Raw genomic sequence first — 72,089 nt, 5'->3', positions numbered from 1 at the left:
GTTGGTCTGCCCGTCTAATCAGTCAATTCCATACTGTCCACAAGGAATAGAGGTTAGGGAAGATACACTCTCCTGTCTGTAGGATGAGCAATGACAGAACCAGACAACTTTCAGGAATCCACTGAAGCAACGCTTCCAAAATTGAGTTGCCATATGGCAGCGATGCTTAAATGTTGCCTCGAGACAGGTTAGAGCATTAACTCATATGTCATGTCTGTCAGCTACATTGAATTGCTATTAAGAATTTGATAAAATCTCCACGCATTGGGTTAATACAAGAAGAACGGGACAATTGAGAAGTCCAGCATCATCATTCTGCGATTTGAGAACAACTGTGTGTGATTTCCTCATTCTCTCCGTTTCAATTACTTTTGGGCTCTTTTCTCCATTATTCCATTACTCTGTAGTTCATGATATATTATAAAATATGTTAGTCATACTATGGATCACAGTTCAAAGTGTAAACCTTTTATTGGACAGTGAAGAATTGCATATAATAAGGTCATTAAAACATGCCGTAGTGGATTGTGAATCCGACAGTATGAAGGGGAAAAGGGAATCATGGTCAGAGTGAGTTATGGACCATCAAGGAGCAGTAAAAGCCAAAGATGAATTAGTATGCATTTGCAGTTTTTCTTCTCCCCTTTTCATCCTGATACAGGGATGCAAATGCTCTCTGTTTTCTTAAGGATGTGCAATTTTCTCTTCATCCTTTTTGAAACCTCCTGCCGAATCCTCAAGCCATCAAATCGAGGGTTTAAAAAGGCCTTTGGCGGCAGTTATGGCTCCCTTCAGAAGCTTCCTCATGATGCGAGTGGTGACTCTGTAAGGTCAGGGAGGAAAAACCAATTTGCAGAAAAAAGAGAGGAGGATATTCAAAAAATCCTGGCAAAAATTCAGTTTCATATGGTGCATCAATCAAGTCTCTTACTCTCTTTGCTGTAATTATTGGGAACTGTTATACATTTTGTACGGATTCTGAATCGAGCACTGAAAACACTGAGTGATAAACGCTTTTTTACCTTTTTTACCATAATGTTAAATTAAAGCAAATGCTTAGAGACTTCAATAAAAAAAAATCATGTCTTAGCTCTGCTGAATGAGTGAGGTGAAATAGAGCAGCAACATTATCCACACCCTCACAATGCACATGTGTGCACATGTGTAGATTACATTATGCTCTGGTCCCACCACAGAAAATGTGTGTAATTTATGGGGAAATAAATCTATCCCCTTCCTGACAATTAAACCCCAACTCTAAAGGGTGGCAGAAAAGAAAGCTCTCATTTCAAAAAAAGGAAGAAATAGAGTGAGCCTTAACTCTATCCTAAATAACTCACCATAACTCCATCGGCTTCTCTGACTTTTCTCCAGAGTTCGTGCTGTTAGTATTGAACACAGAAAAGGCGCAAGCCTGCATGGGACAACCATGTATCAGCATCAACATTAAAGCACGCATCTGTCACATCCCCAGTGAATGGGGGCGGGAGGTTATTTGTGAGCCAAGTTCAGATGCTGATGATGCTCAGCTGACAGGTGGCTGAAGTGGTGATGGAGTTCTGGGAGCCATATGCAAAACAGAACATTGTGACACTGTACACTGAACAGCTTTATAATGGCACATGGTTTAAGTTTATGATCATGTCAAAAAGTAGGGGTGCTAATTTGGACTTTTTTTCCCGGACTGATAGCTGACATTAACTGTTAACCATTAACAGACAATCAGGCAACTGAGTCCCAGTTCACCCTTCCGGGCTCTGACATACTTTCTGCATTCTGCAGACAGCTGTAGACTTGTGCTGGCCATGCAGCCATGATGTCCCGTGTATTATGATGGACACACCGTACAAGTCTGCAGCTGTCCCACGGAGTGTATGTCGAGTCTCCACAGCATCCACCTGTATGGTTGTCAGCTGTGTGTCTGTACATAATATACTGTGTAGTTTTGAATTTCTGAATGTATTTTCCTTTTATTTAGCACATTTTCATTAGGTTTGAGTGGTTATGCTGTTGAAAGTGCAGTGGCGTTTGTGTATGGTAGACATACTGTATGTTGGGAAAATCAATGGTGTAGAGCTCAAACAATTAGTCGATTAATTATTTTTTACAGACAGGCATCCACAGGCAGCTCCGTGTTGCTGGAGACAACTTTTTTAAGTTCAATATATGTTCCTTATTTTTTTTAAATTGAGACTCGTAACACTTTTTATCATTATTGTGTTTTAAGATGTGAATTGAGGGAGCAAAAGAAGTTTTGGCTCCAAATATCGACTCAAGACAATCAGCAGTCCGTATCGGTCATCGGCCCTAAAAAAATCCAGATCGGTCGATCCCTAATACACAGATAATGTTTTTTGACCACTAGTAGCAATATTTTTTACAAGTGGGCTGGTGTCGTCACTGTCGCTCCTTTTTATGAAACTATCACAACAAAAACAGAAAAGACAATTTCAATTTGTGGGAGCAGATCAGCCGGGAACTGAATATTGCTGGTGAGTGTTGTGCTGTGTTGAGCCAGCTGCCTAGCTTATGTTAATGTCGTTATCATTGAAGCAAAACCCAGGGAGAGCTCTTCAAAGTACTGGGATAAAGCATTCGACAGCGACCTAACGCGTCTTTCTGACAGAGAAAAACACTACATGGACACAGGCCCTAACACACCAACATGGCAGCCAAATAGACAGCTAGTAAGTAAAAAAGGATGAAAACAAAAATATATCAGGAGGTAAAACATTTTAAGAAATGAATTCGAACACCATGCAATTTGGTAAATATGATGTAATGTAATGTTGTGTACCTTTTGATAATTGATCATTTTTCTATCAAGCAGAAAATGCCAAAATGCTCTCAAGATTCCAAAAACCACAAACCAGCACGATGAACATGGTGTTCACTTCAATCTGAGCCTATACATCAATAATGTTGCTCTGAAAAAAAAAAGAATAATCATAAAACTTCATCGATCACATGCAAAATAAATTAAAAGTTTTAAATAAAAGCATAGTTTGAAAAAAAAAAAAAAACAAGTGGAGCATTGTACACTAAAAATAATGGACATGTCATTCCTTTATTGTGCCTGCTTCTCTTTCTAAATGTACAGTGTGTCCTGCCTCATTGCTTTCAAATTGCCTCCAGCTGTTAGGTTGTATAAGACCATCATTTGCTGGTACAATTGGCTTGGTGTTATAGCTGTGCATCCTCAAACAGACAGGAGGTTCTACTATAGGTTCGAATACAGAGGAAGCTATGTATCTCAATAATCTGGACTGTTTCATCCAGCTGTAAGCATTTGAAGTTTTATGCTCCTTACTGTTGTATAAAAGGGCCTTTAGTTGAGCGGCAGAAGGTGTGATTGCCTTCAGGCCGAATGGGAAAACCCAGCGGCTTGTTTAAACTAAGTTAGCGGGGTGCATCAGTGTGAATGATAGGGCTCATTTTCAATTCCCACACTGCAAGCTTTCTAAGAAGGGAAGGGTCAATTAAGTGTTTGCATTTTTAATAGACTGCATTTCCTGAAATTAAGTCGTTAAATGCAATAGAGCTGATGAGGTCACACCTGACAGGAAAGCCCGAGGCAACTGACTCAAAAAAACAAAAAACAAAACCCTAAAAGACCTGTGGCTGTGCTCACAGCAACCTTGGCTCATTTGTTGATTTCTTTTTTTTTGTTTTCAAATTCAGTTGTTTGATTTTTGTTTAATTTTTTTAAGTTCAAAGTGACATTGTTAGCCCTTTAGAGCAAAGTGTTGCATCATGCCCTGGGAATATGACCTCACGTCATATTTTTGGCTTTCGTCGACTTGCTTTAACTTCCTTAGATTCAATTAAAATGCACTTGAGACAACAATCAGTGTTTTCTCAGATGTGGTGTGCTGCCTACAGTGCATCTGTGCGGTTGAAAAACACATTGTTTTCTGAAATATGCAGTATCCTACATCCTAAATCAGGATGAAAAGCAAGTCCATTAACATGCTGTCACTTCAAAGAACGTGAAAAAGCCATTTGCTCAGGTGGTTGACACTAACGCATACAGTATATGCAAGGATTATGTTGGCTTGTTCTAATCGGCCTTTGCCAAAACAGTTCATTCATGCTTTAAACTAATCCCTGTGTGAATTCCGCACCACAGAATCCAAACAACCACAGAAGTGTTGCTCCTGGCCGGCTCATTTACTTAATGGTGAACGAATCTCTAATCCTGTGTAAACGTCAGGTCCGTGTAGCGAGAGCTCCTGCAGACAGAGAGATTTTTGCTGCCTGAGCTTTCAGCCAAAAAGTCTGAGCTGTTCCTCAAGCTGGAGACAAGGTCAAGGAAATAATGTTTGATCTGTTATGGCACTCTTATAATTATTTGGACCCTGAGGAGGACCTTTTCTTTGGCTTGGCTACTGCCATCTAATATTTCACTTTAAAGATGTGAAAGCCATATCACTACTTGTGGTGTAAGTACGCTGCTGGAAATTTCTTAATCTTCTTGCAAATGTATCCCCCCCACCACTGTAATTCTACTGATTACCATTCATTTTAAAAACTCTATAGAGAGCCATCTTCACTAGACGTGTATCTATAATTGTCTGCATCATTTAGTGGACTATGTTGATTTTTCTTTTTTAAACTTACTATTGTTTAGCTGTTGGAATTCTGCCTTTCTGAAATCTTTATAAGCTGAATGTAAATGAACGGGTGTCAAAATAAAATCATAAAATGTTCTGAATTTCCAAGCTGGAAGTAGATCTGCAAATGCCTGTACTAACTACAATATGAGGAATTGATTAAAAAAAGTAAAAAAATCAGTTGAATTGATGAATGCCACAAAAAACTCTGCAACTGTTATATGGTTGCATTTTAGGGTTGTAACTAATGATTTCTCTCAGTGTTGATTAATCTGACAACTTTTTTTCCAATCAGTCGACTAATTATTTGGTCTATTTGAGGTCAGAAAATAAATAAATAATAATAAATAAAAGAATCCCAATCCCAATTTTCCACAGTCAGAGTGACTTTTTTAAATGTCTTGTTTTTTTCGCGACCAAAAATCCCCAAAAACAAAATATTCAATTTACACGGAAAGTACTTCATAAGGCATAAAAAGCAAACACTGATATAAAACAGAGAAAAGCCGCAAATCCGCTGATTTAATCAGCGCTAACGTGTTATTTTTCCAGCTTGATTATATTTTTTTTAAATATAGAGTATAAGCCACCTCTCACATACAGCTGATTTCACCAAACATCTAAACTCTGAATCAAGAAAAAAAGGATTTTGGACTTCAGTGCTGTTACTTACAGAACACATAGCACCAGCAAAAATACTCTATTCATTTACACTTTACATACTCAGTGTTTCTCTGCCCATATCATTTCTGTACTTCAGCAGAAAATGTAGTGGTCTGTCCAGGACAAATAGTTTATGATAATGTTTGAAATCTTCTATCATGTTGAAGGGATGAAGGCCTAGCTGTGACCCTAACCGGAGTGTAGGAGGAATTTAAAAGCGCTGTTAAAACAATATATATATTCATAAAAGCAGGGGTAAAAGTGAAGCCAGTGTTATTTCATTCAATAAATCTCCCACAACAGGAGGAACTGGGGAAAAAAGTCTCTGGCTTATGATCCAGCGAACTGAGTATTTCTTTACAAGTGATGGCTTATACAAGAGTTCAGCTGCTCTGTAAGATGTCCCGTTTAGTTGGAAGAGCTAACGCACGCGTCTATTTGAATGGAAGGAAGCGGAGGAGGCATGGGAGTCGTCAGTGGGTATTGAACGCTGAGGTGGGCAAAACTCTCCTTTCGGCAATCATTGAGGTTTAATTGTTCTGAATGCAGCTGGCGGCGAGTTACTGCCTGTACAGACAGGAGAGTGACAGCATGGCAGGTTTACAGGCAGGAGGAGAAGATGGTAAAATGGAATCTGCTGGGACTTTCTGACATGTCTCTCACTTACATACACACTGTCTCCTCTCTCTGACTGTTAAATAACCCCATTACTGTCTTAAAGTTCACATACATGATTTAGTCATTGGCTGTGTTTCCATTCAAGTGGCAAGGGAATTTTACGCAAACTTTTGAAATGTTGCAAAAAAACAAACTCACGTTAAGTGTGTTTCCAGTGAATAAACTAGGCTGCGTAGCTTTGCCAGAAGGTGGCGCTGTAGTCCACGCATGGCTGTAATCCTCCAGTAAACAGAGCAGAAGAAGTCTAGGTCGCTAACCAGAAACAAAACAAGTCGTTTCGTTCATCTAACAGCATCTACGAGAGAAAACGCAGTTTTAATTGTTCCTTCGCGTCAGCTATTATCGGACATGTTTCATGCTGTCAGGTTACTACTTTCTAACATAGCAGAAATAGTCTCTTTAAATACTGTTGACAGCATGCCCTGTGTATCTCCACAGCCTGTCACTAATTGGTGAGTAATAAAATGAATTTTTGTATTGAGGATGAACCAACTCTTTTAATAGCATATATGTAAATGTTACAGTTAAAATGTTGAAGATCTCTGTTTCGTTCTCTTTAGTGACACCAATGTTGATAAGTGGTAATTGCAGGTGCCCAGAGATCCAAACAGTCGCCTGTGTGACGTCAGTCAGTTGCAGTTGCCTTCTTCTGAATGTCAAATGTGTTTTTCAATGCTGTCAACAGTTCAAGTAATGCAGGGTCTAACTCTGTACTTTTTGGTAGTTTAAAATATAACAATGCATCATATTTGCATGTCAAATCTTTAAAACAAATTGACAACAGCTGTAAAATGTATAATCTCTCTCTGCAAGATAGTGAAATAAAAGTATAAAGTTTCCCCAAATAAAAAGTACTTTAGTCACAAGGTAATCTACTTTGTTGCTTTCCATTGCTTAAATTCAACCACCTGCCTGTGTTTGGAGATACTGTTAGTGGTTTGAATGTGAAGCAGTTGTAAGGAAGTGATTATCTGCCAGTCATTTAAACTCAGAAACATTTAGTACAGAAGTTCACAAAAGGAGAAAGCGATCATCATGACTGTGCAATATGCTATCACTCATCACAAGTGGCGCACAATTTTCTCTTTTCTCTGCCTTTTGCGATGTTTCTCCTTTTCGCTTCCCCTCTCTCGCTCCCTCAAATGCCGTGCATTCCTCTTTGTTTGCTCATGCTGAGGCCCTCCCTGTGGATCCCGTGCCTGACTTTCCCAAAGCTGATATTAATATCACAGGCCATTGTAATGGAGTTATTTTCATGGAAGCCCCGGAGGAAGTCACGTGGCTATGATTAGTCCCCTGAGGGTCCGTAGTCTCCATTAAGCTCGTTGTTTTAACTCACATAACCATCAATGAAGTGGAAAGGTTGAGGAAGTAGCTATCACTCTGGGCCGGCTGGGGTGTTTTCTGAGCACCTATTTTGTTAATGGGGCCAGAATATTTTCCCTCTCTCTTTTTTGGAGGAGGAATTATTCTTAAACTGCGGCTCGCAGAAAGAGCCTACACATGTGTGCGTTTACATTGACCCACCACCATTAAGATTGATAGCGATGGGATCTGGTGGTTAACACACTGTTTAAGCCCGGAGAAAAAGAAATGAGGGGGGTGGTGGGACAACATAAGGAAAAGCACAAGGACTCACACACACTCACCAACTACACGCAAGGGTGAGCTCCAATGCATCTGCCATCAGGAAGACAACTTGAGTTAAGATGGGGGGAAAAAGCACCCTGGAATACATTTACTCTGTCGGGTTACTACTTAAACACACATGACTGAGAAAAGCAGACTCTGCCACATGCATGCTTCCTCTCATAATTCTGTTCACCTCTCTTCTTGACCTAAAAGCCACTGGGCCACTTTACCACTGGGCCACTTCCAAGGAAACAGGAAGAACTGGGCCTGGGAGGCAGTTGACAGCTTTCAGATGGACTGTATCTACCATGTTCAGAGGTTTAACTGTGAGGAAGTGAGGGCTGTTCCCACTCTGCAGAATGCAATTACCCAGCCGTGAGCCTTATAATTGTCAAACAAAATCTTCTTGCTGTCAGCTAATAGTGGCGCTGAAGGAGGGGGAATCAGGGCAGACCTAAAGTATGAACTGATCTTTAACAATAAAAAAGGAATTTGCCTGAATTATGAGTTTGGATTTTCTGGCAATTCATTGACAATATTATTCGCTCTTTTCATTTTTTTGTATCAATGGAAATATCAGACTTTGAAATAAATGGATCACATTTTCAGGCCGGGGTATTTCTGCCTGGTCTTCCACTTAAGAAGTTGATATTATGAGTAAAGAAAAAAACTCACTCTGCGCTGTGTTAGATACATCACGTTTGGACTGGATTACTGACGGTATACTAAGATGTAACCTATGAGTTTAGACAGTAAGGTTAAAGATAGGTCATGAAAAAGTAGCTCAAGCGTGCATTAACACTTGAGGAAACATGCATGACTGAAAAAAAATGGAATTGGTTGTCAAATAAGAGCCTGTAAAGTGGACACAGTTCCCTCGAATCACTGCAGGCCTTGGGCTTGCCCTGCTGTCTTCACCCACTATCCTGCATCGCACTACTCCTGCATTTCCAAAACACATTTCCATGTTACTTCTCATTTTGACTTGAAGGCAGGGCTTTTTATTGTAAAACTCTGGCGATTTTATTTTTATTTTTTTTCTATTTCAGAATATGTAAATACCATGTCGGTCACATCATTGTGCAAAATGAAAGATGGCTAAGACCTTCCATTCAGGCACATCTGCATGTCGTCCAAAATGATGTAAGCAAGTTCCCATCACTTTCCCTTATTAATGTCAGCTCCATGTTGGGCGCTGAGCTACATAAACACCCACACACATGTTAATAATGCACACGCAGCAAGACTCTATGTGGGCCCCATTTGACCTGCGTGTGTTAAACTGACACACATATAATACGCCATCTATCCCCCCTGTTCCCCATGCTGCTCGGTCCCAATTGGGCCAGTTGGGGGAAATGGAAGATCCACATGGAGCTTGTGACACTGCGGCTCTCTGCTTTTCCCCAGTCACCGAGACCAGAGGAGGCCGACCAGCCCGCTGCACATTAACTGGAACAGGTGCAGTGAGCAGGGGCTTGTTTTGCTTCATTGGCTCCTCAGGAAATCATAAAGCAAATATATTGCTGGAGGACGGTTTTCGGGGTGCCCTGTGAGCAAACTGAGAGGGGAAATGGATCAACGAGCGGCCACCGGGGACAGTAAATCAACAGGCTAAAAGGAGAGCTGAATGTACTGTGGAGGCCCCGGGAGCCCAGCCCAAGGCCAGGGCCTCTGTCAGTCAGAGCCTGGTGTTAATGTCAAAGCCAGCTGGATCTGGCAGCACACGCCTATAAGGAAATGATTGAGCTGTCTGTGTCAATTGCCAGTGTACCACTAGAGGCCATCATGTCACAGGCCAGCGTTTTGGGAAACTTCAGGGTTGAGTTTTTTCACCCAAATTTGACATCGTGGAGAGGATCAGATTTTGTTGGCTGCTAAAAGGCATCCCAGAAGCTGTTTTTTAGTCATATTTTTATGACACCAATATAAAAATGACCCTTCCTTCAGAATAAAAAAGTTGAGACGAACACATGCATGGTGAGATTTATGCATTTCCATGTCAAGAGCATTTTCCAGGAGAGCAATAGTGCAGTTGAATATGTAGGGAGCCTTTCCATACACTCTTTGGAGTAATGGGTCATCACTAATCGATTTGTCCTGCCTGTTTTAAGCTCCAGTGAGATCTCCATGTCCCTCTGTCAAATGCCTCAGTGCACACAAATTTCTCACTGGCTGGAAAACCCTTTCTCTCTGCTACTGCACCACTGCACTTGATTCAATCATCGTCAATCGGGAACATATGGTGTTTCTTGCCGGGCTACCCCTCCCCTGCCCACCACTGTATGCAGTGCCACACACACTCTCTGAGTCTTTTTCTCTCGCCTATAGTTTACAAATTAGAGCAGCTGAGGTTTACTGCTACTTCATACGGGCCAGCACTGCCATGGGAGGCCCAGACAGGCTGGTTAACTTGTGAATGGGGCATTATTATGAGCTGGAGACACAAGCAGGTCCAGCCAAATCTTTCTGATAGAGTGTTTCAACACATCATATAGGGAAACAGCTGTACTACAAATTAGTAACTTCTCTGTGACATTGACAAATGTGCTGCTTGGACTCTGTAGAAGCTCGACAGTTACCAAAGTTGTTCTTGCCTACCTTCCCAGCATGGACACCTTAACCAAACACTCCCCCCCCCCCACACACACACACGCACACGTTAAATGCATGCACTTGGCAGAAGAGGCTGGGTAATCGAGGTTCTGTGGTTGATCACCCCAGCTAATCATCTATCTGTCAATCTACTTACTGTTGCCAAAGTAAAAAAGCAGAACGTTGTGCAAAACAATATCTATTGTTGAGAGACAGCTGTCATGTGTCAAGTGACCAAGCATGAATCAAACTTTACTTCATATGCTGGCTCGTTTAAAAGACTGTTGAATACCAGACTAAGCAGTGTTTGTGAGAGCATAAAAAGTAATAAGCTATTTGGTTACTATTGAGCGGATAGGCACCCATTTTCATCACACATGGCATACTAGACCCATTGTGTATGGGAACTACTTAAAAGGACAGTTTTATCTTCTTTTTCCTGGTGGGGAAATGAAGGTTACCAGGCATTTAAACTGAAAACAGTGCAGCTGAGTTGCAGAGGCGTCTTGTTTCAGGTAATAATGAGACAATATTATGGAAAGCATAATATGGAACACAGTTCCAAATCTCAGATCAAAGAAAGCAAAGAGAGAAAGCCTTCCTTTATTAGTCCCGCATATACACAGGCCATACACACTTGCACAAACAGGACCTATTGGAGAGATGTCAGAGCGAGGGGGCTGCCCTAGGAAAAACACCTAGAGCAGTTGTGGGGGTTCTATGCCTTGCTCAAGTGCACCTTGTCAGTGCCCAAGAGGTGAACTGCTACCAGCTACCAGCTACCAGTCCACACTCCATACTGGGTCCGTATGGGTACTTCAACCAGCGACCCTTCGGTTACCAAGTCAAGTCCCTGTGGACTGAGCTACTGCCGCCCCCACAGATAAGCCTTTTTATAGATTGTAGGCAAAAAAAACCTTAACAATAACAACATAATCAAATCAGCAGAAATGGAAATGTGAGGCTCAAACACCAATCAGGAATGTGAATAGATTGCATAATAGGATCCATACATGAATGAACCGCCCTACTGAAGTAGAAGTGATGTGTCACAAGTTGAAAAATAATGAATATGTCAAATTTAATGCTCAAGACTACGTCTAAAGGCATGGTGTGAAGCAGTTATGAAGCTGTTAATTATGACATTGGAAAGACTGAAGCATACTGTGGGCCTCAGGGGCACTGAAGTAAAAATGAAACAGTACATTAGTTAGCAGCAACATCTACCAGGGATGAACAGCACCACTTCAAGAAAGTCAAACATCATCAGCAAAAAAAGTCAGCGAATCTGGACACAGTTCATGCTGGGAAGTGCAGCAGAAAAACACTAAAGTCGTTCCAGTGAGGGCTTAGCAAAAAGGGATTTCCATGCATTCCAAGGCAATACAGATGATTGTAGATTTAGTTCTAACAGGTAATTGTAATTTTGTGGTGGAACTCAGAATCAACAGTAGTTCAGTTTGAATACAGTAACACTGAAGTCCTTTGCAAGCGAGTAAGCCGGATCTGCTCATGTCAGTGATTTGAAATCCTGGAGTTAGAGTAACATGTGGTTTAGGAGAGAGTGATTGTATCAACGTGCTTACTAGGTATTTTGCAACTTAAACGAAAAAACTTGAGCCAGAGAGAAGTGAAACTCCTTTTGGGGTTGAGCTGCTGGAGCAGCTGGAAGGCAGCATGCTCCAAGGTTCATGTAACAGGAAAATAAAAAACGGTACTTCCCCATTTCTACACTATATGTAATTTCATACTTATATAAAAAAAAAAGTCTGCTGGAGATGGATGGTGGAGGTGTCTTTTGAAATATATAACATACTGAGAAGTTAGTAATTATATGTCTCAGTATCTTAAAGTTTTTGTTTAAACCCTCTGTGACGGGATCATTCTTACAGTAATTTAACTGGTGACTAGTAACTCGTAATTTCTGAAGAAAACTATATTGATACCACAGCATCTTAACTTCCTCATTCTGATAATGACACATTGTGACTGTTTCCTGTTTTATTATCATCAGCATTCCAGGCCAAAAACACACAAAGGAAGATCAAAGTAAATAATTCAGAAAAGTTAAGTACAATAGCACTTTGTTACTGATATTAATAATTATGAAAAGGTTATGTTGATTCTACAGATGTGTCTGAAAATAATTTTCTGGTTTAATGAGATGGATATGCATGATGTCACACTGGCAACTAAGATCAAAACTCAGGTCTTAAAAACCCAAATTAACCTATTGATAAAAAGAGGCTTTAGACCACACGCTAAATTTGAAGAGGAGAGTGTCTTTGATTTTCTCGTTTTACTCTCGACAGGTCTGTGATGTGCAGCCAGGCTGAAAACATCACCAGGCTTGAGGCACGATGTTATTCTTTCAGCCCTACAGAGTGGCAGAGACAAGCTAAATATCTACCCATAAATTTGACCTGGTGTAGGTCTGGCTGCTGGCTGAGCATCAATAGGGTGTACCTAGTGCGTGCCAGGAAGCCAAGCCCCTTTTACCACATAACTGCTCATATATCTGACTCCTTGCGTCATTCTGATCCGCTCTCTACATGATCACAGCACCTGAAATTCAAATTACCAAGTGTATTTTAAGATTGCAGTGAAATGCTGAAAACATAACATTTCAATGTTTAAACTTGTCTGTCAAATGTATGGTGATACATTAGTGCTATTTGAGTAAACAGATGTTGCTGGCGCTGGTGGGTGTCAAAATTAAGACTACATTACCCATAAACCCAAAGAATATTTCGCTACTTGACCCCGCTGATCACTACCTGGGGTGCTCTCATTATGCTAATGTGTCTCCTCGCTTCCCTCATTTGCTTCTCTTCCTCGTGTCCGGCTCCTCTCATAAGAGAGTGATGAGAGGAAGAGACACAAGGATGGAGGAGATAAAACTGCCACACAAGAAATCCTTGATTCCACAGCGTCACTCCTAAATCTGTAATCCATGAGAATTGAGAAAGTTGTTTCTAGCGGCTGCTTTGTCGGTAAGATGTAACGCCAGCTGAGCCCCGGGACCTCATGTCCCAGACACAAAAGAGTGAGCCTGACTCGGAATTCAGACTTGAACGTTCCCTTTCACTGCACTTTTACTCGTCAGAAGTTGGAAGTTTCCAATTTCCGAGTACAAGTGAACGCAGAATTTACGATAGTGAAGAGCTCTAGCTGGGCCGACATTTGCATCTAGGGAGAGAATGTCGCCACAGACACACATATTGGAATACTCGGAAAAGAGGCAAGTACAAGTGCTTTCATTAGCTGGTCATATGATTAATCACCATTGTTTTAACTCACTCTTTGATAGATAGTAATAGGTGAAAATCTTATGAAATATATCTTTAAGCGACATCAATTACTTATGACGTGCTCCTTCATGTCATGTGCCACATTTATCGACTTCTGTTTCTCCGCATAGATAAGTCACTTATGCAGGGAAGCATAAGTTAGTATAACGAAAAGCACCCCTGGTGTTAGTCTAAATGCACTTTTCTCACCTTATCTTTAGCTATAATAACAAACATAGTGACAATCATTCTTGTCCATCTGCATGAAATGCATGTGTACTTTACTGACAAACTGTTGGGACAAACTTTGAAACATTTAGTGGCAGAGAAATGCTGTATTTTATAATTGAAATTATGACATTTATTGTAAAATCTTAGTAGCAGAAATTGATGAAATGTAGATTCTTCGAATCTTTCCCACAATGGTCTGATTTGTTTATTTGTATAATTATGTTAATATTGTAGAATGACTGTCACAACAATTTATTGATGTTAAAATGCAGCATTATGCAAATGTTATCAGACTGAGTTGCCATTTAATTTCACTTCATCCTATAGCCTGACCTTATCCTTTGTTTTGTTCTAACCAAACTGCCCTTGTCATTTATAGTGGACACAGACGTGAAAGCAGTTGCTACTGGCAGTTAGTTAAAGTTTTTCTGACAATGAAGTACATATGTGTATTTGAGAGTTGTTATCTCTGCAAAATAAACTGTACAGCAATGTTGCAGTGTTTGCTTTAACTGCTTTACAGGCAACTGCAGATATTAGATCAATGTGGGGGACAGAATGATATTTTCATTGTAAGAAAGTTCTTACCCTAAAACAATAATGGTTGAAAACCATATTCAAAACAGGTCATCGTAATGGAGACGTTGCAGTAACTTTCCGCCCATCATCACTCAAGTTTTATTTATATTTTGGCTTTATATGAAATGTGCTGCACTAATCAGTCAGCACATTTCTCTGGCTTGGTAGCCTCCCTTAGATTTGCAGGGTTTTATGTTTACACAACCGCCATCACCATCATGACAAGGCACATGGTGGGCGGCTTGCGTATGTCCAATTTCTTCAGACCAAGTTGACAAACAGTCAGTCTACAGATGATATACTTTTTAAAGGAAGTGAGGGCTGGAAACTATTTCAGCCAATGCAAAACCACATATTTCATACACATTTCTGCCAAAAGGCTTACACAATCTCACATCTCACTGGCAAAATTAATGTTTATGAGAGTTTTTAATGGGCTACCTCAGACCTGAGCTTTTTAAAAAATTATGCTAGCACTACCAGAGCATCTGAAATTATTTTAGAGCTATAAAGGAAGCGCTATGTTTTACTACCTTCCCTATAATTGAGAGCAGCTCACTTCAACAAGTCATCAGAGTTATGGCAATGGTGGAGAGGCCGCAATTATAAATGTTGAGTAAATTAGTACTGAAGTTTCTACAGTTATTTCTTCTGGGGTAAAACCAGACCTGAATTCTACAACTCCATGATAGTGACTCCAGATTAACTCTGCACCAACTGCAATAGCTAAAGGGTCCTGTGTGGAGCTAAAAGTGTTCTGCAAAGGCCTGATACTGAGACGTAGACTAGGCCTGTACCCGTACCTTTAAGAACCGACTGAACCAGATACTTCAAACAATTCAGACCCAAACTTTAATTCATGCTTACTATTATATTATGCCTTTATTCTATCTTTTACTGACCATTAGCTCACCAGGTTAATGCAACATATCAGCTACTCTTTCGCCCTTACCTCGGGGTGTTGCCAATCTACTTGCAACATGTGACACGGATTAGCGCTCCATGTATGATCATCGTCACAATGATGGATTATCTATCATGTTTATAGCAATCATTTAGCCTATATGCCTATGTCAAAAACACAGCAATATGTATGTCATTTGGACAACACTTTACGTTCTGATCCTTGCACATCGGGTTCACTGTGCACTACAGTTCTAATGAAATATAGAGAAAATAGTCAATTTGTCAAGTATTTAATTCACAAAAGGATTACGCAAAATAGGTTTTACTATGTGGTTCTTTCATATAGACTTTTTATTAGCCCTACCCAAATCCAAAGCTGTAATTCTACTACAGGGCATGCAAATGTAAAAGTACACTTAAGAAACACACTGAGTTGCTTGGTAAGCGAGCACAGACCAAGAATGTGATGATTTGCGATATGTCTTATGACAAAAGTAACTAACAAAACATACAAATGCGGCAAATGTATAGTCTTGACAAATCTAAGCCAAAAAATAATAAAAATATGGGGATGTTTGGAACTGTCAATCTGTATACATCCAACACCGATCGAGAATGAGAGCTGCTGCTCACAATGAAAGTATTCACACTTGTTAGTGGATAGAGAGGAAGTAAAACGGGGCTACTAGTCAAAACAGGAATCATTCATTTTAATCACAAAGTGCAAGAGACAATAGAGTTTGTCTTGTTGTATTGGTGCTGAGACAGTTTGTTCAGACTTTCACAGCCCATACTGACACAACAGAAAGAGGCTCACTTCCTGCTCTTACTGGCCTCATGGAGAGCACCCTCAGTTTGTTTCCTATCAAACAAATACATTTGTTAATAATAATAATAATAATAATAATAATAATAATATCAATATCTAAATTGCTTTAACTTTCTGTTTTCACTGCTCCAAATACTGAGTTGGTAACCATCTATGAGCTTGGAAAATATAATCTCTCTCAATGTATTCTGCATGGCCTTAATTACTCAACAACACTATCAAGCCCTACAATAAGAAAATAAGCAGTAGTATAAAGTATTTTATTAAATTAAAAATGATGTGCCAAAAATGAATATGAAATAAATGTTCTCCTGGCAGGTTTAGAGACAAAGACAGATACTCAAGAGTGGCAACACATCAAGCGAAAACAAAACACACAAGCAACGTTTCACTCTCACAGGTAGGCCACTATGCCAAGATGCTTTTACTTCCAAAACTTCTCTCACAACATGGTGAGTACATGTAGCTAAGCCTAGGTTCTGTCTGTTACAGCGTGATGCTTTCAAATGCTACATTCAAATGTCTGAAATATTCAGATATCCTTTAAACTCATGGTACAAACACATTAGATAAGCACAAATAAATCAAACAACAACACAAGTAATAACTTTAACTACGTGTCTGAGTATGGGTTACTCACAGCAGAAGTTCCTGCAGTCCCTCAGGGCTGGAAACGGCTGGTTGCTGGGAAACGGCTCCTTAGCAACCGTGAAGAGACATGTTGCCAGAGGCGGTGCAACACGTCGATGTGGCCGCTGGCCTCCTGTTTTCCGCTTTATGCCCGGGAACCTGCTAGCTTACCTTCCACCAAAAAGTCGTCTGAAAAGCTTAACTAGCTACATTAATAGTAACTCCAAACAGTCCACAAAATACTGACGTTAGTCTCAGCATGACCGTTCTGTTTCACCCAGAACACAGGTATTTATGTTAAATAGGCAGACACACCTGTTTATAGGCTACCTCTGCTCTGCTCCCAGTCAATCAGAAGCCTAAGTAACTTTTACTTACCTGGGCTGTGGCTGCAAACTGTCCGCCTGATTGTTTTCTTGACAACATGAAATTATGCTCAATTGTAAATCTGTAAAATGTCGTTAATAACATGAATTTTTTTGCAAAAATATGAGTCATTTAAAATTTTAGAAACAAAATGCACAGCAGGACTTCACAAGTTAAGCTACAGTACATGCATGTTTTTTTTTGTTTTTTACACCCACTGTTTTATTTGTCCATCTTTTTGTCTTTTTATTGATTCAGCTGCATATTGTGATCTAGGCCTACTTTATCTCTGTTTGTACTTTGATTAAGCGCTGCCAGTTATAGAACTTATTTTTTTACCAGCTGCGACAGTCTAGTCTCTCTCTCTGTGTGTGTGTGTGTGTGTGTGTGTGTGTGTGTGTGTGTGTGTGTGTGTGTGTGTGTGTGTGTGTGTGTGTGTGTGTGTGTGTGTGTGTGTCATTGTGGCAAAATCCGGTCCTTAAGACACCAACTGTCACGTGAACTACTACTGAGTCGCTTTTGAGTATTTTGCCAGAAGTATGCCTGTCTGTCTGCTGACAGATATTGTCACTGCAGTAGCATCGCAACTGACCAAGATGCAGTCACACAACTTTACAGGTGTGTAGTTGAGATCAAAATGAAGGTCAAGTTGGCTTTGGTCCAAGCAAAGGCACCGGAAAACAAGGGTGGTAGGAAGTAGACCCCCGACTTATTTAATGCCCCTGGCCCGATTTGGTGTTGCAGCTGGTGCAATCTCTCTAGGTCTGTAGAACTTATTTAATGTTTATTTGTGTGGTGACAAGTAGCATGATTATAGCCATACACATACACTGCGATGCAAAACTAGCATTGCAGTTGGTTCAGTAATTTGTGAGCAAACAACATGCATTAGGCCATGTATTACACACACCATACAACCATTACAGCTACATTGGAAGTCATTGAAAGTTATCAATTTGTAATATATATTAAGTAGCTATTATGCATTGCAATGGGGTTTGTTCTCCATAAATATGAAAACGTATGACCAAAGTGTTAGCAGAATATAAGTGCGAATGGAAAATGCAGATATATTCGATATTCAGTACTATTAAAAACTCTCCAGCTACATCGAATGTTTGCCAAATGATGTTATTAGGAAGACATTTTTATAAGGGTTGGATGTGTCTGGGCAGCTGTGTGTTTAGAAATCTTCTCCTCATGTCCCCAGTCAGGTTGGCCATGGCCCCGTTTTAGGGGTTAAATCCAGTTGTCGGGAAGATGAAATGTTACGTCAATGTGAATGGATGTGTGTGTACCTCTGCACCCCTGTGAGAGGATCTGGGAACCCTTTATCACCTTCCCGAGCTGTTGAGCAAAAATAATGCCCCCTCTGTTATCCTCATCAGCGGCGCAGTGAGCCAGTCTGAAGGGATATCCTGTTGGCGAAGTAAACGCATTCATCCTGCTTGCGGCGGTTTTGGTGACACAAGATTTACAAAATGTTCCACCCGCCTCCACTTACCTCTTTACAATACTCTGTATATTGAGTAATGGGCCTTAGATCCTCTGTTATTTCAGAAAACAGGGGATTCTCAAAATGGTGCCAACTTGAGCAGGGTTAACACTGAGACCAATACCTGCAGGGCTGTTCTCACTTACTTTGACAGCCAGGATTTTAAGGACACACTGCACTTTGTGTTGAGCTTAATTTAAACATATTTATGACCCTTGTAAAAAGATATGTACACACAGAATTTCACATTTTCTTTTCAGTGAAAATAAAACACACTTTTTTAGGCAACCTCTTCACTTTATGGTGAAAAACTACCCAGAAACATTTTTTAAAAACTACATTTCCATCAAGCTACAAACAGAAGCTCTCTCTTTGCTTTCCCCAAAAGTTAAAAGTTGGGTTTTTTTTACCCAATAACTGTAATGGTCCTTAATGTTACATTATATTAAAAGAAAGTGAACAGCCTACGTGCTTCAGTGTGAAGGCTAGGTTTTGAAAGCAGATTATTACTCAACATCCAACTCAATGACTTAAGCAAAGTTTTAAAACCACTATGAAACAATTCTGTGGGCTGGGTAAGGAGGAACCATTAGGTCGTTGAAGTAATTCAAAACATCCACTAACCATAATACACCGTGTGGTTTCTGATTTCTGGAAAAGTGAAGTACTTAAAAACAATCGCATTTGAAAAATTTCATCCTCCTCTTCATTCCTTCCCTCTCTGTGGCAACAAACTCCACCGTGGGACAAAAATACCCCGATATTCCTCAGATTATGGTGCTGTGTCCTGCTATCACAGCTTGTCCCTTTTGTCTGACCCAAACCACGCTTGTGGTGAAGCTCCTGTCATACCAGCAAAAGCAATGACATTAACATCAGAAACCAGAGGAAGCCCGGTTGCAGGCCACCCAGGTTTTCCTGGGGTCTGGAGAGCCAGGGAAAGTATATCTTGGACAAGTCACCAGACTACCCTTGCATTTCCTATTATTAATTTTACGCAGGCGACCAACCCTGCTCTGTAAATCATACCTGTGGTTCAAAACGGGCCGATGTGTCTCTCTTTTCTCTCTAATTCATGAGGAGGGCTGCTCATTGTCTGCTCATCTGCTTATCCGTCTTGTTATCCATTGGATTATGCTTGTCACTTACAAAAACATCACATGATATAATCCTGAAATGCTTTTGTGATTCAGGCATGTGGCACTGGGGATCAAGTTTTAAAAAGGTCTGGACAAGTTCAAAGTACCTCTTCCTTTAGTATCGCCTTTTTTCACACATTTGTGTTAGTGCAGCATCAGAGCTACTTAAGAAAGGAAACTGTGGTGAGAACTGGCAACTCAAAACACCCTTCACCTTAAACAGAGGAGGCACAGAGAGTATTACCCTTTCAACTCAATGTAACACAGACACATAGGGTTTAACAGCAAGGCTAGGGAGGCTGTTACAGGCACAGTTTATTTTCACTGAGCATTTTCATTAAGGTTTGGACTTGACAATAATGCAGCAGATTATTTTTTTTTTCTTGAAAAAGAGGACAGTAAAAGACGGCAAAACATATAAACATATTTCAGCAAATTTAAATTATTTTGCCCCTCTTTAATACATGAAGCTTGGAGTAATTTCAAGGCCTTTTGATTTTCAGGATTATAGCCAGCCACACAATATATGAGCCTGTCAATGTAAAAAATAAAGTTGATTAAGACAGATATTTGATTCACAAATTAAAGTTGTGTGGTTAGCTATTGATATATGCACAAAGCTGTGTGTCGTGTGCCAATACAAACTATAGTCCCTTCAAAATATTTCACCCATTGTGGGCACTCCTGGCTCAAAATACAGACGTTATTCTGACAACTTTAAACAGTAGCTCGGCTCACAAATGACTAATCCTCCTTCAGAGCTAAATGGATCTACGTTTAAGGCGTCTCCAAGTTTTCCACCATTTATAGAAATATGTCGAGCAGAAACCACACAGGGACTATCAGGTACATCTTTTGTTTAACACAGTAAGCCCATTCATTCCTCTTTTTGTTATTGTATATGCCTTAATCCCATTTGCAAAAATTAGATTTTTATCTCCCCAGTGTGTTAAGTCCTGCAGCATGGAGGGAGGGAGAAACTGCCTGTGAAACCTCAAGTGATTGCTGGAGTCATTCATTTTTAAATTTCTGGCATGTTTGCTGTGAGGATGTGGCAGCTCCTGCTGTGACGCATTTACTTAACTGGAGTCCATCAGAACCTGACTGTAAGTATAAGAAGTACAGAGCTGATAGGGATCATATAGGAAGGGTAATGAGTTGTACAGAAAAATCAAAAATCAAAAGGAGAACAATACTAAATACAAGCTGTGGCACATAGCTAAATAAATGTACTTAAATATTATACTTAAAGGAGCTGTACTCAAGATTGAGAGCATTAATATAGCAGCAAATACATATTTGCTATGTAAAGATATAGTGGAGTGATGGCGTCCTAAATCACTCTATACCTCTGTGTGTGTTGTAAAAATTCACCCCTCGCTCAGTGTTGTCATGGAGATATGACCTAAACATACAGACTAGAATGTTTTTTTGTACCAGGTTTGTAAATAGATTTAATTAAGCTGTGAAAATGGCCTGTTTAAGATGGGGGTCAATGAGAAAATGCTCTATTATGAAACCTGCCCCTAGTGGACACTCTGTGAACTGCATTTTTAGGCACTTCTGTATCAACCGTGATTATAATCTGCATGTGTCCAGCTGCATGTGCATGCATGTTAGTGTGTGTGGCCTTGAAAAACGTTATTTCACATATCTGTATCTGTAAGAGCTGTGTGGAGGCAACCCCAGCCCATGCTTTTTTCAGTATATTGAATAAAGCTTCTTTAAGTACAAATTTGGGGGATTTGTACCTTAGAAATTTTTTTTTAATTGACGCCACTTTATACTACCTTATTTACAAGACCCGTGTCACATTATGAACAGTGTTGGACAGTAATGCATTAGGCTAGCCTACTTAGTAACACATTAAGACTACACGATATTAGCCCGAGCTGGCAGACGTATGGTGTCGACAGGAAACAACAATGGGCGACAGAACGACCTTTGCTTCCATTACATGCTTCCTCACGTCCGTAACTTTGACCAATAGGAGCACAGAGTACTTAAAGACCTGGGTCATAGTTTTGTGCCCAAAACTCAAGACTTTCACCTGGGGGAACGGTATTCATGTTCCATTAGTATTAATCCAAACCATGACTTTTCTCTCATCCTAAACTAGTCGCTTTGTTACCTAAACTGAACCGTTCATGTAATGATAGTTGTTTGGTGTCAAACCTAAACTTCACCTTCTGTTGCTTAAACGTGATCACCGTGGTCCACTTCTGCTGGCCATCTCAAGGTGTTATATAGATAAATAAATCATGTTTCTTCAGATATCATACAAACTCCCATTTTATAGCGTTGAATAGAACGTCTTATTTCCCAAGATATAGACATTTTTGTGCAAAACTTTCCGTAAGATAGCACTGGGTACTTGAACTTCAGGGTATTTTTAAATTATAAGTAAGGGGTCCACCACGACTAAATACTCAAACAATGAAAATTCCTTCTCTTGAAACTCAACATAATTCAAATCTTTGTTGACTTAGTGAGCGACTGCTTATGTTTAGATGCTGAGCAGTGAGAAAGTTCAGCTCAAAGACAGCTGGGCTCATAAAGATGGACCTACTTGGAATGTGGCAGTAAAGCTGAGCAGTGGAGAGTCTCTGTGTGAATGTGTTTAGATTCAGTGTCATCTGAGTGCATTAGGTAGAATGTAAACACATGCAGCAGACATTTATTGAAACCAGTCTGCATACTCACACGCGGAGCAAGCGGGCGGCAATCGTAGCCGCGTTTAAACCTTGAATCTGACCAGCCGTATTGATTTAAACACTATAAAGCTTTTGGGCGCTGAGGGGGTGAACGGACCGACTGTAGTGCTCAAGTCATCATCTCCTCGAGACTCCAGACAGATAGCTTGAGGAATTTTTAAACAAAGTTGGAGAAATCCATCATATCAAAACCGTTTTAGGTTTTATTCAGGCCCCTGGTATCTCTCATCTCTTTTGGGACATGACAGTAATTACAGCCATCAAGGTGCTTGTCTGGAGCCATCAGCCAAGAGTGTGGAGACTGCTTCTCCTCAGCTGGTCCGACATGGACTTCTGACATCACCGCTCCGTTTGTATTAACAGAGCCTGAAGTATGTAATGGCGATAATCGCAGACAGGCCAGATTTATTCCCAGTTGTCGCCCTGGTCTAATTCATACATTAAGTTAACTGTTACTGGGAGGATAATCTTATATACAAGGTAAAGTATTAGCCACAGGAAGGAATGTGCGATAAACTTTGGTTGTGAAACGGTCGAGAAGGGAGTTCGCCTGCTATGTCTGAAATCATATCAGTGATACATGGAATCATTTTAAAGGGCCGTTGGTTTTACACGCACAGTACAGTTTACTCTGTGATCAAAGTTGTGTATTGTCTTCTATGACTCTGGAGGCAGGTTTCTGAAGTCTTAAAGAATCAGGCTTATCTCAAATTTAACCCAGTCATCATGAATAAAGTGTTGGCATTTTATGTTTCTGCAAACCACAGATATGATGAATATCAACGTTTCTGAACCACTGCAACCTGTTCTCATTCACTACTTGTTACATACGGACACTTTTGTTTTGCTCCACCATCGCAGTTTTAAACACATGTCATGCATTCAAGCAAAAACTGTTAATGTTACTTAGGTTTAGGCATCAAAACTGCATGGTTAGATTTAGGAAAAGATTGTGGTTTGGGTTAAAATAAGTCTGTTATGTAATTAAGTTTCACTTTGACATGGAACGAACGGGACACGAACCAGTGTGTGTTTGACCCCAGCCATCCACCCCGACCTCCTCCCTGAGTGGAGGTTGAGGCTCATTTTACTGCGTCACCTGACTTCCGGAGCACTTGCTCTCAACATGTAATATAAACGTCTATTATTTTTACATTGGAGTCAGATGATAGCCCGGTACTTTCGCACACAGATGTAAAAAAGTTTTTTTTAAATCAACATTTCTGTGGTTTGCAGAAACAGACGATGCCAACATTTTTTCTGGCAGTCAGGCTGCTCAACATGGATTTGAGACTTCAATTTTGAACAGAAAGCCTGCGTAACAAACTGGAGTTGTTGGGCTTGAAACAAGTGGGCATTTAGGGGGCAGAGAGTGTCTAGTGAAAGGCTGTGTTGAGTTGCATTTTGGGAAATGTAGGATCCAGCTCTTCTTTTATTTGAATCCTCCTAAAGTACAATACTAAATTGCTTGATGACCTCTTTAACTGAAAACCTTATTGTTTGGGTTTTTTGTTTTGTCTTTATATATCGAAGCCTTACAGGTGTGTATTAAAACTGCTGTCATACATACTGGAACCAGTTTCCTATTACAATTAAATTCCATGTGGCATTGAGTAAAACGACTTAAAATTGAAGGTCAGGGGTGGTAATTGAATTGTTTGAAAAGGAAATTGAGCCTTTTTGAGAATTTATGTTGGTGGTCTGATCTGCTTTATGTCAACATTTTGTTGAGGAAAAAAAGAACTCCCAGACCAGGCGCTGTTTTATACTTATTTTCAAGAGGAAGATTTTTTTTAAACTAATGACAAAACCAAGTTGAGAGGATGGATATTTAAAGTTTTCAGGAGAAGATCTGTTGAGTATACATGGTAGGATTTCCCTTTGCTGGACTGTTAGAGGTTAAGTACCTTGCTCAAGGGCACCCTGTTGGTAGCACTGCAGGCAGGACAAAGCATTAGTCATTCGCTCTCCCTGCATATTTTCTGAGCCAGTCCAGAGCTTTGAACTGGCAACCATCCAGATCCGTCCGTACAGATATACAGTAGTAGTGACAGAATTTATGGATATTTTGCTTTCATGGAGATCAGATTACATTCATAGGCTGCGTTTACCGACTGAGCCAAACAAATTACAAACACAAGTTGTCTCATGTAGATGCAGAAAGGCAGGTTTTGATCAACAATCAGTCTCATACTGCAGATGTTTAATGAAAGAAAAACAAATCGTATTTACAAAAAATAATACTTTTAGTAAGATCTCCTGTCACTGACTTTATACAAACAAAAATACCAGCAAAAACAGACCGTTTGCCGGCTATATTTTCGGGGGAATTAATTCAGTTGATAAATGTTGCCTTTGTTGGTTACAGTAGGACAAAAAACACAGCCAAGCAGGACTTGGCAGTCCTTCTCTACAATGTTCCATGAGTGGTGAACTGTGCTCCAATTTCATGCTTGTTTGACAATGTTGTCACCCTTTTTCCTCTTAAATATGAAACACTAAACACATGTGTAAAAATTATAGCATTTTAACCGCTATTAAATGAAAAGACAAATTATTTTTCGGCATTAAAAGAGCTGATTGATTTGTAGTGCCCCTTACGTAGGTGTTACTCTATTAGGTTTCATGGTATTATGTCTAATGATGTCAACTTTTCCCTCATGTGAATGTGCTCCACCACATACTCTTTCAAAGGGAAATGGCACAGCTAAATCAAGCATAAACTCTTTATAATGCCCCAATAAAACACTGGCCCAGATAGAAAAAACTCAACTCTGGAGTGAGAAATGTGCATAACATCAACAATCTGCTGTGTAATGTGAAATGAAGAAAGTGACCTCTAGTCCCACTGCTCTTGCCCCATTCCCATTCATCAGATGCTAGTCTCCACTAAAAGCAGGCTTTACAGACGGTTGGCGCTCATACTCTAAAATATGTCCTACTGGATGGACACAAGTGTCGATGAGGTGGTATTTCTCAGGCCCCTTGTCTTTCCGTTATCGCAGGATGTGAAGTCGGGGAGAGTGAAGGAGCAGAGTGGGGAGTACTGGAGCCCTAAAGCATGATTTACTTGACCTTGCAGCGCTGGAACTCACGGCCAGAACCTCATTAATTCCCAGGGTCATTCCGTTCGGACATAAATTGGTTAAAAATCGGAACGTGTGGATGACTTCCAGACATACACAAAGAATTATGAAATCTCTGGCCTCAACCCACCCTCCCTGACTCTCCTCATACCCACTCCAAAACCAAAGCATTTCCAAATCGCCGGGTATAAATCACACAGGTCTGCTCAGAGGAGTCGCTTCATCCTGATCGCAGGGAGGAGGCCGATGGAACGTTTTGTGCTTATTAGGCAGCAAATATGGCGTTGTTTTATGTGATTATCAACTGTGAATGATTTTTCACTCCCATCCATTCTGGAGCCTTGGCCTGTCTTTTGTTTGGGAAAAAGGAGCTGAAGGAACAGCAGGACTTAGAGGGAAGCCCAATAAATTACACTAATGCACACATTTAAAGGGGCTCATATTCCCTCTGGCCCGTTATCAAGACTACTCCAGTGAGAATGTAAACTACCTCTTTCTGTCCTCCTCCCCAGGCCCAATATTTAATGTTATCATCCTTTAAAACAACTCCACTGTTTATGTTATCACAAATAAAGGGCAGATTATTTCAATTTTTTCTCACTATTTCATATTGACTCCAGATCAGTCAGGCAAATAGTTGTCTAATGGTGCTGCTGGGCTCATTAATTCAAGAAGATAGACCCAGAATTGTATAAACACAGTGAAGTCAGGACTGGTGAATCACACCTTCAGTTTATAGAGACCGACAGAGGGGGAGGATGCTCTATATGAGCCCACACAAGGAAAGCTGTGGAAAGGAAAACAAGCGTAATCCTGCTGATAAAAGCAGGATTGTTTCAAAGTTTATTTGGACACGCAGTGCCTGGCTGAGGGAGACCCTAATGAGACAGCAGCCTGTCCAGAGTGGATTCATCACCGATGGATCGGGGTTATCACCCTCCGCCGTGCTCCACTACTTTTAATCAGGCTCCTCTCTGGTCACTCCCTATCAGCAGCAGTCCATCTCTGGAGCCGTCAGCATCCATCAGGAGCTGCAGACAGGCCCAGGGAGCACGGCTGAGGAGTGCATTAGTAAATTATTGCCTTGTGGTTTAGCTTTAGTGTCTGTCATGTCGCAGAGTGAACACACATACGCACACGAGTATGTGCATGCACTTATATACTTGAGACATTTATTTATGGGAGAACTGATAGATGAGAATAGACATTGTAGTAAAAACCGGCAGTCTGATACATGCTGGAGACGCTCAGCGCAGTCAAACCCTGCAGTGCTGTAAGTCAACATCACATAAAAGCAACACCTGTAGAATATAATGCAATCCACAATAAAAGCTCTGCAATAAATACTCATAATGTGAAGCTCATAATGTTACATTTCTGGATTTATTCACATAATGTATGAGGACTATCACCTCAAATCTGGGCCTCAAATACACTCACATGCAAACAAACACTCGGACAAATTATCCTCTGCACACACAGACAGACATATATTATGTCTGTCTGTGTGCACTGTCTGATTAGTTTAACTTTAAAGGTGATTTAGGGCCGTTAGTGTTACTCACTACCATGACACGACCTGCTCCCACCTCATCAACGCGCCCCCACAACCCCAAACAAGCACATTAAAGTCACAACAGCTTTCCGTCTTGTTCCACAGAGATGACACGACATGATTACGCGGCTCACGGCCTGCATCTCTGTCTGAAAGAATAAATAAAGATTTTTTTTTTCTTTACCTCCGGTTAAGTAAAATACACAAATCTCAGACGCTGAGAGGGGGACGTTAAATCACTCATTGTTGATGTTTAGACCAGTTAAGTCAATAATCTCCATCTTGCCACAGTGATAAGTGATATTGCAGGGAGACTCTTTACCATAACTTCGCTCTGGCAGTTCGAGTTCTCTTATAGCAAAAACATCAGTCGCACCATGTGTTCTGAGTAATTGACCCTGAGGGAGATATACCCTTGAAAATAAAAGAACAATGTGGCCAATTTCATTTCATGGTCACAGAAGACAATGTCAGCATTACCAAGTGGTTACAGAGATGTCTGCAAAAGATGTACAGTCTATGTTGCAAGATGAGGGCAACAGGACCATGAGAGACTCAATGAGTGTGGCTGGTTAAAGAGAATTCAGACACTTTGGTCAAGTACACCATAGTGGTAATAAGCAGTAAAAGGGAAGTATTGCTCCACTCTACAAATACATTTCACTGCCAGGCCACAAGAGCAATGTGATGAGACCAGATAAAGATGTATTGAACTTTGAATAGAGAAGAAGACAGCAAATGTTTTTGGATAAACACAACAAATTATAAGTAAAAAAGTTTACAGTCAGAAAAAAATGGCCATACCTCAACACAAGAAAATCATACTTAGGGACATGACTGTGATTTGAGTCATACTGAAGACAAGAGTCAAAAGAGATACTAGATATATTTTCCACAGTGGTGTTTGTGTATTGATTGCCAACATCCTATTTCAAAGCTTGTCTCACGATACCAGAATTTAATTATATTTTTCTGAACTAAAACAGTCCAATTTAACGATTTTCGACTTTAAAACATATCTGAATCAGGCTAAAGGAAATTGTAGAATATGATTAACTCCTCATGACATTAAACCCCCAGACTCCATTTAACAAATTACCTTTTCAATGGAATTGCATTGCTTGGCAACAGCCAGGGTCCTTGTTAACTTCCTGTCAACTGGTGCCATACACCTTCACTGAAGCAGTAAATAATGCGGGACACATTTAGAAATAGTGTAAATGGTCTATATTGAGGACATGGCCCTGAGGTGTCTAAGGAAGCCCTGGCTGGACCAAAGGTATTGTAAAAATGAATTGTTACAAATGAAGTGTATTAGTATAAACTGTCAAATTAGTTACATTTTCCCTCACGAGAAGACTTGTCCTGGACAAGCTGTTCTCACCCCCAACACATCAAATACATCAGCCTGGTCAGTGGTCCTCAGTGTTTGATGCTGACACACAAGGCACCCTTTAGTGTCTGTAACTCCTATGTAAACTCATCTGCTGCAATAGAAGACGCTCAGAGCAAGTCTAGATGCTAGATTGTAGTAACTGAACCTGGTTATCGAACGTAACAGGTGCACTGCGTAAGAAACAACACACAAACGGTTATTTGAACCCTGCTGCAATGCAACGTTGTAGAGAATAAAAAGAAATCCATCAATAATCTACTATACAATAATAATAATAATGAAGACCTGTCTCACCTTTACCTTATCTAACCCTTCATGTCTAGCTGCTACAATGTGTTTCCCTGCTGCATGTCATATTGTGACTTCCAGATTTAAATCTACTCTGTAATCATATCAAATTCTAGCACAATTTCTATAACTAACGTTTTTTCACAACTATGCTAAATTCATGCATTTCAGACAGTTTTGGAGTAGCCCTAATTCTTAGGCTAAATAGATTAGGCTAGTTGATTAACTATTGACAGAATATTAATCTGTAGGTGTTTCAGTAATCGATTCGTTTGCGTCATTTTAAAGAAAAAAGAAATCCCAAACATGATCTGGATCTAGCTGCTAAAATATGGATATTAACTATATTTAATGATAGTAAGTTGAATATAGATTTTGCACTGTTGGTCAGACAACAATTTGAAGATGTCATCCCCCCACCCCCACAAAAAAAAACTCACCTACAAAATGGACTATTTTCTGACATTTTACAGTCCAAACAATTCATTGATTTAAATAGGCCGTTGATGAACATACGTTTTAATTGCAGTCCTTCTATAAACAGCACACAGGTCTGTTTTGATAAAGAATCAAATGTAGTCTTCCATCAGTTGGACGGGTAAAGACAAATGAAACAGTCAAGCTATTGAATAATGGAAAATCCACAATAAACCTGTTTCAGCTTTAGATGACAGCATTCCCCCAGACCATCCCATAGGCAATAATTAAAGGCTGCGTAGCATGTGTCTGTACGTCGTGTGGCTTGTGCTGCCGGCTGCCGAGGATCCCTGCATCCCATCATAGGCCGTAATGGAAGCCAGATGTCTCCCTGTCTGTTTAAGGCTCATAATCAATAGCCTCACTTAGAGCAGCTCTGACTTTCTCTCCCTCTCTCTACTCTTTGACTTGTTATGAGAGGATCTGCGAGTGAACGGCGTGTCTCGGCTGCAAACAAGTAGAAGTGTGTCAAGAGTGAGATTAACTAATTGGATTCCCCACGTGAGTTTTTGTTTGGGGGAGGGGTGAGGTGGAGGGGTGCGAGGGGAAGAGAAACAATCCCTCCCTGTAGCCTCAACAAGCTACATGACACTGCTGGCTTGTTCCTCCAACTCCCCGACTTCGACTCTGGGACTCAAAGAGTGATGGAGGGAAGGGGTTTCCCATGCAGAAAAAAAGAGAAAAATCCGTCCAAATAAATAATCTGAAGTGGCACTCAAAGTGACGCAGCACATCTCCATTTCCTGTGACTGTTTCCTGCAGTCAGACAGGATCGCTTTATATCTCAATCCACAAGCTTGTGTCGAGGGAAACATTATGAAGCAGATGACTTTTTTTCCAGCATGAGGGGAAGTAAAGGGTATGTGTACTGCACAGGGTTACAGCAGGAAGAGCCAGAGGTGTGATTGGAGTGTGCGGGTCACGACCTCCAACTTTGTAATGATCATCTGATGGATGTAGTGAGCCTGAGGTCAAATGTGTGTCAGAGGAGAGCAGAGAGGAACAGGGAGGTGGAGTGGAGGGCAGTTATGAATGGTCAGGATAGTCTACTGTACTTAAAAAAAATAATAATAATTTCAACAGAACATTATTTGACTCATAAGACACCATCAGGGATCAGACTCTGTCCAGAAGTGCTCCAATGAACTGTTCTCTAACCTTGATTTAATTTATATTTTTTTTATCCAACATTTAACAACATTGGGGCGGCAGTAGCTCAGTATGTGGGGACTTGGGAACTGGATTTCAGCCCACCGATTCTCTGAATGATTTATTTTCACGTGATTAATTCACTACAGCTTTAAAATTGAGCATGCCAAAGACTCTTAAAGACACCAAGACACTAATGTCATCCAAGATTGTCTGCATGTCTCTTCTGGGGTGCCACTTGGGGTTGCCAATCAAGGTCATTCCCTAGAAATGCCCCTGAGGGGTATAGGTCCTACTATAATTGGTAACACAGATTTTGCAATGCACAGACATTGCTACCGCAAAGTCCAACAGGGAAAAAAACAACAACACGCATGTTGTAAACAAGTCATTTTTGCGAGATTGAACGTTAAAACAACAGTGAGGGCACCAACAATGTCAGTGGCTCATCTCAAAAACGTCTTTTTCTTGGTTTAACTGAGTGCAGTTAAGTGACTTTTTCTACATCTGTACACATGTTCGAAACAAACTGCTGTCGAAATGCTCAAACAAAATGAGCGGGGCAGTTCCTGATGAGGGCCGCTGGGAGACGAGCAGCAGACCTGGGGTTTTGAGGCCTCCGACCGTCCAGAGTGGGAATAACTCGATTTCCACTGATAAAGGCAGCTGGCTCTGGCGACGCTCAGTAAAGTTTTATAGTCAGATATGCACAGATGATTAGGCCAGCTGTGCAGTGTCATATATTCCTAAACAAACCCTGCAGGAACTGAACTCTCACCCCTTGCACATATGGGTTACAGGGCTTGCACTCACACCCTTGTTCATGCACTTAAATATGTGCAAACATTACGCAGACAGACACACACGTACACACAAGAACAAGAAAGTCACAGTGCGTTCACAGGCTTGCGTGAAAGCTTACACTATGTGACCCTTGTTAGAGCAATATAAATCATATTCTCTGTTAAAGTGCATGAAGGTTCCAGTCTTATAAAGGATATTTCTGTGACCACATTGATGCAAATAAGGACAGTAATTACGATCGCTCACCCGCATCTAAATCTGTCTGCTAAATCAGTTTAAAGGAAGTGGGAAGGATGTGAAACTGAGCAGCGCTTTCTATAAATCACCTGTTCACCCTCACTTGCGTGTCTCCTCTCTAGTTGCTGTGGTGACGAGCCTGTTGCAGCTTTCTCGATCCAAATTGTTTTGATCAAAGGGACCGTATAATACTCAGCAGCCCTGAAAGCTCTCTCTCTCTGCCATGTTTGTTTTGGAACAAGAACAAGATAAACCGAAGTGACGTCTTATTTATTTTCCCGCTCTTGCCCTCTCCTCCCCTTAACAAGCAGAGTCGTGAAGAAGAATTCCTTGATGATCATCAGTATCAGTCTAAAGTGATGACACACACACACACACACACACACACACACACACACACACACACACACACACACACACACACACACACACACACACACACACACACACACACACACACACACACACACACAAACATAATGGAGTGTGACCAGGTCTAATGCTACAACACACACTCAGATAATAAGGGGCACTATCAGATAAAAGGGGCATGAGCAATGAGCCAAGTGACATGCTTGATTCTGATTGGTCCCCGGGGTGGTCCACTGCTAAACTTGTAGACTCCCCCACACCAAAGGAAACAATCATGACTTAAATGTGGCTTTTCAAAAAATTTAAATGATAAAAACAGCTTTCTGTCAGCATTTTTGGGTGGCTGCTCTTTACCCTCATTTCTTCTTTTGTCACTTTCAAAGTGTTTTGCAGAACTTCAGTGTAAAATTTACCTTTTCTTTGTCAATATTCACACTTCTTGGAGACACTTAGCGCTGCATGACCCTGGTTAAAGTTTAGGAACATTAGTTAGCAGTTTCTTCTTTAAAGGATAACATCTGAATTGATAAAGAGAGTGCTAAGGTGACTTGTAGTTTATGGAATGAAGAGGCAAAAGCCTTGTTAGTCTGTTAGTCTTCATCTTGTTATTCACTGAGCGGTGTTTCGTTTGAGCTGTTCTCCATAAAACGGCATCTGCGAGCCACGATAAGCACTGAAAAGGGGAAATGAGTAAACCTCAGACTATACTCAGCATACTTAAATATGTATCTTCAGAGAGGCCACGCAGGTGACCTCAGTTGCTTCATGTGTCAGGTCCTGTCTGACACAGTTTGTTTCGTAACATACACTGTAAAACTTCATACAAGAATTTAGTGGAATCAACTCATCTTTACCCTTAAGTTAATGCAAATATATAAGTTTAACTACCTTAGAGTTAACTCCACTTGCACCATAAAGTGATGCAAAGGATCAAAAACTCCCGACTGGGGAACAATCATGAAGCCATCTGTGAATTTGTTCGTGTAATGGCGAATTGAGCCCATGTGTGAATAGAGCAGGTCATCTATCATAAGGCTTTTGTAAAACCGTCAGAAACAAACATCGAATGGTGATGAAGAAGGGTCATTTACATGAAGAGGCCAACAAAAAAGCCCAACTGGAGAGACGACAGGGTTCAGGAACTTCTGTAGGTAAGGTCTGATGCTGGAAACGTCAGACAAATTCGAACAGCAAGAGACTCGGTTGTTTACAATTACATTACATTATGAACAAGCTCCATGGCCGCAGGGTAATCTGTCAAATATCCTGCCTCCTGCACTCTACCCAGGCGCCACACCTAAACCAAATGGAATATTTCCAGTGAACCAATCTGACAAGGACAATCTCTTGTTGTTTGCTACATGTGTGAAAAGGCAACTTCGGACCTGATTCGTTGGAAAGTTGGAGAGTTTATATGAGATAACAGCTAATGTTTTGTGCTGTTGATCTGTTTTAATTTTTTCTTGATGAAAGTCTGAGGACTGAAATGTGTTGAGTGTTTTCCTGATTTGAATCAATGCACTGCTCCAAGTTCAATAAACTAACTAAATCAAGTTTCTAAACAAACATAATCAAATGCGGATGTGTAAAGAGAACTGGATACAGCGTTGGAGGTGGGGCCCTATTTTCACTTTTAGACTTTTGAAATTTTTATCTCACCAAAGTCCTTTCAAGAGGGCTGTGACGCTTGAAAAAAACGTATCCACAGATTTAAATTTACATCTCTTTTGCAATGTAAGTCAATAAGGAAAAGTCTTTTTGGGCCAGAGGACACCACAGGATGGACACAGAAGCTGTTTGGCCTCTATGTCAAATTGGCTTCAAAGCCTGGCGCACTTCCTTGGGACTTCAGCAGAATTCCCAGCATGCATTGTTGGTAAAACTCTCCAGAGATCTTTCTTTTGAACTTTGAAGAAAACCTACACAGAAACTTGTCTTTCATACATTAAGTCATGAGCGTTCCTTCTCATGATGATAAAAACAATGTGAACAAGGATTAAAGTTAGTGTTGAATTTAACCCCTACACCTGTACACTTTTATGTTAAGAGACATGTTTGCATCTTATGAGACAATATTGAAATAGTTTTTCAACTGTAGTTCAGTTGAACTTACATCCGTTCTCAAGGTCAACCATCTTAACATGTTTTACAGTGTCCTCACGTTGTAATTTGTACATAAACTCTCAAATCTAACCTCATAACATGATATTCTCATCACAGAGAGAAATAATAATTTCATGCTCCTGAAAGCCAGTGCTGAGGTTGAGTATGTGAGCAAATCTCTCATTTGCACGCACAAACTCAACTCTATCTGATGCTTGGACTCTATACGGTTAGTTTGAAAGCCACAGGCAGTTCACCCTGGTTTCAATGAGCAGAGCGAAAATTTGCTGCTGATGACAGGTCACGTGAAATGAAAGTGCTTTCTACATCCTCTCTTTTGTGTTTGCATCTCAGCGGGCAGCCAGGGCTCGGCCATAATCCCCCTCCCAGTGTGTGCATCACTCAGTGAAGTCGGCCTCTATGGAAACGGGCAGGCGGTCGGACTGCTGCCATTTCACAGCCCTAATTAATACCAAACCTCTGCACCCTTCACAAATTACAGCATACACCACACAGGGTTGGCTCAAGACAACAGTCTGCAGTCTGCAATAAAACGGTTCTTTCATGGCCACATTAAAAAACGGCGGTAGGTCAGAGGACTCTTAGCTCATAACTGATTGCTGTTGGCCATCAGCTCAGAGTGTGTAAGCAGTGTATTATTTGAAAAGGGTGGTGAAAGAGAGCTTAAGCAGTGCTGTCCAGGTGGTGGACTCCCTGGGGGATTCTCCACTGTGAGAGCCATCCAAGGACAACCAGGAGAGCTTTTTTGGTGGAGGTGGAGGCGGGGGGGCTTCTGTTCAGGCTGAGAGGGAGGAACTGGCCACCCCACAGTGCCCCGCTGGCTGTGGTCTGCAGCCAGTGCAGCAGTAGGTAACTCTGGAGCCAAGGTGGAGTGAGAAAGGAAGGGAGGAAACTCAGAGAGAAACCATGAAAAATGTGGAGCATGAAAATGTCTCCCTTGGTTTATGGCAGCGCAGCCCGGCTTCCAAGAGAAACACATCTTTAAATTTAACTTGAGATGTCTTTTTTTTCTCTCTCTCTCTTCCTCCACTCCCAACTGCTGGCAAGGGCCTAGTTTTGAAAGCAACGCCAAGATGCTTGGAAACTGCGACCATGTTAAAAAAGCACTCAATAATGTGGCTTTTTGGAAATGTGGCGACAGCTTCTGTATGAGGAGCTCAGCTTTCAGCGTTGGTGAACATGTTTGATACGTGTGCAGCTGCAGAACAGTCCTCAGTATAAATGTTCAGAAAAACATTTGAAGGTATATTCACTGAAGGTTGATATGAAGGAGGAATATAACTTATAGAATCTGCAGATTGTTTCGCCGCAGTACGTCAAACATAAACTCTGTTGGCACTGTGCTGTTCAATGTTCGGCCAACTTGAGACACACTCTCTTTCAGGGAGAAACTGTGCTTTGAATAAAAGTCCATAAATAATAGACTTGATACTGGTTATTCCAGTGAATTGGATTAAAATGACGAGGGCGGCTGGAAACATTTTGGCCTACTATCAAATTAAAGCCTTACCATATAATAATATTTTGCTAGTCTCAGGAGGAAGTCATCTCTCATACCAATGATTCAGAGCTCATTTAGGAAAAAAGCATCAGACCAATCTCATAAATCAGCATTTGATGGAACAAACATACCCTGAAAGGAAACAGAGCCACCTCCGGCACTCACTCATGGAGTTCAAATGACCGAATAAAATGCTTGGCTGATGATGAACACATTTTCTGGGTTTGAAATGTTATGCACATTAGCCAAAAGTTAACACCTCGGATTACAGCGGGTGCCATAAAACATTAATTTATGTCCAAGAGATTAAAAAACTGTTGGCAAATTAAGATAGTGCTTAATTCAGAAATGTATAAAAACTGTGGAACATAACCTAGTCGTAAAGTACTTCGCTTAAGTGCAATTTTGAGGTACTAATACTTTAGTTGAGTATTATCTATTTTCTGCTACTTTATACTCAAAATACTCCTGTACTTTTAAAGTTCCCATATTGTAAAAAGTCAGATATCCATGTCTTTCTTTGATTATTAGGCAGGTTGAGGTCCTATGTAAATACTGTGAAAGTATGAAAACACTCAGCCCACAGAGAAATGCACACAGTCCATATTCAGAAAAGGTGCCTTTAAATGAGCCGTCATGTTTGTGATGTCACAACTATAGCAGCTGGTGCAGAGACGGAGGGTTTCAGACAAAGGGTGAATGCAGCTATATTCAGACAGACAGTATAAGGAAAATAATATGTTTTTTAAACATTGAATGATGTAAACATTTAGTAGAAAACCAAAATACTAGCTTTTCATCACCAGACTAATCGCAAATGCGTATGGACCCTCTCTAGTTCATTTTTAATTTTCCAAGGGGCGGTGGTGCAGAGCAAAATGCTTGCATGCTATCAGCAACCAAACTGCGTTGCTTGCTCAGTGGAAAACGATGGCTGCTGGGTTACAAACATTCTCAAATTAGAGCTAAATGACACACTATTTCATGCAAGAAATAGAAATACAGAATATCGCGTCAAATATGATCAGTGGTGTCCAGTTCGACAGTTTAATCTGAGTTTCGTGAGCCTGAAAAACTGGACTGAACGGATCTGACTGGACAGTCGTCGTCTTAAACCCGCCCCACGTGAGATAAACAGTTGTGATTGGTCCGTACAATGTCAAGCCACTTGAAATCTGTTGGTATGGGAGAGGAGCTAGACCTATCTGCCAGAACAAATGAAACATGAATTTGGCAGATTCGTCCGGCTACAAAATACATTTATAAACCTGAAAAAAGCCGAATACGTGACCTTTGAGTAAGATCTTGAACGCAGGGCTTCATTTCTACAGTGTGGTATTGCAAAGGATCAGGACTTCCTCCTCTGCTGCATGAAAGTGAATTCTCAATCATAGTCATATCATCGTTATCACCATGACAAATACTGACATTATCATTGTCATCATCTCCAAAATGAGGAAGAAGCAGAATTACTAAATAAGCCTCCATCTTTTTGCACGCTGTGCTTATCAGCTGCAGTTTCTCAAGAAACTTTTTGAGTAATGTTGAAGCTTTTGCTCCAGCAGGGCGACAGACTTTAAGGCCTTTTCCTCTGATGCATTATACCAATGGTGGAGAAATCTCCATCAGCCTATCAAACAACTTCACAGATAATGCCTCAAAGCACCGGAGACGTCACAGCTTTTAGTCACGTTAATCCCTCAACCGCTGCAGACAGAGACCCCCCTCCTCTGCTCTCACAGAGGTAATTTGTTTTACACAGTTACTTTTTCAAAGCGTTAAATATTGGCGAAATCTGCAAGGCTGGTTTGTTTTATGGGTTGCCCTGTCCTGGGTTGCCAAGAGGGACGTATAGGACAGCTTTTAATGGAGGGGGAAAGGCTGACATTAAATACAGGCCAGATGGACTTTCTCCTATCCTGCTCATAAAAGTTCTTAGGACAGTTCACAAATCAAGGCCTCTCAGTATTATGTTAAGCGTTTGGATTGTTATTGTTATTGTACATTTGCAAATACTAATGTAATTTATAGCTTTTCAAGCATAATTCGAGACTCAACCCACTCAGATATTTAATATGTGAGCGTTTAACAGTTAATATTGGGTTGATAAAGTGCCCGGGGCTTTTTACTGCCTTTCATGGAAACTGGCTGTCATAATGCTGACAACTTTTCATCCAGCAAGAATTAAAAGCGAAGATTAAGATGAGTGCCATCCACTTCATAACTGTCACAAGTTAGTTTATGAGAGGACTGCGCTGGAGTTTGGGGGTAAAATATCTCCAAAAGGCAGCAGCAGGTATTACTGTACGGGCAGGAGAGGGGGAAATGAAAAGTGGAATTCAAGATGCTAAGCTAAAACGGAAAAACTGCAGCTCTCTGGGGGTCAGTCCTCTTTCCGGAGGAGAGGAAAGTGGACCCCATAGCGGAGAGAGTTTGTGGTGGTCCGGGTTTTTGGGTCACTCACTATGATGTTGCTGCTAACATGACAACAAATACCGGAGGGCTTTGGCTTTTCTGACTAAGATATGAGGTTATGAAAGGCACAGAGTTTTATTTATCATCACATTATGCTTAATGCTATATATAAAGTTGTTGCTCTTTCACGTTGTTTATCAGAGGTGTTAATATATGGAATAACATTATTTCATAGCTGAATTATGTTTAGCAGTTATGGAAAGTACATTCACTCAAGCACTGCACTAAAGAGCCGTTCTGAGGTACTCGACTATTTCCATTACGGTGTGGTATTGGTACTTTTACATGAGTACATGAGCTGCATACTTCTGTTAGGCGGTTGGTTGTTTATTATATGTTTATCTTATCTAACTTGAGTGAAAGCCGATGGAAGAAGTACTCCAGTAAAAGTAGCAATACTGCAGTGTAAAGATACTCTATTAGAAGTAAAAGCCATGCATTCAAAATTGAAAATGAGCATCATAATGTACCAAACAGAAAAGCATTATGCATAATGATTCGTAATTAGTGATGCATTTATGTGTAAGAATCATTTTAATGTTGCAGCTGGTAAAGGTGGAGCTCATTTTAACGGCTTTATAAACTGCTGGGTATCTTCGTATAGTTAAACCTCACAATTTCTTAATAGAATCACATTTTGTATTATTTATCTGAATTTGCGGAGTAAGTAAGTAAGCAAATAAATGTAGTGTAGAAGACATATAAAGTATAGCATTAAATGGAAATATTGTAACTTGACACTGAGGTCAAGTAGTTTGGTGTCCTGTGTGGAGTTAACACACAGACACGCATTTTGATTCCAATATTTGTTGACTCAAATTTGACTTCTTTTGGGCCAAAACAAATAAATAAACAATCCATTCCACACAATGTGAAAAAGTCTTTGAAACACAATTGCAGCATTTAAAATGAGAAAATACACTTGAACCACATTAAAACTAAATAAAACTAAAAAATGAAAATTAAGACGTAGAGACCTACTCTTATTCTAGTCAAAATAATATACACTTTTTTTTAGTTGAAGCATTTCAGTGGGTACTCATGACCTCAGTATTTTTAAATTGTTGGCCATGGCCCTGCTGAGAAGCAGCGCTGCATAAAGAGCACTTTTCCTTTTGCTACTCTTCTCACATTCTGTTGCCAATACTTGTATTCATTCATTCACTTAAACATCTGGATGCAGGAATATTGATTGTTACAGTGTGTTATCTCTACTTTTACTCAAGTACACGCATACTTCTTCCACTGGTATTTACAAGGCTTGTTTATTTGATATAAAACCAGATTAAACTTGAGTGAAAGCTGCACTAAACTCTATCAGGCTTATTTTCCTATCAACAAACTACTTTACGGCTGAGGCAGATTGTTTATAATTAACCCAAAAGTGATGTATAATATTATTTAGGAGTCACTGGAGCTCTTGAATATATGCACAAACACCATATCTTACAAAACTGGTATGTTATCACTGGACTGCAGCTGGGTTTGGAAAACACTTATACGTTAAATACTTTTACATCTGACAAGTATAATAACTACATATGGAGGAATATGGATCTTTGTTAAGGCACTGATAGTTAGCTTAAAACTCTGGAGAATGACAATGAAATTATTCCGGATTTATGGGGCTTTTATAAAAAAATATGATTACTCTGACAGACACAGGTAGACTTAATAGACATGTAAAGGGAGGGAGTGTGTCATGACATCATGTCATTAAACATCCTTAAACAGGTTTAATTGTGCTGCACATGTGCACAGTTTGGATGTGTATTGCAGCAACAATGTGGATTTCTTCTATCTTATTAATCTTGAGCAGTCACTGTTGACTGTCCTGATAAGACTGATTGGGAAATGACGTTTCAACACATTTCCTCTGTCCTCTCATGTTAGTCTTTGGTTGTTATTCATAATAAAAAAAGGACCAGATCTGGGGTGGACTCTGTCTGCAGGGGGAGGTTATGAGCAGCACTATAAATGGAGGAGATGTTGATTGTATCTGTGTCTGGATACATAAAATATACTCATCCGGGTCGTCGCTGCTATCTGGAGCCAGTAAATGTATACAAACTATAAATTACCCTCTCCTTCTCTCTCGCTTTCTGTGCTGCTGCAGCGTCCTGAGGAAGAGTTTAGTTTAGTTGCATTAATGTGCTTATAGAAGAAGAAGATGTATACGTTTGTAATGGAGGTGTGAGTTGGCACACTCAAACATTTAGACTGCTTGTACCTTTACAAAGAGTTTTTCCTTGTTTTAATTTGTATTAATTATCAAACACTGTTATTTTGTTTTAATGCAATTAGAAAAAAGTAATAATCAGTTGGCTGCACACCAGAGTCATGGAACCTATGCAAATTATGAATAGTATCTGTATATGAAAAGGTATTTATTTATTATATATTTCTGTGGATTCAATTGCATTTTGGACAGCAGCTACTCTCAGTTTGTTAAATATGTATTTTTTTAAATGTGTTTTGTTGCATATTTATATGCATGCAACTTCTTTGATTTTTGGTTTATTTCGACTTCTGCGTATAAGACTTTATTTGTTCTACTCAAAACAACAAACAACAATAAACAATTAAAAATACATTCAAAAAAACTAATTTAAAGCAAGTTCGTTGACAACATATAATCTTCTGATGAGTAGGCAACTTGCAAATGCCTGCAATTAAATAATAACAATAATAATAATAATAATAGTAAGAATAATAATAAATCGTAATCAGATTTTCAAAGTAAGAAATATTTTATTTACAATATTTTCAGTGCAAATTATTATTAACAAAATAGCACAACTATATATCCAGATAAAACAAATAATACATGAACACTGCTGTGATTTTCTGAGATTTCATTTATCACGTGGAACGAGTGGTTCATAACCTAGAAAATAAAATTCACAACCGCATTATTTCCTTCAGATGAGGAAAAACTTGATGCACACGAAAGCTCTTGAGAGGAAAATTACAGAGAGGAAACACTAGAGGTGGCCCGAATATGATTCATCAAATGTTAAAATAGCCTGTTGTTTTGATTATTAGAACCCTAAAGAGAGCAGAAAAAAATGAGACAAATCTAATAAAATACCAAATTCATCTGGACCATGTTCCTGCTTGTGTCGGCGCTAAAATAATGTGTCTTATTGAACAATGCTGCTCCTCCAGGAATTAGACCGATACAGGCCTGACTTTACGTTGCAGGTGCTTTATAGTGGCACTGAATTGACTCTCCGCATGCGTTTTACCATCACTGTCGTTCTTCTGTCAAAATAAACAACAACACTCATTGTTCATAAGCTGAAGCCTTCATATGAGTATCTGAGAGGCCTCCGTGTCTGTGACTGCGGCCGCCGCCTCCGCGCTGCTCGCCGGCCCGCTGCCGCTCATGATCACGCTGGTTTTGTTCGTTGGCTCAGAAATGTCCAAAAGTCCGTCAGAGTTTTCCTCCGGAGCCTCGTCGGATTCACACTCGCTCCGTCCCTCGCTCTCGCACTCGGACTCCTCGTCCGCCGGCTCTTTGGGCTCCTTGCATCCGGACTCTGACGCGCTCTTGTCCGGCTGCTCCTTCTCCTTGTCCTTCTGGGCCTGGGCCTCTTTGGAGTGTCTCCACTTCATGCGTCTGTTCTGGAACCACACCTTCACCTGAAAACACACCCAGACGCGGTTGGATCACACTGCTGCTGTGCGTATTTTACAGGTACATCTTGAGCATAAGCTGATGAATAAGACATGCCTTCTTATAATAGGAAATGTGCCACATTAGCTCTGAGTTACACTCTTTTAAATCTGTAATGACTGCAAATATATTTTTGTCTCCCTTGTAATGAGGAAAACAGGCGTTTCAAAGCTACCAACAGGTAAACACTGCCCAGGAGGATTCAATTGAACCTTTATTTAACCAGAAAAAATGTCACTGAGGCTGAAACCTATTTTGCAAGAAAGACCTGGTCAAGACAGCAGCATACAAAGTATAAATATAGTGCAAAAATTACAATTAAACACTAGTAGGCAGCAGGGACAATGTTGGTATCATAATAATATTTTTAAATCCAATATTAGATAAAAAAACAGGGATAAAATGAGATGATTGTGCCAGTTTTATACTGACATGTTGTTTGGGGACTACAGTGTGATGTAAACAACGACTCATATATGGGGGGGAATTCAGCCAATCAGGTTGCACCATGCAGTTATGATGCTGCTCTTGCAACTTCAATTGAACATGTGGATCTGCAGCTCTTCTGTCAGGTATCATTTTAAATATAAAGTTATGGTCTTGACTTGAATCTCTGTCAGGAATTTCATCGTATAAGATTATTTTTGAATCCTTCAGACAGCTGTGTGATATGATAGACCTAAAGAATGTGCCTGCCCCTTAAATATACATGTTTTAATTTCATTTAATTGGTTTGTCAGACACACAGCTACGTGAGGACATTGGTTGTTCATAATTTATCTGGGACTTTGTTGTTTTTATAGCAGCCTGTAGTTAACTTTACACATGATGCTGTAGGTATTTTATAAGCTGGAAGAGAGGAGATGGCATGTAGGGAACTGAGGATATGAATAAAATATGATTTAATAAAAAACATAATTATTAAATATGACAAAGAAACAAAACGTAATTATTTTCTAAGGGGGGTAATGGGGCTGTTCAGTAATTTATTATTTCTATTGTTTATCCCACAATTACTCTTCCTGAGGTCCATATTCAAAGAAAATATATAAAATGAACAAATCATAGTAAAATAATATAGCTACAACCTATCCACAGAGTCTTACAATTCAATTACATCAAAACCAAATATACAAGACATTCAAATAGAACTATTTAGATTGGCTGAGAAATAAAACAACTAATATGATCATCTATTATGAAAAGAAATGAAATGAATCTTGATTCTTTTTGAAGGCCTGTCCTCAGTAATAAGCTTGTTTAGCTGTTTCTCAAAAAACCTGTTTTGTCGATATTAAAAATAACAGACCTTGTAAAAAAGAAAACAATTCTTGCAAGATGTCATCCTAAAAATAAAACCTGTGCGTGTGTAGCGTCCTCGTGCTTCTCACCTGAGCGTCTGTCAGCCCGAGCATCGCAGCCAGCTGTTTTCTGTCCGGCTTGGTGACATATTTCTGTATTTCAAACCTCTTCTCCAGTCCTTTCCTCTGCAGGTTTGAAAACACCGCCCTCGACCACGACCTTTTCCTCTTGTACGTCTGTGGCATCGTGTCTTTCGTGAGGACAGCGTAGGGGCCTAAAAGACATGAGGAGGAAATGAGGTTAAAACAACAACAACAACAAAAAAAGAGAGAACAGAAACCAGAGGAACAGTCACTGCGGGTGTCTCACACCTCCAAACAGTTGGAGCTTGGACGGGACAGTTTCCTGTCTGTTACGTGTCCTACATGTGGTGACTACCTGGGAAGGTGTCCTGAAACTGATGCTGGCCTGAATGCCTGCTGCTGCTGCTGCCTAGTGAACTCATCATGGAGGACGCGTCGCTCATCCCGGGGTCTATGCAGGAGAAGTACTGGCTGGCCGGAGGCTGAATGGGGACGTGGATCCCTGACTGACGGTTCGAGCTAACGATGGACGTGAGATCTGTTACAGAGCGAGAGATGATGGGCTTCAGTCAGGAAACAAAAGAGTCACAACCTGAGGGGGCAAGATGGTCTGGTATTTAGAGAGACCATCAAACAAATTCAAAGTTCAAGTGTGACTGCGAAAGTGTCTTTGAGCAAACATTTAGCTGTCTGTAGGTGATCCTGACCTCTGACCTCTCTGACTAGGGGGCAAAAGAGCAGAGGGTTTCCCTCACAGGGCTCCTTAAAGTGCACGTAAAGAGGCTATTTGGGCTCTTCCTACTCTGTGAACAAGCCTGTCAGTGTTATAAACTTGCACTTCACACTAGCTGCTTCTAGTTTCTAAAGTTCGGACTGTCCTGTGCTACTTAATAATCAGATAAAAAAGAACTTTAAGGCCATAAAATACACATCCCTATTTATTGTTTTCTTTGACTGACATGACAGGAAGCTTTTCTCTAAACACCACATATTGTTTTGGTAATAAAATCTCTCTTCTCACCTTTTAATGACGACTTTTCTTTGCCTTTTGGATCAAAGTCTGTGGACAATATCCGATCAATTCCGAATTTGAGGTCTTTGCTCGAAGGCGGAGGAGCCTGTTGGCAGTTAAATGCAGTTCTGGACACTGAAGTTAGCTGTAGTCCGTGTCTGTGGTAAGGAGACGCCGGATTCACCCTCGCGCCGTACACAGACGGCTCCGGCGCGACGGGAGAAGGGCGCAGCGGCGAGCTGCCGGAGTGCCCGTGCTGCTGCTGCTGCTGCGCGCGGTGGTGGTGGTGTCCCATATGCACCATGAGAGCCGACGATCCCGGGATGTTCTCCGCATCCCCAGCCTGCAAAATGTCTGCGATGCAAAACGAGGGTTTCTTCATCGTATCCACAGCGAAGCCCCCCGCGCAGTACGCAGACCAGAGGCTAAAGTTTGACGCGTAAAACGGGTTGAGCCCGGCCGTGTACATCCCGCTGCCTCTAACGCGTCTTATTGTTTCTCAGAAGAGGGTATAAACGGACAGGCATGTAAAAAAGCAGGGATGGCGTTTTAGGAGGGGGGTAGATGACCGTCCTCTTTGTGTCAGTGCCAAAATCGCTCTCCCAACTCTGAAATCCAAACCCTGCAGTCCCACTCTGAAGTTCCTACGCTGACACTGATTGGTTGCTTTCTGAGCCAATGGATGTTTTGCATTCGTCCACATCACGCCCTTACAAATAAGGATGACAGACACACACACACACACACACACACACACACACACACACACACACACACACACACACACACACACACACACACACACACACACACACACACACACACACACACACACACACACACACTCTACCGGGACACTTCGGAGCAATTTTGATCCTAAGATGATGGATTGATCACTTACAGAGAACCCCCCTATCCAAACATTATACCCATTAACTATCATGTTAATTTCCATTTTCGTGTATGGAAATGAATCACATCTCAACTCAAGAGGTGAGTTTACATGCAACGGATTAAACACATTTTTAAGAAAGTCCGTTTTAAAAAAAGAGGAACAAAGAAAATCGAAAAATATACCCACGGTTCCATAAAATAGGAAAAAAAACACATCCCATAATTGACTGTAGGGGACTGGACGTGTAATCATATGACCTCGAGCCCAGGAGAGGCTCTATTAGCTCCACTCATCCTGTTTTTGATGGGCTGTGATTCGTGTTAAATGAGCGGATATTCCTGCTAGATTTGCCCCCAAAATAGAACCTGTTTTAGTATTTTAGGATACAGCAGAAATCCTTATTTCTTCCGGAGCAGAGGGGGGCACTTTTATAATGACTGTTAGAACTTCCCTTTTTCAATATTTGTGCAACTTTATCTCGACCTGCAAGTTGCACGGTGACGCAAATCCGTCCCCATGCTCATAATAAACAGAGGAAACCGATTCGCCTCTAAAACCAAAACACAATTAACTTCAGAGGCGATACTTCATCCGCGAGGCCCCTCAAGATTCACACGTTGGGTCCTGGCCAATAACATTTTAGAATTTCAATAGTAGAAACGCCGATTAGAGTTTTCCTGCTGCTCGAACAAGAATGAATGTTAATTAATTAATGAATGGCTGAATTGACCTGAAATAAGATATTTTGAACGTTTGCAACAATAACTGCGGGTTTAATAACAGTGTTTAAGTTAATATACTTTCTATATTTTCCTAACTGTCAATTAAAATGAACTCTCTTTCGCTTTCTCCCCCTCTCCTGTGGTGCCTTGATACTGCCCCCCCACCCAAGCTCTGCGCTCGCATGTTTCTCTCGCTTGTGTTGAAACAATGGCTTCTGAAGCGCGCATTCATTTAAGCCTTGATTCATGCGAGCGGAAGCGCCGATGACCCTGACTGCCTCCTATCATGCTGTTTTCGAGTGACACTTTTCCGGGTTAAAATTAGAAATAGAGATTTAACGTTTGCCCTCCATCATGCAGTCAAAACAATCCAGGGAAGAGGATGTAGCAGACGCAGCACGCCTCGAGTTATTTCAGGTGCTGATGAGCTTTTTCAGTGGGAAGCGTTTTAAAAAACACAGGCCTCGGATCAGCCTCTGTGATTCATTTGAGCCTCCAGTTTGGACTTTTTTCCCCCAGCTACACTCTCATATAAATCCATAGTTCAGGAGAGTAACTGCTGTTTGCAAAGATTAATATGTTTTATTGTCGTTTTGGAAATGTAATTCTTGTGCGTTTGTCTGAAGAAATTGTGGACATTTTGTTTCACTGTAGAAATAAACAAATGCGTTGGGTACTGAAGTAAATATTTATGACATTTATTAATATTTTAAACACATCAGAGTCGCAGGCATGTGGATACTCCCTGCACCTTTTTGTGCAAAAACATACTTTCACATAGGACTAGTTTTTAGTGCCTGATTTAAAAGTCCCTGAAGAGACAAAATGTTGTTTAAGATGCATGAAAGATGTCCACACTGAGATGACTTAATCATGACAAGATATACACATTAGTGTCAGATGTGAACTCCACCTTATAACAATTTATCCTGACACAATTGAAGCAAATATTGTAATATTTCCTTTTTTAAAAAGGTATAATTTCTCTACTTATATTTCTTATTCTTTAATCTAAATTAAATAATATTTACATGCAAAAAGAAAGGGCCTGAATCTCATACGGAGGATGCAGAAGGTAACTTTAGGCCCACTACAGGGAAACACTTTATACCAGAAGCCTTACAATTATCTTGCAGCTTGATTAAATTGTTTCATTTAGTTGTGCTTTAACTTCTGTGTGTGTGTGTGTGTGTGTCTGTATGTGTGTGTGTGTGTGTGTGTGTGTGTGTGTGTGTGTGTGTGTGTGTGTGTGTGTGTGTGTGTGTGTAACTTCTCTGCATTAGCTCAGCATCAAAACTACAATTGATTTTTAATAATCTGCTTATTGTATACAAATCTCTAAATGGTCTTATAGCTTAGTATATCCATGAACACAGGCTAATGACAGGTGTTAAAGTTTAAGAAACTATTTGTGAGCCTGAAGAGTTGTCCAGGAGTAAACGTGGACAGTGTAATGAATGCAATATTATATGAGTTTAAAATTTCTCTACGCCTGAAATCCCGCACGGTGTCTGAGAACTTTAAGCCCTGTAATCAGATACAAAGCAGCGAGAACCCTCAGGTCCACAGACAGAGGTCTTAAACATCCCTCGTGCTGACGCTGAAGCAGGAGAGGCTGCCTTCGGTATTTATGCCCCGGGTTGATAGAGCGCCCTGTCTGAGGAACAGAAAGAGGCCCCCACACTTTTAAAAACAGGTTAAAACATTTCTCTTCAAAACAGCCTATGACTAACTTCTAAACGTATGTGAAGGTCTTGTATATTTTGGCATTTGTATGTTCTGCACTGATTGTTTCTGCACTTGATTTATTATTATATGTCATTTCTATGTAAAGCATTGTGTTGCATTTTATTATGTATGAAATATGCAATATAAATAAAGCTGACGTGACTAAGAATAAACCTGAGATTGTTGCTGGCATCATATCAATTCAGGTCTGAAAATGGAATATTCTTAAAAAAGCACACATTCGATCCACAAATCAACTGTAGAAATTGAAATATGACTTTTTCGGCCAGAGCCCTGCTGGATACCATTATTCACCTTTATTTCCCTTTCCCAAGCCAGTCCTCTGTGGAGCTGTATAAATGATGGCAGGTGGGATTACTGCCAGTGCCAGCGACTCCTGTCTCAGGTTAAAGGACTGTAAGAACTCTGGACTTGAACCTGTCTTCAACAATAGAAAACTTGGTCGTAAAATCCTAAAAAAAAAGTCATTTTTTTCTCAACTAGTTTGGAAACAGAATATTGTCCTTCACGTAAAGACGAAATACACTGTTAGTCCCCTCATAGTCTTTTTATGACTGTGTTTTCTCCAGCCTCCAAAGGTAAACACAGTATTACATTATAATCCAGTGTTGCAAAGTACGTTTACTCAAAAACTACTTAAGCAGTCAAAAATTCTGATATACTCATACTTTACATAAAAAAAACACCATAAACTAAAGTTGAAACCATTCATAAGCTCTAGCATGGTTTTAGTCAAATAACTGTTTTGGCCCAAAGAGGTAAAATTATAAACTATTTTGTTTTTCCCACTTTCTATCTCATATAAATCATTACGTTTGTTTTGTTTTCACATCTTTGGTAAAATGCAACATGGTATAATGTAACAGTCGATGTTTTTTCTCCATAAACGAGTGGTGTGTGTGTGAACCTAAAAAAAATACACTCTACCTGCTCTCTGAAACATTATTCAACAAATAATTCATCCATTCATTATTGTTAGATGTATTTATGCATTCTTAATAGATCTGTGGTTTATAATTTGGGAGCTATTTGTAATGAGGGGACTCTTGGGCCTGGTCTAAACGTGACATGGACCTTACTGTAAAGGTACGGAATATGAATAGCCCCACAGAGGGGCCTCACACCTACAGTGCAGACTAAACTACTCGCAGTTATTGTATATAAAGTAGTTAAAAATAGCTCCTACAATGTGATAATGTCATATACAACAATATATCAGTCAAAGGGGGGCGGCCTACTTTTACTTTGATACTTTGAATACAGGACCTTTACTTGAAACTAAGTATTTTTACATTGTTATGTATACTTAAATAAATTACCTTCTTTTACCAATCATAGTATCTATCTATCTATCTATCTATCTATCTATCTATCTATCTATCTATCTATCTATCTATCTATCTATCTATCTATCTATCTATCTATCTATCTATCTATCTATCTATCTATCTATCTACTGTATCTTACACTCATGGTGCAGCTTAAACAAACTGCATGAAAATGAGAAGTCAAAGCTTTAATGAGTCACATGCTCACTGCTGGTGATAAACAAAGCTGTGCTGGTGTGCACCGCCTACTACCTGAAGTTTAAAGCGTCCGAAGGAGCCCATTGTTGTCGCCTGATTGCTCGCTGTGTGTTTTTCAGGAAGTCTTATCAGGCGGAGGAAGACTGAATGAGCACCTCGGCCTGTAGTTGTGCTGGATCAGAGGCTGCAGGACAGAATTAAATGATTCCCATTATTGCACTGAGAATTATTGCTCCCCCTCTGTAAGACTGCAGCTCCAAGCCAAGATTACTATTTCTGGCAATGTTTGCCTCAGGAAGGAACCTTCGCAGATTTAATGGGACCTGAGCCATTGTACACAGCCTTCTGTATGGCACCCTGCCATCATTTCCAGAGAAGAAAAAAAAAAAGGACTGAGGGATGTGTGTAAAGTCAAAACAAGACTGTCCCTGTGTATGTGATCCTGAATACATCAAACATATTTCAAACACTGAACTCTCTCTGAGGTGGACATGAACTCAGATGAGTTTGAATTTGCGTACAGGAGGTTAAATGTCAGTCGTCATATGTCTACTACTGCTTTGTGTATTTTATATGAAACATGACAGTCTTTAGGTTCATTAAAAAAAATAAAATAGTCCAATTACAAATCTTTCCTTTATCTCATCTTTGGTCACTGTTATTCTCAACAAGTGAGGAGGAAGTGTTTAGATTCTCTACTGAAGTAAAAGTACAGAAGTACTGTAAACAAAATGTAGAGTCTTATATTATTGTATATTTGATTATTGGATCAATATTACTGCCACTTAAATGTAAGTAACGTTTCATCGTTGTAATTGGTCAAAGTGGAGCTAATTCTAACTAAAGGTATTGGTCTATACACTTTAACAATTCATCATATTTTATATTCAGGTTGAAATGAAGTTTTTCTACCTAGGATTAGAGACATTAGAACACATAAGGTGAGAAAGCATGTAAATAAATTAAAAGAGGTGGCATTTAAAAAGCTATATAAAATATATACATAACATTGTGTGAATAAATGGGAATTGTGCAAAAGAAGTTGAATAAAATTGAGTAAAATTTACAAAATTTCCATCAGAAATTAAGTATAGGCACCATATAATACCATACATGTAGACCTACACATACTCAGATTAATCTTGTTTCAAACCTATTGAAAGCATTTGTTTTTCAAAATTTCAGGTTGTGAATGCACTTAAACAGAAAACATTAATGAGCGTGTGAAGGCAGTAAATGTACAAGCAGCTCCCCCCAGTGACAGAACGCTCCCTCTTCTAATTCTCGCCTTATTTATATTTTTTTACTTATTATGTATTCATAAAAGTAGTATTCATTTGATCATCATATATATAAATATATCTAAAAAACAAAGTTATTGAATAATTTGAAAATAAAGTTTAGATATAATAATAATAGTCATCAGAGAGATGAACACACATATCACAATCCTACTGAAGCAATAAAAGTATTCATTTTGCAGAAATATGTCTCAGTTATTGATATATAGAGTACATTAAAATAATCATTTACTGTTGTAGCTGGCTGACGTGGACTTCTTACTTACTTACTAATCTTTGCGTGGCTCCCAACCTGAGAATAAATCTGGAGGGTCGTGAGATGATAAATGAAAGAAGAATAAACAAGTTTTGCTAAATTTGTCTCCATTTTTCATCTTTGCTTTTTTTGGGGGTGAAATATTGGAATATTTCACCTCTATAGGCCTCAATGTGTGTATTTATTTCAATGAAACCATTCAAGAAATTAAAAGTCTAAACGTCTCTGACGACAAAGACGTGACAAACCAAAAAGATAAGCCATTGGTCAAATATGTGAGTGGATTTTATAAGCTTGTGCTTTTCATCTAAGATCTTAATCTGTGAAAAGTAACTGATAACAAGCTGTCAAATAAATGCAGTGGAGGAAAAAAAAGTACCATTCACTTTATATATGAAGTGGTACAAAATGAAAACGCTCAAGTAAAGTACAAGAACCCCCTAATTGTAGTTGAACTTGCATTCGGCGCTGCCTTGGATTCTGTGTGCACTCCACGTTGAGCGACTGCAGCAGCTGCAGACCGAAAAATAATCACACAGCAAACATTGAGCTACAAGTGGCACAAATCTGATCACAGTAAGATCAAGAAAACCCAAGTTCATCACGACTGTGTACAGTATTAATGTGTTGATTTTTATTGAAGTTATCTGGAGTTGTTGTATCCAGGCTCTAAATTAAGAAAAAGCTGACTTAACAGATGACGGTCTACAAACTTTCAGTGGAATAATCATCACGTGTCTGGAATTTTTATATATGATAACCATGATGGGAAGTAACTAAGTATGTTTGCTTAAGTGCTGTGCAATTTTATGGTGCTTTTATTTACCCTAGTATTTTCCTTTGTTTCATAACTTGAGTTATTTTGCTAGTTTAACAGACAAATTATGATGCAATAAAAAAAATCTTCACCTTTCATTCATTCATATAATATTTAGTATTCTGAAACGGCCCATACTACATAAAAGCCAATTTTACGTTTGTTTATTTAAGCACCTTTTGATGCTAAACATTTTGAATGCATAACTTTGATATATTGCTGTTATAAAGTGTTTTCTATGGTGTTGCTACTTCAGTACCATTGCTAACAACCTATTGATAACCCAAAAACTAACTTTAACTCCACTTCAAAATAAGATCCAATACTGCAGGCAGATATTGAAATGAGTCCACTGGGCTATATATGTGTGTGCTTCCTTTTGTGGAAGCGTACTTTTGGACTGTTCCCTCTGCAGCGAGAGTTTAAAACATTAAGTGGTCATTAGCTGGACACTGGAGTGGTAGACTAATCACACTCACCCCGGCCTGCCCTCTGCTGTAAACAACCTAAAGGAGCTGCTTTAATGGAAGCTTTTAAATATGATGGTGACTCAGTGCCTTTGAGCAAAACCACATGTTTACATTAGGACAGATTAAAGTCGCCTCTTGTGCGGCAGGTTCAGGGTCCTCTACAGCTCCAGTGTGCAAATGTACACACGGTTAAATCACATACTGTAAGCAGTTCTGTGAGCTGAATACTGCAGGAGGAGAGACTAATGGAAACACAAAAGGTCATAATAACAAACCATTAGGCCCACGGCGGCTGCTGCTGCTGCTGCTGCTGCTACTCCTGCGAATAGGGCGGAGAGCTGCTATCAACCCACTGCAAAATAACAATAAAACAACCCGTCAGATATGTTTGAGCATGCACAGTCTTGTCTTTATAATTGAGGGTTTTTTAGTCATTTGACATGGGAGAAATAAAGCAGATAAATACCCAAACAACTAGGCTGCATTATTTGGGAATTTCAATTATTTTGCATTCAATTAAATGTGGCAAAAAGGCACAGGAATAAGCATTTGTGTGTCTGCGGAATCCAAGTGACTTGGCATTTGTAGAAATGTTTGAGGTGATGCATTAAGGACAGTCACCGGGCAGTATGTCCACAGCAGAGTGATGCAGAGCACAGCATCTCACCCTGCAGCTTTAATGGTTCACATTTGGCGAAATCAGTCCGCGGCGCTTGAAATATACAATTCATCAGTTGGCAAACTCCAAACAGCAAACCAAGGTGGTTTAATATCCTGAAACATCAAGTAATATACAAATCTGGAGATTATATTCATAGCAACATACAGGCTATTAAATACAAAACGTAAATGGGACATCTTAAGACCTTCTCTAGAGCATCTATCTATCTATCTATCTATCTATCTATCTGTCTATCTCAGTGTTTCACATGCTTTTTTTTTTTGCTCTGGGTTTTTGACAGCAGGTCAGTTTGTCTCACGGGAGGGCAGATCACATCGGGACAAATTTATCCAGAAAAGAGCTACTGGAAATGTTTTTCCACGCTGTCCCAGGAGCGTCTTAAAATTAAATTTGCTTCACATCTGTGTTGCTTTATGAACATACTTCTTTTTCTAATAACAGCCTAAAAGAAAAAAAGAAATGGAAATTGTTCCTTAAAGTTAAAAAAGGGAGTCTATATAATATTACATATGCCGTTACAATAATAATCCTCTTCCAGAGGGTTGTGCATCACTGAAAATCTTATAGAGCAGGCCTTATTATAGTTTTTAGTATTTAAAGATCTTTCTACATTTGTAATGCAGTTATTCCGCTTCAGAACATTAATATTCCTGTAGACAACATAATGTATGTCTTTTTCCCCTCAGTACATTGTCAAGGTAGCAGCCCATTACCAGCACGAGCCACACACAATGAAGAGCTGTTTCATTTTTTTTTTTTAAATGTTCTTAAGCAAAATGCTGCTATCTAGTGGCCACATTGTGTTGTACTGACATACGACATGTGTGGGCACGTCGATTTTGGACTTAAGACATGAAGCAGTTTAACTAGTAACCAAACAGAATTAATTTAAAACTAACTTAAATTAAAAAGGACCAACGATGGTTCTCTTCCTCACAGCCCACTGATTACTGCATTTAAATATTATGTGACCATGGGCAATATTGCAATTATATGATAAAGTAATAGTAATGTAAAATAAATAAGCCACTTTTTGTTGCATTTAGATGAGATTTCGTTACACAGGCCTTCTTCCCTTCTTCAAGTTCAAAAATCAATAGCCTAAGGTCCAAAATGTCATCTAAATAATGAAGGAAAAAAGTGTGCCCTACTTTTCATACTTTCAGTGAACACTGCCCCCTAAATTCTAAGTATTTTAGGTTTTGATTCAATTATTTGAGTCTTGTCTGTAACGCAGGTCGTCACTCTTCTATCAAATAAAAAACAACATAAGATTTGTTTCAAAGTCAACGATCATTATAGTGCAGCTGATTATAGTTTATATTAGTTGTCAAAAGTATATAGTAAAGGTATAGATTGGTTTTTTTGAACACCTTTAAAACAATACGTGTACACATTTGATAATATTGAATGTACTAAAGCTATAAAAAAACAACAGATCTTCAGTCAGATTTTCAACCCAAGGTTTCCCAGATGAAACTAGAGGGGAGATTAACCGTGTTCAGGTATTGTTTTTATAAACTAGCATTTTATCCAAATTTAAAATTCTGAAATTGTGACAGCGTTACTTCATCTGCAGTGACGTTAACTGCTCAATCAGTGTGTTCAAGCCTTTCATGTGCAGTTGGTCAATTAACACGTTTCCCTTCCTGTTCCTGGAGCTGGACGGGGGTCGTGTGTGTGGATCTCAGGGGGATTCCAGCGTTTAACCCTTGACCTCCATTAAAGCGCAGGGATGGTCTTTAGGGAGGAAGTTGGGTTGACTCAGGAAGTGAAGGCAGGTGTCAGCTGCTGGTGTTGGGACTGGTGACACTGGAACCTTTACTGGCTACTCACCGAGCTACTGAACCTCAGATATTCATCCCAATTGTGTCTAAATTTACATCCCATCGGGGCAGTGAGGCTGCAAGAAAAATAAAAAATGTTATTTCAAGTTAATGTTTAACATATATGCATTGTTTTATAGTATTCTTTATATCATCAGATATTACTTTTCTTTTCCATCCTCCAATCCATCCAAAAGAAGAAATGGAAAAAACAAAACAAATGGTTATTATCATCATCAGTTAATCTGTTGGCATCATTTAGCATTTAAAATGTCATAAATGATACAAAGATCAAAACTCACAAGTTTTAAGAGCTCACAATGAGGTTTCCAAATGTCTACTTTTGTGCAACTAAAGCCCAAAACCCCAAAGATATTCAGATAACAACAATATAAAACAAAGAAAATCACAGAATCTTCACTTTTCAGGAGCTGGAAACAGAGAATCATGATAATAATGAGTTTTAAGACTTTGTGTTGTTGAGAAAAGTGTATTTTTTCTCCGTTTTTGTCATTACATTACATCTCATCACATCCATTGACAGTTTTCTGCAGGTCAACACAGGCTCGGATAAAAACGCTAACACACCATTCAACAAGTGTGATTTAATGACAGTTCCCTTTTTTTCTTAGTGTGCGTTACAGCCTTAAGCTACTAAACAGAGAAGAAGAAGCAGGATTGACCATAACAAGTGCAAATCACTTGATGTAGGAGGTGTGGGACTTTTTGATTCAAGTCCATCTGTACAAATAAATCAACACAAATTTAAGTCTCAAATATACAGACGTATTCTTTTAAAACTGCCTTTCAGCATTCATCTAAAAAGTGATTAAGAAAAGTGAGAAGACTGCAGTTTTATCACAAAGGAAAGGTTAACGACACCTGTCTCTGGTGGCATTAAGTAAAAGCACTTTGGCACAATCGCACTGCACAGTCAGCAACATTACATAATAAAAGCTCATTCAAGCAATGTGACAGTGACTACATTTACAAGTAAACTAATATTCCACTGCAGGTCATCTATCAGCATATCCAATTTGAATATTCTGAATGTAGCATTTTCGGGTTAAGACATGTGGGATATGCTGTCGTTGTACACAAAACAACAAACCAACAAGCTTAAGAAAGAGAAAGTCCACATTTCCGGTTGGAAGGAGAAACACCTACTTCTAAATATCATAAAAGAGTTGGATATCAAGAGGTTTTTAGATATGTGATAATATTGCAACGCCAACCTTTTCAAGAAGGCTGCGTTTGCACGGTCCAACAAGTCGGCCACCTGTGGAAAACTTTGAAAGACTCCATTTTGCACGGATGCATGTTAACAGGAATATAAGTGTAATATTCATTTTCATTAGCCATGTATACAGCTTTGGAAGAATTTTGTCTTACCAGCAAAAACTGAAATATTTCATGCATGCAAACGTAGTCAATGATCCACGTAGTTAAGAAAGATGAATAAAACTACATATAAACCCGTGCTTTAGTGACCGAGCACTTAAAAAATAAAAAACAGTTCAAGTTTTTTTTTTTTTAGAAAAAAAAACACGTGAAAGGGTCAGGAGCAAATGTTGAGACTTTTTTCTCAGATGGATACAACTTAACCGTACAGTTTTAACTTGAATAAATCCCTTAAAAAAGCCATATTGTGATATAAAAGCTCCTTCAGAAGGCCCTCTGTACCGTCTAGGACTCTCTCAGTACATTTTCCATAGATGACAAACTATTCCGAGAGAAAAGAGAAAAGAGCTTGCACACTCCCACATATAAAATTGTGTGACGGTCAGTTAAAATCTGGGGTGTGACCAAGAAACATATTTAAAAAGAGACCACCACTGACAGCATATATGAAAGGTGCAGTGTCTTTGACAAACAGCCCAGTACACTGGGACGTCGTCAGTGCTCAAGTTTCAGATCTAGTCGCTGGTCTGCACGCTGCCGTCACCCAGCAGTCTCTCTCTTTCTCCCGGGCTGTCCTCCTCTTCTTGGTTCACCAGGGCAGCACAGCACGGTATCCTGGCCAGCAGGGGGCGGTGTAGTCCATTGTAGAGTGCTGTACCCACCAGCAGGACCAGGAATCCCAGCACCTGCAGGCCTTGAAAATGCTCCCACCCGAGCGCCAGGCTCACCACCCAGATGACCAGCGTACGCAGGCTGTCCAGCACCATGCGGGTGGTGGCGCTGATCTCTTTAGTGACGCTGATCCCGGCAAAGTTGAAGAAAGCGATGCTGACCGTGTTGCCCAGCAGAGCCAACAGGATCAGAGGCTTGTGCCCGATCTGACAGAAGGCGTCCAGCGCGTCCTCCAGGACCTGCCGAGGGTTGTCGCTGAAGTTGCCGACATGGATGAAATACATCGGGATGAGAAGCAGTGAAAGGACAACGAACCCAAAGAAACCTGGAAACAGACAGGAGAATTTAATGACCTAGAGGAGTGGTTCACAACCTTTTTAATCTGTGACCCCGTTAACAAGTCTTCTTGCAAAGCTTCCTCACTACATGACCAAAGCATGATTTACCAGCCCCAAATTATAGATTATTCTTCGACGTCCGACCTTTGCATTATTCACTATTAACTTCTTTTAACATTCAGGGGGTTCGTGGTTCATGACCAATTAGAGAGTTATAGGTCAAATTTTCTTTTTGAGAAACAAATGTTAAGATAAGATCAACCTTTATTTATCCCCTGAGGGGAAATTTGGTTGTTACAACAGCACAAAGACCGCAATGTATAGATAAATAGAGTACCAGAATAAATAATAAGAGGCCTATTAAAGCAAACACTGTTCAAAGTATACAGAACTAAACATTAAGCTTCTGAAACAATCGCTGGAAGCTGAAAAACAGATTAATTGCGCGGCCTGCAGCCATAACTGCGAGCCGCGCATCACTAATGTGTCTATAAAACCTGGTGTTGTGTATTATTTTGTGTTTTCTGTGAAGAACTTTGTAAATGTTTTTTGAAAGGTACTTTATAAGTAGAGTTGCAGAATATAATGCGTGTAACTGCAGATGACCAACTGCTTTACCTTCAGTACCAACAGCCCGAAGGGGATGGACGTCATGTTTGTAGACAAACTTTTCCTCCAGGACCATCTGCACAGAAACAATGACCTGAGCCATGATGATCAGAAGGTCTCCTGCAGGACAGACGAGTGTAACATGTTCAATTAACTGCTTTTAGGAAGATAATGTATATTGTTTAGCATTATCAGTGTCATTTCATGTTGTAATGAGATTTGATACGTAGATATGTTTCCTCCTAAATAATGGTTACACTTAGGGCGCACTCACACTGTCCGTCCGTGCCGTGCCCCGTGCTTTAGGGTACTTGTCCCCCCTCCCTCTCCCACCGCTGGCCAGGCCAGTTTGTACTCACATTGCCTGGGACTCGCACGAATACTTCTTGCCTGTCCATACGTCATCACACCGTAACACGTCACACGCATTGATGACGTCATCACGATGCGTCGCTTTGTTTATAAATTTTTCCATAGACCTGGGAGTTTTTGTGCGTCTTGTCCAACTGTTTTTGAATATTTTCATCCGACCAAATCTGCAGTGAACACTCCACCTCCGCACCACACCAACGTGAACCTTCGCCACCATTGTTTTAAATGTCCGCGCATGGTCCGTCCTTCTTTTTTCTATGTCCCAACAGGCGCACATAAAATGAGGTCAGAACCGCCGTAGGCCTCGCGCTCGTACAGGTGCGCACGCTCGTACTTGTACATGTGTTAACACGCTTACAAAAGCCCACCTCTCCCAAGCGCTCTGTGGCCTTCAATCTGGCCGCAGTTAGGCGCAGTGCAGTTGCAATGCACTCACACTGGTCAAACTAACTAGGCTTTACCAGTAAAACCTGTTTGGGCACGGTACGGATGGACAGTGCGAGTGCACCCTTAATTGACTTTTCTTGCTGTTGTCTTGCAACACCGTGTACTTAACAGAGTTGATTATTGCAGAAAATACAGCGCATAATAAGCAAAAAAATCCACCTCACCTGTTATGACGTCACTGAGTTTGTGTGTGTCGTCCCTGTGCCCGCTGAAGAAGTCGGCGAGGCCCACAATCACCAGGCCCAGGATGGTGGTGAGGATGCCCAGCCACTGACTGGGCAACAGGCGTCGCCCCAGGAACGCCACAGAAAGCAGACCAGTGAAGATGATGACGGCTCCGCGTAGCATCTGGAAGCTGGAGGCGCTGGTCATGTTCAGAGCTGAAAATAGAAAAGAAACACAAGTTTTCTCTTTAAGAAATACAATGACATTAAAAAAAAAAATCTATTCATACTGCTGAATAATGCTGAAAAGCAGGGAGCGCATAGCACACACAGGTGACGCACAAAACAGCATTATCTTTGACTCAATTATCTCTTTTCCTAACGAAAGGATTCTTTAAACCAAACAGATAATCTATTCTGTCCGGTCAAAAGTCAGGAATAAAAAAATCAACATCTGTGCACTTTAAACAAGCTTGTAGGCAGAAGCAGTTTACTGAACTGAACTAGCAGATAAAGACTACTAAAGGTCACTCACCAACATACATGATGGAGGTGGCCGTCATGTCACACATGGCGGGTGCGAAGAAGAGGAGAGGGTTGAAGCTCTGGCCTGGGTTCATCGTGGGCTCGGGGCTACGTCTGTCATGGCAAAGTAAGATGTAGAAGACCGCGAGACAGCTGAACTCGCCCAGAAACATCCCCACTGCCTGGAGAGGGAGAGCGGGATGAAGACAGAGAGAGGGGATTACAAATGACTTTACGAAGGACTTAATGACTTACAGAGTGGATTTTCACGATGGACAGAAAATTGAACACATCTATTGTGTACAGAAAAATCCTGCCAACAAGTAAGCAGCATTTTAAGAAATGTTGCATTTATTTAAATAGTTATTCAAGCAACTGAAATATCCATCCATCCATCCATCCATCCATCCATCCATCCATCCATCCATCATCATCTGTAACCACCTATTCTTTTCAGGGTCACGGAGACGAGAGGTGGGGCACACACTGGACACACTGGCCCTTCATGCTCACTTTCACACCTACGGGTAATTAAGGGGCAACAATTAACCCAACACCTGCATGTCTTTGGACTGTGGGAGAAAACCCACGCTAACACGGGGAGAATGCACAAACTCCACACAGAAGGCCTAAAGGTTTGAACCCTCCTGCACTAATTTTCAGTGCAGAAGCATAGATGTGCACATCTATGGCCTGTGGTTAATAGGCTGGGTATCAGTTCAACATTTTCAAACCTTCTGCTGTGCTGATAACCGAACTTTCCCCCTGATACTTACTTTTTCTATAAAAGTGTCTTTTTCCATTTAATAAAAGAAGCTTCAAGGTTGTCCATTTACAAGCAGCTGTGTCAGAATTTTGCTTAACTAAACTAACTGATAAAAGAAAGAGTAAACATTATTGCTAAGGTAGTCACTATCGTAGCCATTTGTTTCAGGACCTGACAGGAGTTGAATTTACGTTCAGTACCGAGAAAGAACTGTAGATCAGTACCCAACTTTCTTCGTCTGATGTGGTGCAGAGTGAAAGTGAAGTTTGTTATGATGCTGTCGCCTGCAGTTTATCACTTTACCTGTACAAACGGGTGAGCAAATTGGTGTTCAGGGTCGTCACGGCAACCCTTCGCTGAGAACATGTCAGCCCATCTGTAAGACAAGAAGATTTGATTACAGCTTAACTATTGATGTTTTATACAAGAGAATACACGTCCAAAACACCAGACTGAGAAAGAGCTGCAATGACGAGTCCATTGATGAGCACTTATTTTGATTATTGATTTATTGTTTTAGTCTTTATATTTTGAAATTGACAAACTTTTACTGGTTTCATCTTCTCAAATGTGATGCGTCATTGTCTTTTTCTGTCATATATGAGATTAAACTAAATATGTTTGAGTGTTTTTGCACTGTTCGGTCAGACAAAACGGGATATCTGAATATGTCACCGTGTGCTGTTGGAAATCATACTGTAGCAGGCATTTTCCACTATTTTATGACATCTTACCAACAAAACAAGTGACTGATTAATCAACAACAACTATGTGAGTCTAGAAATGAGTTTCATTTTGTTCTAATTTTTTGGATTATTTCACATTATGCAAAACACCAGTTTGCCAAAGATTTCTGCATTGGAAGCGAATTTGTTTCACTGCATACACTGACACTCAAACATACACACTCAAGCAGCTCATAACTCAATTATATATATATATAACAACAGTTGCTGAATTGAGAGCAGCCATTGAGAGTGAATGCACACAAATACCAAGGGAATTGTTTTGTGATATGTGCAATTTCATTGCTTCGTGTTGTCAGCAGTGTCTGTACCAGAACGTTGCACGATTTAGGATGTTTTCAAAAATAGTCAGTATGAAAAAACCATATGGTAAAGCCTATTGTTGTATATCACTGTGTGAATTGAATCCTCGAATTAAAAGTACAAAGTATTTTCTCATTTTCTAAAGAGCTTTAGTGCAAAATGAACATAACACGCAAGATCCTAATGTAAGGCGTTCTCCAAACAACGTGAATGTTGCTGTAACATTTGTCTTCACGATGCATAAATATAGAAAAAAAGACATCGTTTTGATGATATGTTTATATCGTCATATCGCCCAGCCCCAACTGTGCCCTCACATAAAATACTGTACAGTCAGTCAAAATGATTTGATAGAGTTCCTTGTGAAGTTAATGAGTGCTTAGATCCACATAATCCACTCACTTTTACAGTCAGAGGAAGCATGATCAGCATGTGAGTGTCCTGTCTGCTTCAAAATGCAAGACAAGGGAATGTGGACCCTAAAAGGTGATGACGCAGCACTTCCTTTAAAACGCAACAGCCTCTGAGCTCATCAATACAAGAAGGAAAGCTGATCCAAATCTGCTCGTTTGTGTATTTGGTGTCTGCATATACTTGCACCAAAATGATCAACTTTCACGCTGCATCTGATCTCAGTTTCAGGGCCTTTAAAAACCAGCGAAGCAGCGCTGTGACGAGGCCGGTTTCAGGTGACTGCGGTGAAACTTTACCTGTTAGTGGCTGATATTCTCTCTGAGCAACGTGACACAGCTCGTTTTGTCTGACACATTAGCACTCACGCCGTGATTCATTCAACACTTTAGAGGTTTTTTAAGCTGACAAAAGGACAGAAGTGCGTGTCAGCCAGCAGAGAGCTGACATCACAGATAATTTAGGAAGTTAAGAAAGCTGAATTCCTTGTTTCACTATCCTATCATGAGAGAGGAATTAAATGACTTATGTTTAACAATTTACATAACTGTAGATTCAATATTTCTGGGATTTGGACATTAGGTTGATCTAAACACGTAATTAAATACATTTTAAAAAGGGAACTTTCACTATTGTCTAATGTTTTATAGATTAAAGAGTTGATCAGTTAAATGAAGATATAATCTCCAGATTTGAAGACATACTGGATGTCATTATTTTTACACTTTTACCTGATGTGATATTAGGCAAAATGAAAATGAAAGTGATTATTTATAATGACTCATCTTTATTTTACCAGTGACCTGTAAATCAGGCCTAACAAGGCTGTTACTGAAGCTAACCTCTGACAGAACCCGAACAGTCTCAGTCTGAGGTCAGTTTGTCAAACAAAAGCAGTTTATTCAGGATAACTGAACATTTGGCTTTAGATAAGATAAGATAAAATAAAATAAGATGGAAGTATATTAATCCAGAAGGAAATTATTGTTCCAGATCGCTCCAAACTGCGGTATCAATTACAATATATAAGATAACAATGTAATATACAAGATAGCAAAATAACAATGACAAAATAAGATAACAATATAAGATAACAAAAGAGCATCAACAAGGTGAAATATAAAAATAAAGTGTGGAAATGACACAATATGATGATGTAACAGAGATATATTACACATGATGATGAACACAATAAAGTCAATGGTAGTGAAATGAAGATATTACACATGGGGATGAAAGGTAACAGCAGTATCTTCATGACAGTTTAGATTAAGCTGTTTAGAGAGTCTTCACATCCCCAGAGAGGAGCTGCTTCCTGGCAGTAATCTTATCAGGTGAGTAACGACATCTAAATGAAATGTCCTCACACGTAATGCAGCTTCCCATTCACAGCTCGATAAAGATGTTTCTTTCAGCCGTTTGTACATTTAAAGACACTAACAACAGTTAAAGCTTATTGAGCAGCTTTTACGTGCCCTAAACAAAGCTAGCTCGATTCATTTGCCTAGCTAGTTCACCGTGTTCCTCTGCAGAGACATTAACTTTAACTGTAAACACATGACACCGAGGACAAAAACATAATTCAAAGAGCTACTCACTTTGCAGATAAAGTGTTGATGGAGCCGGTTGTGAGCATAAGTCCTGCGAGGAACAGCTGGTAATTAGTCCAAGCCATGCTGGACGAGTGGACGGGACAGACAGACCGGAGAAAAGACGACCACCGGGGGGTTTCTGTGTTAGGAGAGACCTCCGGGTTGTTGTTCACACACGTCTCTGTGGGTTCTCCTCTGCCTGTGAACGTCACATGACAAGAGTCAGCTGACGTGACTGCACGCTGCCTTCAGGTCCTGTCGGAAATCACGGAATCCACAAAGACGAACGAGGTCATGATGGGTGAATGTGTTTTTACAGCAGAGATGTTCAACTGGTGGTCCGGGACCCACAGAGGGCTCTGAAATATGTCTGAAAATATACATTTGCATGAATGCAACGTGTTATTATTAGAAAAGAAAAATAAAATACTTTAATTTACACTACCTTTATGATCGGCTTACTGGCTGGCAGGGTAGCCACTAAGGTAGTCACTAAAGTAGTCACTAAGGTAGTCACTATGGTAGCCACTATGGTAGCCACTATCGTAGCCACTATGGTAGTCACTATCGTAGCCACTATGGTAGCCACTATCGTAGCCACTATGGTAGCCACTATCGTAGCCACTAAGGCAGTCACTAAGGTAGCCACTTCTGTCGCTATTAAGGCAGTAACTATCGTAGCCAGTAAGGCAGTCACTTAGATAGCCACTTCCGTAGCCACTAAGGCAGTCACTATTGTAGCCACTAAGGTAGTCACTATCGTAGCCATTAAGGTAGTCACTAAGGTAGTCACTATCGTAGCCATTAAGGTAGTCACTAAGGTAGTCACTATCGTAGCCATTAAGGTAGTCACTAAGGTAGTCACTAAGGTGGTCACTAAGGTAGTCACTATGGTAGTCACTAAGGTGACCACTAAGGTGGTCGCTAAGGTAGCTATTAAGGTAGCCACTATCGTAGCCAGTAGCCATTAAGGTATTCACTAAGGTAGCCATGCACAGATACAATTGAGCTGAAGGATTCAGTGTTCCTTACAAATGTATGTATGACGTATAAATATATGAATATGTTAATAATGATCATTGTAATATCTTAATATTGTATGCACCATAAAAAGCTGTGTGTAGGCTTTAGGCCGCCTATAAAGCGGTAAGGCCAAACTAGCGGTAAGGCCCAATTTCATATGAAACTCAATTTAATACAATATTTGTAGTTGGGGGGGGCTTCATTTCACTTTCAGCTAAGGGGTCCTTGGCCTGTTGAAGACCCCTGATTTACATTACAAGAACAAAGATTTTAATCATGTTTTATAGTTATTTTTTTAATGTCCAAATTTGACATTCAGATGTGGAAATTCAAATAAATAAAAATGATCATTTTATTTATATATGCTTTATTTGTTTGTTGCTTTTGAGGTACAAGTTAGGTAAAATATGAGGTACAAAGTTCATTACTGACCTTGTAAAACCTCAGTTGAAAAAAAACGAGAAACTAAAGTTAGCATTTGTTTCGGTGCTTTTGATCACATGATCTCCATTAGTAGATGATTCCATTAATCAACTGACTTTAATCAGTTTCTGAAAATGCCCAGAAAAAAATGGAAATTTGAAGATTTACAATTTCATGACCAACTCCATCATGGTAGCTCCAGCAGGGTTACTGAATGGGTTTCTGTTCTCAACAGAGCTATTTTTAGTGTACAACCTGTGGAATTTGAGTTATGTGCAGTAAATTGATTTATTATTCAGGCAATAATCAAATTTACCTGGATGACACTCTTAGACCTATGCGTTTGACAGTTAGACTGAATTGGATCAGGACTACGACCCTACCAGATTCTTACAGTAACCACATTAAATATAACCACATTTAAGTCTAAAGTGGTTTCTCTAAGAATCTAAGTTTATACTTGTTGTTGTATCATCATACAGGCAGGATTTTATTGCTACAAATGAATATGCTATGTGAGATTATTTGTTTTGTCTTTATTTTCTACCCAATGCATTTCAACACCTTATCATCTCTGCAGATGAAAACAATTGGTGTTTAGAGGGGACCTTAATTGCAGCATGATATGCGCAATGGAAAACAACAGGGGGCGACAAAGACCAGATAACCATCTACCATACGGTTTGAAATTTGGACCACAGTAAAGACCCTCATTTCCTCTCTGTGGCCTCACATTGCCTAAAATTAGAACATACACTCCACTTTCCATGGAGATGCAGTCCCTCAGTGCTTCTGATGTCAATTTTAGGCTTTTCAAAACCTACAAATGAAGGGTCAATATAAAACTAAGTCTGATTTCAAGTAAAGTTAGGGATGTGCAAGTTGATCCATAAGAACCTGATTAATAATCCTCTGTGGCACTGCACACACCAAACTGGAGGAAATGAAGATATCACACACAGATTTTCTTTACCAAAGAAATAGCAAGAAATCATTTCTTCTCCTTGCTTCACTCCCCTGGTGTTACAGGGTGCTAAGCATTCTTTATATATTCATATTCTTCCTCCCAGACAGTTGAGGAGATCAAGTCGTCTGCTCTGTGACTCTTTGTGAAGCGTCTCATCTCTCCTCTCGCTGCAGACAAAAGTAAAAGCATTTAACATTTTGCTATAATAACTCTGTATAGCTGCTGATGAATCCAAAGACCTTGGGCTGTCTTCAGACTAGACTTCCAGCATGTTTGTCTCACAGAATTACAACATTAAAGTGTTGGATAGTTTTACTGCAGAAGGACATTGTAAGGCTTACATTTGCAACACAAATGCAGACTTGTATTTACAAACTACAATTGTGCAAAAATGATGAAATCAAGGTTAAAATAATATGAAGTCTACAGCCTCAAGTATAGTAGTCAGAATTGCCTACACAATGTCAAAGTATTAACATCAGGGGACCACTAAAGTCTGCAGGCTTTTACTCTGGGCATGATGGATGTCTGTATCAAATTCCATGGCAATCCATCTGATAGTTTCCGAGACATTTCAGTTAAGAGTGCAAATCAAAATCATGTCAACCTGCTAACTCAGGGAAACACCAATGTCATTAGGGTACATCTTCAGAGGCCACCGAATGTCTTCACAAAGGTTTATGGCCATCCATGTAAAATAACCAATTGCCATCACTATAATACATTAAAAAAAACAAAAAAAAGTTTATCCTCAAGGGAGCAAAAATGTAGACAGCAAGAAAGTATGGATATTACCAGTACTCAGCCTGTCTCCTAAAAATGAAGTTTCCATACAAAGAAACTACATTCTCAATTATGTTGCAAGACTTTCACCCTATTTGTGTCCAGTGTGATATAAAACCAGAATTTAACACTGACTTGTTTAAGCAACGTAACCTACGTAACAAATGTACTTATTTTAATGCAAACCACAATCTTTTTCTTAAACTAACCTCACACCATAGTTTTGTTTCACTTCATAACATTAACCACATGTTTAAAATAGCAACCATTTTGTGAAACCAGTTTCCCCTCAGAATGTGATTGAAAATGCAGTTTCAATAGATGATATGCAAAAATTAGAATGTGTTCTGGACATATTAATACCTTTGTCAATGCAATATTTGCAGTTTTTTAATTTACCATTAAAACTGTTCTTTGTTGCGTGAGTGATCGACAGAGAATAACGAAAGGCCTGATGCTTGGCAAATGATTTGGTGATAATGTAACCGGAGGTAGGCTATTTACAACACATTCACCTCTAAAAGCATGACAGGATGCTCTATATGATGCTTTTGATAATAAAAATTATCAGTTTTGATGCTGCTGTTGTATCATCCACCTGCCAAAGTAGACAAAAGTGCAAGGACAAGCTCCTCCATGCTACAGTAGCCATTCATTAAATGCATGTGCTGCAGGATATTTGCTAAACATCATCTTCAGCCGGAAATTTTTCAAATGTGCCCTTGAAGAGTCACAATATCTGTGGCAGCCATGAAAAAAATATGAGTGCCCAGGAGCGTTATCATTTCGCGCTGAATGGACTGGAAACATCTGATTGACAGCCAACCTCCAGTGGTGTGAGGTTGGACCTGAGGGAGGGAAAGGTGACGGGGCAGCACTCTGTGCCACACGCAGCTAATCTGAGGCCACTGAAGTGTCACATGCAGGGTCAGCTGAGCAGGCTGAGGCGGGTCGCAGCTTGTTAAAAAGCTTCATGCGAGAGCTGTCCATGCACTTTTCTGACCGCAGAATTATTCATGATCACCGCTCACCAATGCTCACCTATGCATACTTTACATATAACCTATCACTGGTGACCCCCATGACTCAGCACTGTTACACAATATGTGCATCTGCTCAGTTCAGCCATAATCTTATTACCTTTAATTACCTGTGACTGATCTAAAGTGTACAATATTTCCTTTTAATTTTTTGTAAACGTGTTGTGTTATATGACTAAGAAAGCTACATCACAGTATTATAATAATATTGCAATACATTTAATAATAATGAATAAACAATAACAATATTTTTATTCCTGCAATCTTAATCTGCTTCAGATACCCTTCATTAAGAGCAGTGCCACTAAAAACACATTTATTTAAAAGACAAATTAACTGTTTATTGTAATATGTAGTCAGTGGTGGAATGAAACTAAGTACATTTACTCAAGTACAAATTTGAGGTACTTGTACTATACTCCGGTCCTTCATGCTACTTCATACTTCTACTCCACTACATGTCAGAGGGAAATATTGTAATTTTTCCTTGACTACAAGTTTTTCATCCCTTTAGTTATTTTTTTTTGCATACAGAACATGTACCTATGAGCTTATGAAATATGATGTTTTGCTATAAATAGAACTACCCAACAGTAGCCTTTATACAGGTACAGCAAATGATTAGTCAATTAATCCTTTAGTCAGATAGAAAATTAATCTGCAACTATTTTAATAATCCTTTAAATCACAATCAGATTTCCCATTACAATGAAACGCAGCATAAGCACCAGTGATGAGCTCCACCGGCAGACCATCCGCTGTCAGTAGCGTCACTAACATGGCGGCGTATTTGAATTTAGGGAGGAAACTCAGATTCGAATACTCAGCAAAGAGGCAACAAGTGCTTTCATTAGTTGGTCATATGATCAATCATCATTGTTTTAACTCACTCTTTGTAAGAAAGGAACTTAATAGACAATTAATTGGATGAAAATCTCTTTAAGTATATCTTTAAAGCTGTAGTCGGCAAGACAACTCTCACGTCCCTCCCCAACTACCACAAGCTCCTCCGCTCCCTCCCATCAAGTGCTCGTCAGTGCGTGTGCACCAGATTTCTGTAAACGTGCCCATCTCTTCTCTCATCGATGTGTGACGTGGAGTACACGCTACACAAAGCACACGCTACACAGAGTACACACTACACAGAGGTAGGCTGGCTTACCTACTCATAAATAGCAATTGCTAATGTCATTTAGCATATGACTAACTTCCATGGGATCTGTGGCGTGTGCACGAAAAGTGCCTGACAGTCGGCTCTCACACAGCCCTGCGCGAGTGGACAGGACGATACAGGTGCGGTTGATTTTTACAAAACAAACAATAGGCTCTAGGTGCACGTAGAGGCTGATTTATGTTATTCTATCAGAGCACAGTGTCGGTTTCAGTGAATTTGATCAATAAAATGTTGCCAACTGCAGCTTTAAGTAAGGTACCTGAATACTTCCTACCCCACCGTATGTAGTTAAATATTATCTTGAGTCAAACCTCTCTGGACCGGTGACACTTTATTTTAACCTCCTCTATCTAGCATTACATTATTACATTACATTTCATTTAGCTGATGCTTTTATCCAAAGCGACTTCCAATAAGTGCATTCGACCATGAGGGTACAAACCCAGAACAGCAAGAATCAAGTAAGTGTTTGCTTCAAATAAGCCAAACTACAGAATGTTTCATATGAGTGCAGGATGTGAAACAGCTTTTTTCTTTTCTTTTTTTTAAATAAGTCATCATCTTCTTAGCCAAAGTGCAGATGAAAATGATTTTAGCCTGTGGGGAGCTTGTTCTACCATTTGGGAGCCAGGACAGCAAACAGTCGTGACTTAGTCAAGCGACTATGCAGCTGTTTCTCAAAACGGAGTATTCCAAGTTCGGACTTGTGAGCTTAGTAGTTCAGACTTCGGGAGTCCACACTCCGGAGGACAGGAGGACGCAGTACGGTCATTAATGTGAAATGTTTTCTGGGATACCTGGCTGTCTGAAGTCCACACAAGTCACCTCAGATGCATCCTCGATTAAATGGGTGGAACAAGTCACATCCGGGCATCTGGACCGTACTTGGCGAGATGTGGACTAGAGAATTGGAACAGTACTTGGGCTGCGACTGATGACGTTTCACAAGTCCACGAGAATACAAGTACAGACAAGAATACAAATTGAGAAACGGATTGTGTCTCCGCAGTGAGGGAGCAGCAAGCGGATTGGCCGATTCAGAATGACGTGGGCGGGGCTGGGGTGTAAGGTTTAACCTGGATGTAAACTGGGCCTGATCCATTAGTACTCGTGTCTTGAAGCTGATGCGAGCAGCTACAGGAAGCCAGTGAAGGGAGCAGAGGAGCGGTGTAGTGTGAGAAAGCTTGAGGGGGTTGAGGACCAATCAAGCTGCTGCATTCTCGGAGCAGCATTAAAAAAGAACTCAGGTAGCAGCTACTTATGAAACATTTTGCATGCGAGGATTTGACATGTACATATTATCACATAGCTGTACTCATATATATGATGACATATAATTACACTGATTATCTAATGCTAGTTGGAGCTATTTTTAATCGTATCATAGTCGTCTACACTTCAAATGTGCAGATATTTGCTTACAACTCCATTCTAGTGTCTTTAATAAAAACAACTTATTAATGCTATAAAAGTATTAGTCAAGTGCATCCAAATGCCCTTAGCATGTGAAAATTAATATTAGCTATCAGCTTTTGAAAAGATACATTATAAAGTGACTATATGTATTATACATGTTTTGAGTTTATGTTGATTGTTGTGTAATGTATTTTATTTTTTGTCTTGTTGTATGAATGTTTTTGAGGTATGTTGTACTTTTGTTGTAATTTGAATAAATGTCAGGTATGTTTGTAAATCAGCGAATGTAAGTCATAAAATTGTAGAGACCCCAGGAAGAGTAGCAACTGTCTTAGACGGAAGCTAATGGGTTGATTTGTAATAAAATGGCAGCAATCCTGCAACACTGTAAATGATCAGTGCCACCTAAGCAATACATTATTGCAAAACACACGTCTAACACATGATTTGAGGGTTTAAAGTTGCACATACAATCCTGATGTTGTTTTCGCCTGTAACAAACTGTTAAATACCTTAAAGTCACCTGTTGATTTCAATGCTGTAACTAGTAGCCAGTCATTTATTATAAGTGTACAGACAAATATTTTACAGTGTACACTTAATGGGATTGTTTCTCTTAAAAGCCTCTTATATGATTCAGATAATCCATAAATAAACCCGTCTGAGGCGAGATAAGATCAGCTCACATCTTTATCAAAATTGGAAAGTTCAGGTCTTTTAAGGTACACATGAAGCTGCAGATACTTGTAATTATTGTAAAATAATTGTTATTTTGGACATGTTAAGTGGTTTTACACTTGAAAAAAATACTTAACTCTATTTTGAATTGAGGTGAAAGTTGTAAGTTGTTGGGTTCAATTTTAAGGGATTATTTAAAGCTGAAGTTGTTAACTTCCAATGTTAACATATATTTATAGACCCCACCCGACCCTAACACTCAATAATAAATAATAATAATAATCCATTCATAATAGTAACAATATTATTAATAACAATAGTATTATTATTAATACTAAAATTAAAAAAGAAATAATTACAAAGAATATAATATATATGAAATAATAAAAAATGAAAAAAAGACAGAAAAATTAAGCAGAAACATGCACATGGGTGTCGTAACCTCTTTTTATTTGCCGAATTGTAAATATATCCTGACAACACGATGAGACAGACAATATGTGAAAAATGAATGTACCTCTGTCCAATGGGAGAGTACCAATGATTGTCCCTTAAGCAATCAAATGAAATGGAATAATAGACAATACAATCTCTATTTTTTTAAATAAACCATAATAATTATCATGACTATTATTTTCTAGCTGAGCTTGAGTTGAGCCGTTTATGTACGCCCCTGGCAAGGACCCCTTTTATCTAAAATCAGGAGTTGCATGGTTTGTGCGATCACTTCCAGATGTTTACATTCATCCTGTGACTGCAGTATGGTCGTCCTGTCTCACCATTACTGGCATTGTTTATGTTGTTTACATCTTGATTTACTGCACTTAAATTCATTGCATGAGCCTTTAATACAGGAACAGAATAAACAACCGCTACCATGAACAAGCAAAGACTTCCAGGAAGAGCTGTGGTTTAAATATTATTCTTTCCACTTTGGAAATTCCTGAAGTGAAAGGTGAGATTATAAGGGGAGTTCATTGAGGAGTGATGGTCAAATTAGGATTGCAAATCGGTAGCATAACTATGTATAGAAAACTCAAAATTCGTTTGAAATTCAAATGATTGAGATATTTTCCACCATTGTTCCATGACAGAGCAGGGCTTGCAGCAACATGAGTAAGGTCAGGAGCTGGAGTCCATATTTGGCCACAATAACACAAGACTGATTGTCTTTGTGTCAGTGTGAGATGAGACTGCCTGGCCTAAAAAAAAACAGGACTGGTTAGATTTTAATGGTGTTTTATGGACAGGCTTTAATTTATAACAGCAGCAAAAATCTTGAACATAAACTAGTGAGTTGAATGAAGAACAATATCAGATGGAAATCATTGCAGAAAGGGCATTACAATCTTGCTCAATTGTGTGTTCTTTCATCTGTGACGCAAACTACAACTGTTTATCCCACTCAGCAACTTAGCCGTTTGGCCTTGCACAATGTTAATAAAACAAATTTGATATGCTGTGTATTTAAAAAAAATATGACGCAGACAAATCTGAACTATGACCCGCTGTATCTCCTGTCCACTCATCTCCTCTCTAACTGTTATCCACTGTATCAGCAACACACAGTTCGCTCTCCAGCAATGCCCAGTATGCTAGTAGCCGGGAAACGGTGCTCTCTTAAGTCCCTGCCTGGCCCTGAACAGGCATTGAAATGCATGTGGCTTTAGAGGAATTATTAAGTAGTTTGTCCCTTTGAGAGATTTCACCAGAGGATTGAAACGGAAAATATTCTTGAGAGAGAGGAGAAAACCCACCGAGGGATTGTACATTTCTCATGCACTTTTCTTTCACATTGAGCCCACTTTCAATTAATGTTAAGCCCTCAGAAGTGTGGTCATAGTGTACTCAGACGTTATGATTAGCCTTTTCTATGAGAGCAATAAATCACAGGAAATATAACCTAAGGAACTGCATCAAACTGAAATGTGTTCAAAATCAGCTCACTTTATCTAACGCGTGTATGGTGTTTTATACTTGTTTTATTGGATTGTTTGTTCAAGACTGATAGGAAAAAGTGCTACATTAGTGGGTCACAAAAAGAAGAGAGTATTTGTGTGCAGGTGTTTTTATGATTATTCAATTACTTAAGTAT

The 72,089-nt window shown here is 39.7% G+C and overlaps 2 protein-coding genes across 3 annotated transcripts; both read right to left on the bottom strand.

The window, feature by feature from the left end:
• Window positions 1-40,638: 40,638 nt before the first annotated feature.
• On the bottom strand, window positions 40,639-44,482 carry hlx1 (H2.0-like homeo box 1). 2 transcript variants are annotated; one of them, XM_083933554.1, is made up of 4 exons: window positions 43,910-44,482; window positions 43,244-43,426; window positions 42,895-43,079; window positions 40,639-41,469 (listed from the first exon to the last, which is right to left on the bottom strand). In XM_083933554.1, exons 1-4 carry the CDS (start codon window positions 44,367-44,369, stop codon window positions 41,134-41,136), a joined length of 1,164 nt encoding a protein of 387 aa, XP_083789680.1. In that variant the 5' UTR covers window positions 44,370-44,482; the 3' UTR covers window positions 40,639-41,133. The 2 variants fall into 2 exon arrangements, with proteins under 2 accessions (XP_083789680.1, XP_083789681.1); XM_083933555.1 differs by lacking the exon at window positions 43,244-43,426.
• Window positions 44,483-54,672: 10,190 nt separating this feature from the next.
• Window positions 54,673-62,679, bottom strand: slc35f6 (solute carrier family 35 member F6). Its single transcript, XM_083933571.1, has 6 exons — window positions 62,497-62,679; window positions 59,742-59,814; window positions 58,683-58,854; window positions 58,148-58,363; window positions 57,174-57,284; window positions 54,673-56,542 (listed from the first exon to the last, which is right to left on the bottom strand). The coding sequence occupies exons 1-6, from the start codon at window positions 62,571-62,573 to the stop codon at window positions 56,061-56,063; spliced, it is 1,131 nt and encodes a 376-aa protein (XP_083789697.1). The 5' UTR covers window positions 62,574-62,679; the 3' UTR covers window positions 54,673-56,060.
• Window positions 62,680-72,089: the final 9,410 nt, after the last annotated feature.

The sequence above is a fragment of the Echiichthys vipera genome (genome assembly GCF_963691815.1).
Source record: "Echiichthys vipera genome assembly, chromosome: 19".
Taxonomy (NCBI): Eukaryota; Metazoa; Chordata; class Actinopteri; order Perciformes; family Trachinidae; genus Echiichthys; species Echiichthys vipera.
The sequence above is the reverse complement of the archived record's forward strand: the minus strand, read 5'-3'. Positions and strand labels throughout refer to the sequence as shown.

Coding starts and splice junctions, on each gene's coding strand:
- hlx1 (XM_083933554.1), bottom strand. CDS start 44,369: ATGTACACGGCCGGGCTCAACCCGTTTTACGCGTCAAACTTTAGCCTC. Junction 43,080..43,243: donor GTTTCAGGACACCTTCCCAG/GTAGTCACCACA, acceptor CATGTCTTTTAG/GCCCCTACGCTGTCCTCACG. Junction 41,470..42,894: donor TCGGGCTGACAGACGCTCAG/GTGAGAAGCACG, acceptor GTGTGTTTTCAG/GTGAAGGTGTGGTTCCAGAA.
- slc35f6 (XM_083933571.1), bottom strand. CDS start 62,573: ATGGCTTGGACTAATTACCAGCTGTTCCTCGCAGGACTTATGCTCACA. Junction 58,855..59,741: donor TTGCTCACCCGTTTGTACAG/GTAAAGTGATAA, acceptor CTCCCTCTCCAG/GCAGTGGGGATGTTTCTGGG. Junction 58,364..58,682: donor CACCTCCATCATGTATGTTG/GTGAGTGACCTT, acceptor TTCTATTTTCAG/CTCTGAACATGACCAGCGCC.